Consider the following 72,089-nt stretch of genomic DNA (forward strand, 5'->3'; position numbering starts at 1 on the left):
TCATGGATACCTAAAAATCTATTTCTTTGATTCCAAAGTCAAACACCATTGTCATGACGCATAAATACTGTTTGCTCAAAGTATACCTAAATCCACCGATATGAGGTAGTGGATATAACAATCTGCTAATGCTAACATGAGGTGGTTATTAAACAATTGCCAAACTTGAGTTCTCTGGTATCGAGTTATCAAACAATCTCAGAATTTTAAAACTAATAATTTATCAACAAGAAGGAAAATGGAATGTTTCCATAATTCTGATAGATTGGCTTTGGTGAAGAGTGTTGACAGAAATACCATCCCAGAAATTCTAAATTGGAGTCTTTGCTCCTAAATTTGTTTAAATAAAAATGAACACTAATGTAGCCAGTGTGAAGGAGTTTACCAATGAACAAATCAAAACCAATAAAATTTGAATCCATAAGTAAACTGGTATTTGTTTTTCTTTTGCATCAAATCCATGGAGTACTTACAATCATATAATATTGTTTCTTTTTTAATTTTAAACAGTTACTAGTGGAGAAATTTTTAAATACTACCAAGGAGATATTGCCATGGCCATTGATGGGGTAGCCGATCAAACCTCTATGAGAGACTAAACATATTACATTTACATTAAAAGTATGTATAAACTAAGATCATTGGCCAAAGAATTCATATATGCGACCAGCCTACTTGAGCTTCCATACATAAGAATCATTTTGTCAGCTTGGTTTTACTTATTGTAGTATATCAAGTCACCATTACAGCCTCCAAGAGAATCATGCACATGTTGCCAAATGCAGGCCGAGAATAGTAGCAAACTATCAGGTTAAAAAGGTTTTATTAACTTTTCAAAGATAATAATAAAATAGAAAGGGTGAACCAATGGATCAATGACTTATAGGCTGTAATATGAGAACGAATTCCTTAAAATAATCACTGCAACTCTATCTTGCTTGCTCCTCTCATAAGTGGCCATGAATACAAGTTTCTAAATTCTTAAATCAAGAAATCAAATCTTGTATTACAAATAAACCATCCTTTCTCAAGGTCTATACAATCATTTTCTCCTCCGAAATTTAAGTGGGATGTTGCCAGCAACTTGGGATCAGTGATGGGTAAGAAAACTTATGCCACCAACAGAATAACTGTCAGTGTACTGTTCACCCATTTTCCATCTAGAGTCATGTGGACCACTATGTCGCAAAATGCAGCAATTTGTAGAGATCCCGCCAAATACTTGTTGCCTGGAATCAAGAGGGATCTAAAGCAAACGATGGCATATAGTCCCGAAAATTATCTGAATACATTTTTTAAATTACATCACAACAAAAGAATTACTTACTATACATTAGATTTTTATCAAATGGATGCTTGCCACCAATCCACAGGTAACAAAATCCCCTTCCTTGATTCCTTCATCAATAATTTGATAACCAGTCAAGGTTGACAAACACAAACTTACTTCAGCCTCTCAGACTACACGTGTTGATAAACCTCTGACGGGTAAAGATGAAGAAATTTTTGCAATCCAGTTTCCTATTGTAAGAGGTTCGAAATATCATCCACTGGAGCAATTTATCTCTGCCCTCGAGCATTGACAAATCTAAGCCACAATTGAAACTTGTTCTGGTAGAACTTGCTTTCAGTATCAGCTCTGGTTACAGACATAAGCAATAAAGTCAAAAACAATATCATCTGAGCCACGCGTATTAAAAACGGGAAAAGAAAAGTCTATATGTTCAACTCACTTAAGTAGAAACAGATGTAACATCATTTTTCACACCGTTTGCAGTTAATAACTGCTCTTCCTGGACTTGATCCTGATTTTGAGCATTAGATGGAGTACAATTTTGCTCAACCCTTTGTTCACTTGCACTCATTTCAAACCCCATAGGAGACATAGTTACCTGTTGAGGACTTAGTAAGCTAGTAAGTCCATGTTGCTTTAGATACATATCAAGAGGTAAACTAGCATCTTGAAGAAGCCTCATCATGCTCACACGACCAACTGCTCGTGAGGGGTCCTCATCACGTGCTGGATGACTATTTAAATCAATCTGACCTTTACCTAATGTACTATTTTCTATGTTTATTCTAGGCCCTTTTTCATAACCTGGTAAATTTGCTTCTGAGGATGATTTCACCTCATCTCCAGCAAAGTTATTGACCCTTGTCAACCCTTCCCTGAATGCTAATGTTGATTGCTCTAGTCTTGAAAAATTTTCAGGAAGTGAGCACATATCAGATTGCCAATTAGATCCACTGTTGACCTCTCCTTCTTCCTTTGTCCATGTACGCTTTTTCTTTGCATTTTCTGCTTCTCTCTCTGACTGGCGCTTCTTTCTACGCATCATAAGTGTCTTGAATCTACGCTTGACTGTCATACAGACATTGCAGGTACAAGTTGGCTTATGTTTAGGCCCCTTTCCACTAGGAGGTTGAATACAAACAATACATGTACACCCTGGCCTATGTCTAGGGTGTTTTGTAGTTGCGGCAGCTAAGGGAGGTACAGCCGCAGTTGCACCTTCTCCCAGAGCTGCTACATTAGCTAGTGTATCCAATCCTGATGAAACCTCTGTGATCTTCTGTCCCTCAGGAGGTTCCACTTTTCTCGATTCTGCATCATAATTAAATAATTCTCAATAACGCCAAAATGATCAGAGTCTAGATCAAGTGCAAGTTACAAATTTTATTTTGATTAATTTATCCTATTAGTAATTACATTGATTTACAAAAAAACATTCTGCATGTATACCTACAAAGACTTACCCTCAAACTGATTTCACATTCAACATCATAGTCAATGCAAGTAACAAAGTCAAAAAATTGTACATTTTAGTGAAACAAACCTGTCGTCAACTGAAGAAGATTTCCAAGTTCTTCTGAGGTCATTTCCTGAGGTGTTGAACAAAAAGACCTACAACCAGAGTAGCAAAACCAGATAAATGAGTTAATCATTACTGAGAAGCTTAAACCTTTTATGAACTTAAAGTAACTTTCAGCTATGCTACAACACTGAAGTTTCTCATCTTCGGGAAGTAAGTCAAAAGAAACACACAAAAAGAAATCCTACTCAGCTACCGTCCTTTTTTTGGGGCATAGGTTCAAGTCAAGATAAAGAATGAGTTTCTTCTGGAAACACATTTTTATATTTCCTTCATTGGAGATTTAAGATTTAGATGAAATTAAACAGTAATACAAACTGGCTGTATACCATTTTCATTGTTTCCTCTTTTATGTAGCCAATCTGTTCACTTACAACAGACAGAGCAACAGAAGGGTCATTCTTTTCTGAAACAAATGGAAAACCAAATGCCAAACACATTGAAACTATCATATCTCAAAGATACACCATCAGTCCTGGCTCAGATGAATTTTAACTTTTAAGCTGTTTTGGATGTATATTTCAAATAATTTTTCCTAAAAGTCAAAATACAGACCAGAAGGAAAGCAAAATAAAGCCGATACCTCCAAAAATTTCAAATAGGATGAGCTCGATTAACAAATCATAAGGGCTTTTATAATGGAGACCCATGTTCAAATCCCCAAGTGACATGTTACATGCTTAAAAATGTACAAATGTTAAAAGTTGAAATGGGTAAACTACCACATCCAATTCTGAGTGTCAAGTACCCAAACAGAAAAGGCCATGTGCAAGGCCTGGATGAATTGGACAGAAGATATACCCCAGTAATGGCATCTAAACCAAAGGTCACTCTGCAAGAGGATATCAAACCTATCATAAGAAAAAAAAAAACTGATATCAAACCTATTAAATAACCTAACCACCATCTTTTGCTTACTAAGCCCATTTTTTGCTGATACTTGCCAATCCAGATGCTTCCATAAACAGTTATAGACTTTTAACTCTGATTCAATTCAAGAGCTCAAACAGAAGCTTTGACAGGATGTTTTTACCATTTGGCAGGTTCTCAAGAATAATGCTCAGTTCCCTCCTATTATTTATCATAAATGATAATAACTTTGGCTTGAATAACCTTCCTGCAAAATCAAGCATTATCCATGTTTCTGTCTTTAGTTTACTATGGTTTGAAGCATAGATGGACTACTCGGCGAGTAGTCAAAGACAAAAACTCACGAGTTTTTCGGCCTGGCAAGTAAACTTGCCATTTACTCGCCTAGTTTTTGCCAAACACTCGCAGAGTTTTTTAGCGAAATTTTGGCAAAACTTGGCAAGTCTGTGCCAAAAACTCACCTGCACAGAACTAAAAGGCAGTAGCATCAAAAAGTCCTCATAATTTCATTTTTTGGGTTCTATTTTGCTGCTCAAGAGCAAAAACACCCTCCCAAGTCTCTCCAACATAATTTGCATCATTTTTAGTGGATTTGGAGCGGATTTGAAGTGGATTTCAAAGCAAAATCAGATTCTCAAGTAGGTTTTCTGATTTTTTTTCTAAGTTTTTTTTAAAACATTTTTTTTCGTTGCATCTAGGTTAATAAAAAATCAATAATGACCTTTCCTAAGTAGTCTAAATTGATTTAGAGTCCAATGAACAAGATTTAACACCATTTTTTTACAATTTACACTAATTTTTCAAGAATCTCTACTTTTCCAAAAAAATTCAAACCCTAACACTTTTTTTTTCAGCTTTCAATGATGTTAAAATTATTTAAACTAATTTCGTTTGATTGCTAAATTTTTTTATTAAAATATTAACTTTGTGTTTTCACTTTGTATGTGTAGGTTAACCATTAATTTATAATGGCAAATAGAAAAGGTTCTACAATTGGTTCAGCTTCAGGGTCTGCCCTGTCTGTAGATGCATGCCCATCTAGATATGTAGGCATTCGTCCAAAAGGTGCTAGAGACAAGGCTTGGAAGTATGCCTTTGAAGGACCGGAACCTAGGTCGGTAATATGCATTAAATGTGAAAAACTATTTCATAGAGGCATAAACCGCCTCAAATACCACCTTGGAAGCATCAATTAGCATGATGCAAGGGGATGTATGGGGGCCACAGAGGAAATAAAAAGAGAAATGAATGCCATACTTGCAACTAGGGAAGAAAAAAAGTTGCAAAGGGAGAGGGCAAAACTAGCCATGAGAGCATCCATAGCTGAATCCGAAGGTGCTTCATTCAACCTTAAAGAAGCAGCACTTCAAGGCATAGTGAACTCTCTTCGTGGTCCATGTATCCGCAAATCCAGCACCACCTCGGCCACAACTTCAGCTACTTCTAGTAGAACACCCACTACATCACCATCAGTGCTACAGCAGTCTATAGGTGATTATTTTGTGCCTAAGAACACAACTGGAGCACAATCATCATTCAAGACAATTTGGTAGAATAGGGAGATGCATGAGCAAACAGACATTGCATGTGTCAATTTTTTGTACTTCAACAACATCCCATTCAATGTGGCAAAGAATCCTTATTGGCTTAATTTGGTTACCGCATTGACAGTTTCGGGAAAAAAATACAAGGCCCCTTCTTGCAAGGACATGGGTAGGAGGCTAGTAACTCAGTCCACTTGTTTTAATTTTTAAAATGTTTTTCTTGTTTTTATCAAAATTGTGTACTAGACTTAATTTCACTTGGTACTTGTAAGTTGCTCACAAATGCAATTGATAGGGCAAGACAAGTGGTGGAAGACCAAAGAAAAGAATGGAAAAAATATGGCTGCACTATTCTTTTTGATGGGTGGACAGATGGCAAAAACTGCACCATCATTAATTTTTTAGTTGCTTGCAAGAATAACGTGGTGTTCTTGAAATTGGTAGATACTTCCAACAAAGTGAAAAATGTTTAAACTTTGGCTAACGTTGGAGCAAATTGTTGTGGAAGTGGGAGTTGAAAATGTGGTGCAAATAATAACCGATAATGCAGTAGCATATGTGGCAACAGGTAGAATCCTTCAAGAGAGACACCCCACTCCTTTTTGGACATCTTGTGCAACACATGTCCTTGACCTTCTTTTGGAGGACATAGGAAAACTTGATTGCGTGACACCAGTTGTAGAAGATGCAAGGAGGATAACAAAATACATCTATAATCACCCTTGGATTCTTCACTTGATGAGAGAACACACCCAAGGGAAAGAGTTGGTAAGAGCAAGTGTCACAAGGTTTGCAATGATTTTCTTAACATTGCAAAGCATTCTTGATGCATTGACGGCTTTGAAACAAATGTTTGTGAGTCAAACATGGCTAGACTCACCTTATACAAAGAAGCCTGAAGGAGAAGCTATTGCATGCATAGTCTTCGACAACCTATTTGCACAAAGAATTGCAGAGATTGTGAAAGTAACTTCAAATCTGGAATATTTAATTATTTATAATTCAAGTCTCTCATTATTAATTTGTAACTTTAATTATTAATCCTTATGTATTTTGTACTTTTCAATTGTAGGTGTTGGAGCCCTTTGGTAGAGTTCTTTGCATGGTAGACGGAGATCAAACCCCAATGGATTATGTTTATGAGGCCGTAAATAGGGCCAAGGAGTCTATCAAAAATTACTACAAGGGGGATTGACTCAAATTTGATCCCATCTGAGAAATTATTGATAGGAAATAGAACAATCAGCTCCACCAACCCATTCATGCAGTAGGATAGTTCCTCAACCTTCATTTTAAGTTCGAGGATTCTTAATCAAATCCCAATGGAGAGGTCATGTAGGGCCTCACTACATGCATTTAGAGGATGATACCTGAGGTGGAGATGAGAGACCTCATTGTGGCTGAATTCCAAAATTACAAGGAAGCAAGCGGTAAGCTATTCTCTTCAGAGCTGGCCAAGAGAGGAAGAACCACTTAAACCCCAGGTATAATATTTGGAGTCTTTCAGATGTATCTTACAAGCTACAAATTTCAAACTTACAACTATTAATAATTTGATAAAATATGTTTTCACTTTGCTTTCTAACTCTTAAATTTTTTATTTGCAAATGCATGGTGGCGAAGTTGGGGCAAAAATACCCCAAAATCTCAAAAAATTTGCCCTTAGAATCTTATGTCAGCCTTGTAGTTCATCCAATTGTGAGGACAATTGGAGCTTGTTCGAGGCCATCCACACGAAGAAGAAGAGCAAGTTAGCTCAAAAACGCCTCAATGACCTTGTCTTTGTGCAATATAATCTTCAATTGCACACAAGGAAGGTAGAGGAAACACCAACTGGTCCAATTGATTTAGATAGTATAGATCCTTACAGTGATTGGAAATTGCAGGAGCAACCTCCATTGTTTACTGAGGATGATATCTATGATTTGGAGAGGCAGGCTATGGAGGAGGGGGGTGGATTTGGATTCACACTGGATGACATTGAGTAAGATGAGGATGATGAGTCATTGTCAGTGTCAAGAGCAGCTAGAGGCAGAGGCAGAGCTACAACTAGGATGGAGGTCGAGCCATAGCCAGTTGTGTCGAGCGAGGAGGCACATCCACAGCAGACTCCTAGGACTAGACTCTCTAGTTCTACCTCTCCCCTAGTTTTTACTAGAGCTGGGAAGAGGAAGATGTAATTGTATTGACTTATTTACTTTTAGTTTTACAAAAACTATATACTATTTTGCTTCCACCCATCAACATTCCTCATGAGGATGCGATTTTGTACCCAATTTGCATTTAAATCAATTAAATATATCTAGACTCAGCTTTTCTCTTTAGTGTACTCATTTATTGACTCATTGGATGCATCTCCTCATTGAATTTTGCAAAAAAAATGCATTTCTAATCAAATTTTAAGCAATTTTTTAAGTTCCCAAGTTTTTACCAGAGTTTTCACAGAATTTATTTTTCTGGCCTTGGCGAGTTTTTGGTTTTGGCAAGTAGTTCAACTATGGTTTGAATTTTTTAACTTTGCAACCTTGCATATGATAAGTTTCGTAATTTCCGGCCATCTAGCATTGTCTGGATTCAAAATGACAGAACTCCAACCATACATGCTAAAAATGTGAATAACTACTTTTTTTAAATTGCCCTCTATCACATTTTGTTTATGGATTTAGAAGGATTAATTGACATCGGCAATTTGATATCATTTACGGTTTGTGGGATTATTCGCAGACATGATTATTCTCCACAATCCATATGAATTATTTTGTGGTTTCTATTTGTAAAACAGCTGTCCATGTATATCCAGAATGACACAATTGTGACAACGCATGCAAAACCTGTAATTGACTATTTCCTCAAGTATCTTGATCTTTTTATGTTTAAGGTTTGAAAAGACTTGCATAATTATTTACTCTTATAAACATAATTTCTTTATTTTGCTGATATTCATATAGAAAAAGAAAAAATGGTAGAGCCTGAATTTCATTAGCAATAACAAATTCCAATATTTGACACTTCTCTTCACTCCATAAAAAATTGAAATGACATGGAAAGCAGCAGACTTCACCTCTTAGGATCCCATGTATTATCAGCACAGGTCCACCTTGGAGGCAAAAAGGCATCCACAGGCAATCTACGCCAACTAGAACACTCATCACACTGAGCCCACTGGTCCTTTTCTCTGGTAGATGAAATAAGTTATAACCTTAGATCAGTGGAAGACACAAGTCTGATTGCACACCAACAATGGAATTCACTAGTCATTACATTCTCTTGTGTGTTCTAAACGGAGCTCATATATTTATTAAAGAACTAGACTACAAAAGTAAAAGGAACTGCCTTTCATCAATTCTTTTGTTTCAATAAATTAAAGTATAAATTATTAAGCAGAATAAGGTTCATGTCCATAAGGAATTTATCCCAATTCATCATAGTTTCATTTAAAACAGCAAGCCAAAGACTAGAAAGTCTTCATACACAGAAGACTACTAGTACTACTATCATTTTTCTTACAATGTGAATAAAACAAGGACAACTAATCATGCATTGAAGTAATTATAGGTATCAATACTATCGCTACTACTCTTTGAAGCCCTGCTCTATGTTTTTGATCATATAGTGCTCTTGGATGAACTGAGAGCAGGTGTAGAACTGAATGCCAGTTTCTTCCTGCCAGAAACGGTTGCCGGTTAGCATTTAAATTGTCGCCAACAACAGACCTGTGAAATTACCAAATCCAATGTGTATTCTTGCGACGGTCAGTTAGGTGGTAATTACTGTTCAGGATTTGAGTGGTAGACAGGGCTGCTCCTCATTTCAATTGATGTCTGCAACTCTGCATGCATGGATGGTTTTACATTTATTATTTTGGCATCCGAAGGCAAGTTCCTGTACCTGGAAACTAGGATCAGTTGCAATTGCACATGCTCAGAGCTAGAATTTAGCCCCCTTGAATATGATGTTTCTGACAATGTCAATTTGGTGTTTCTGTTGTTGCTCCAGCAGGGCCACTGTCGATGGGCTCCAACATGGTATGGTAAATTGTGCAGTCTCATAATATTCAATATAGGAAGTTAACGCTGCTATCAGTAGATTGAAAGGTGATATTTGTTGCAAGATCCTCCATGGCAAGCCCAGAAGTTTGCTCCAAACAGTTGGATGAGATGCTTTGGGATCCACATAGGTGAACTTCCAGCATAGGAGCTAATAGTCTGAGCGTCTAGCAGATGGAGAAAGCCTCACATGCTAAAGTTTCTGTACCAAATTGTGAAAGCATCAAGCAACTAGCTAGATGGATGTTGGAGAGCTGATGATGTCTTGTTGGAATATGGTAGAGAAGAACTGCGAATGAAAGCTATTTGGTGGTTAATATTTTGCCATCAACGACTCAATCATGAAAAGGCCTTTACAATTGGCCAAGATTTTGATGGCCAGAAGTTTCCCCTTTTTATTTGGTGTGCTACGGTCCAGATCTCCTCCCTTGTGAGAGATTTTATATTGAGCGTGCTGTCTTCCTCCTGTCAGAGGTAGGATTCCAAATGTGCTGCATCTCAATGTTCTGGTCAATATGTGTCTGTTTTAAGCTCATTGATGAGCTTGTCCAGTTGCCAGGATTTATCAGTGATGATATATAGAAATACTTTTACTTGTAATTGGTAATTAAATGACTTCCCAACTAGTTCTTTGCCAAATTTCCAGCTAAGAAAAGCTTCTCCTAGTAGAGATAAACATCTAAGAAGAGATAATATAAATGGAATTCAGATACCGTTTTTTTTGTCTCAAAACAAAAATGTAGAGTGTATAATCTAAAGGAATATCAAATCCAAAAGAATCTGAATTTTGAAGTAGATTTGCAGATTTGAAGATACACAAAGTCTACAAAAGTATTACAATCTGAATGTTATTATTCAAGTTCTTCACACTCTGTGTTTAGCAGCAAACTCCAGTGGCTTGTTAATATATTTTCAGAACAACAATGACAAATATAAGAGCATACCACTGTCACCGATTTCAGATCTGCAAGATTAGATGTTAAAATTTTAAGACACTTTAAGGCTACAAAGATGTTACAATCTGAATGTTATTATTCTTCAGAAATGCTGTTCTGTTTCACACACCACGAACAGTAATAGTCTGCAAATAAGTTTTTATAATCTGAATACTGTCAGCAATCTTTCGATGAACTGTTCATAACACCTTAAAAAGAACTCATTAGAAGAGATATACCATAGTTTTCTTGATTCTGAACTTGTTCTTGATAAAATAGACTAAATCACAGATTGTATGATTTGTTTAATTTGTCATAACAAAATTCATACTTACAGCACTGTAGCATATTGTTGATGTGTTTTTTATGCACATGCGAACACAGAATAAAATACCAAGGTATCGTATCCTCCCTTGAACAAAGGGAGGATACGATATCTTCAATTTGTCTTCAACGGGTTCAATTCACCTCCTTTCTTGCCATCAAACTTAAAACTTGCTTGATCTTTGCCTAAGACATGCCTTATGAAGAATTTCGCTCTGGTCCCTGGGAGAGGGACGGGAGCTACAATGGATTTCGCCCTAGTCCTTGACTGAGGGACAGGAGCGATTTTTGCAATTTGGTCCACTTTCTTCGTGTTTGTGCCTTCAAATTATATTCAATTGATAAAATGCATCTCCTTTGATCTCTTCAAATCGTCAAGTTGTTAAAATCCTGCAAGGACAAAGCAATATTTGATTTTGAGCTCCGGTCCTTCACTGAGGGACAGGAGCGATTTTGCTTCCTGAGGCATTTCTGTGTTCGTGAAATTCTTCAATTTATATTCAACGGAAAGATCACGCCTTTCTTTACCATTTCCATTCGAAAAATCATCTTGATCCTGCAGAGATAGTAAGATTTTTGAAAACGAGCTCCGGTCCTTCACTGAGGGACAAGAGCGATTTTGCTCCTACAGGCCAAAATATCATGATTTCACAAGTTTAATCACTTCACAAGGAAAAAACAAATCATTCCCCATGCCCAGGATCAAATATCAAAAAACTCAAAATTTAGGTCAAAATTACTCAATTGAATAAAATCACATTTTCATCATCAACACTTAGACAAATTAAGACTCGGTACTCAAAATTCCAATTGAAAATAGACCACTCTGGCGAATTCATTTCATTCAAAATTGCATCCTACAAAAGGAAGCTTAAAAAGCTCTCAAGACTGACTGGACTCTGGCCTGAAAAGACAGTAATGGAAACCCTAAGGCTTGACCCTAAATCCAGACAACTGACGAACTACCAAAACCCTAAAAAGCAAAGCGAAAGGCGAGCAAAAACGAGCAAAAAGAGGGGGTCCCCATTTCAAATGGGGCGATGTGTGAAATGGTCACAACATCTGGCGACACCACTGAGAAATGTTGAAAAACATTTGGGAATCAATCTTTCTAGAAGAAAACTCAGAAAACCTCCCTCAACAAAACCAGGAGTTAAGAAACACTTACAAGAAGAGACCATCATATTGAGACAGAGTATCAAGTCCACAGTTACCCATGTGTGTGCAAGTGCGTTAATTCCCCTCAACAAGACAATCATGATCTTCAGGTTCCCCTGTGATAAGCTATGTAGTTTGTCTAGACCCCAAAAGCATCCTGGATAGAGCCTCGCTGCCAGCCAGACGTCCATAGTCCCGACGAGGTTATCGCCGCAAGCTCACGAACATTGCTCCATTGCTAGCCAGGCGTCTATAGCCCCGATGGAGTTATTCGTAAATTCCCTTTAGCCATTTTAATATTTCCTTTTAGCTCATCTTCTTTCTTTTTTCTCTTTTCATTTTTTTTTTTTTTTTTTTTTTCATCTTTTCTCTTTGATACTGCCTTTTAGTTCCGTCAATTCTTTGGCTCGTGAGTAGTAAAACTCACTAGGGTTTGAGGATTGCGGTGGCGCTGAAGTCAGACTTTGGATTTTTCACTGATCACAGCTTCGCCTGGAAACCATAATGACTCGGAGATTATAAGTATGTAAAAATATAATAACTGGAGGACAAAAATACGTGAGTTCAATAAGCTAATCTACTTCAATGCAAATACGTCCTAACTCAAAGCTTTATTAAAAGAAACTCCCTTTGCAATTCCAAAAGACCTCATGATTTTCCAAATGCAACCAACAACCTAGCAGGAAGTCAAAGCGTTACATAACAAAATCACCCAATATCAAATGGATACCCCTCAGGACAAAACAACTAACCTAAAACAAAACACCTAAACTAAGAAAACGAAAACAAAACAAAAGGCAAACCAAAGCGAAACGAAAAACAAACAAACGGAAAACAACGAAAGCAAACTAAACTAACTATGTACAAGGGAAGGCCTTGGGCATCTTAGGACTGGAAATAATGTTTGAGATACCTCCCATTGACAGGCAACAGGATGTCTTCTCCAGTTAAAGTTCGCAACCTAAATGCGTTTTCTCCCAATATCTCTGAAATTTGATAAGGGCCTTTCCAAAGCTTATCAAACTTATCATGTTCTCCTCTTTTCTCATGTGCCTTGTCCCAGTACAGGACAAGATCTGAAATTCTGAATGCCTTGACTCTAGCTTGTCGATCAAACCATCTTTTCACCACTCCTTGGTGTTTTGCAAAATTCTCCAATGCTTGATCTCTCTTTTCTTCCAAATTCATCAACTGCGTCAGTCGGGCTTGTACTGCATCAGTGTCTTCCATGTACTCCTAAATAAATCTCAAAATCGGGATCCTGAGTTGCATGGGGAAGATTGGGTCTTGGCCATAAACCAGAAAATAAGGTGAAATGCCTAATGCGTTCTTGGTTCTGATTCTGTCTGCCCATAAGGCGAATCTTAACTGGGTGTGCCATTCTCTTGGACTTCTCTCTAGCAATTTCTTGATAACGCTGAGTAAATTCTTGTCGGTAGACTCAGCTAACCCATTACCCTGAGGATAATAATTTGATGAGAACTTAAGGGTTATTCCATATTCAAAAGCCCAATTCGAGAATCTCAATGATGTGAATGCCGATCCATTGTCGCAAACCAACGCGTAAGGACATCCAAACCTTGTGATTATGTTTTCTTCCAAAAATTTGATTACGACTTCAGTAGTGCAAACTTTAAGTGCTTGTGCTTCCGACCATCTGGTACAATAATCTGTAGCTATAATGATGTACTTGTGTTGTGCTGAGGATGCGGGGTTGATAACACCAATAAAATCCATTCCCCATTTAGCAAATGGTCTGGCCTCAATCACTGGATTCAGTGGCATGGCAGGATTCCTTTCTCTAAAAGCTGCGACTTGACATGTGTGGCAAGTCCTGATGTGATTAAACGTATCTTTGAAAAGTGTAGGCCAGTAATATCCTGCTCTTAGGATCTGGTGAGCTGTAGCAAGGTTGGCTCCATGTCCGGTTCCAAACTTGGAATGGAAATGTTTGATTATCTGTTTTGCTTCATCTTTGCCAACACACCTCAGGTATACTCCTTCATGATTTCTGCGATATAAAACAGATCCTTGAAGCATGTAGTGTTGACACTTCATTCTTAATGCTCTCTTCTGTGTGGGTGTCATGCGAGCAGGACATCTGTGATTAAGCAAGTATGTCACAATATCTTTGTACCATTCATCATGTGTGACGTCCTCTAATTCATAAACTTGCTGGACTAATCCTGGTCCGTCAACTGCCAATGTCTGCGCCAAAGCTTGTCCTCGAACAAGTTTCATGGGCTGGATTTCAATATCAAATTCTTGGATAATGGCGACCCACTTACCTCTTCTTTCTCCTAATTCATTTTGCATGAGAAGAGTCTTGACTGCTGCATCAAGCACTATTGCATAAATCTTGGCTCTCAGGAGGTAATGTCTGAATTTCTTAATGGCTTTTACTAGGGCGTATGCTTGTTTTTCAATGTTAGGATATCTGAGTTCTGCATCTTTCAGTGGGGTGCTCATGAATGCAATCGGATTCTCGTCCCTTTCTTCACTTCTCTGGGTCAGAATAGCGGCACAAGTGTAGTCAGAAGCGAAGGAATATAAATAAAAGGGTTTGAGGTAATCTGGACTGATCAATACTGGTGCTTCTGTGATGGCGGTCTTTATTTCCTCAAACGCCCTTTTGGCTTGTGGAGTCCATTCAATCTTTGCATCCTTCTTTAACATTTCATTCAAAGGTCTGACAATCTCGGCAAATCCGGTAATGAACTTTCGGACAAAGTTGATCTTGCCGAAAAATGATTTGAGTTCCTTCTTGCTAGCTGGCAAATTGATAGTGAATATGGCTTTCACTCTTTCAGGATCAATGGAGATTCCTCTTTCTGAAATGACATGTCCTAAAAGTTTTCCTTCCGTTACTCCAAATATGCATTTCTTCGGATTGAGAGAAACACCATATCTTCTGCACCTTTGGAAGACTCTTCTTAAATCGTCCACATGATCTTCTCTTTGCCTGGAAAAAACTGTGATATCATCCATATATATAATAATGCATTTTCCAATTAAGTCCCTGAAAGCGATATCCATAGCTCTCTGGAATGTGGCCCCGGCATTTATAAGTCCAAAAGGCATTCTCTTGTATGCAAATGTTCCCCATTTGGTGGTGAAAGCGGTCTTTAGTCGATCTTCAGGTTCGACTAGAACTTGATTGTATCCTGAATATCCATCTAGAAAGGACATCATCTGCGATCCATTGACAATCTGCAACACTTCATCTAGTGATGGTAGCGGATAATTATCTTTCTCTGATGCTCGGTTGAGATTTCTGAAATCAACACACAATCTGATCTCTCCATTTTTCTTTCTGACAGGTACCAGGTTGGCGACCCACGTCGAGTGTCTTACTGGGAAGATGATCTTGGCTGAGAGCAGCTTCTTCACTTCTTGATATATCAGGGGTTCCAATAAAGGATTAACCGGCCTTTGTCTCTGCCTGAATGGCTTGCTTCCTAGCTTCAACGGGATTGTGTGGGTGATAATTGCAGTGTCGTAGGTTTTGAGATCTTCATAACTCCATGCAATGACATCTGGGAAGTCTCTCATGTTTTTCAGGATTCCATCTCTTTCAGTCGCTGTGCAGGACTTTCCAATGAATACATTTTTAGCTTGTATATCATTACCTAGATTGATTGTGTCACACATGTTTCCTTCCATGCTGTGGTTCTTCTTTTCTTTCAATTTGTCAGGATCGAAAATTCTCTCCAATTCTACCATTCCTCTTGGAATAGTGTTTGTCTTTAAATTCAGGACACCTTCGGCATCAAATTCGGCTTCTCCCACTTCTTCTTCATCAATGATCTGGGTTAGGAAGACATCTATGTTGGTTAAGAAATCCAGGATGTGCTTGTCGTCCTCGAAAACTTGAAAATTGGTGATGTTATCCGGGACCGAAGGGACTGATGTTAACTCAACTGTGAATTTCTTCAATCCTTCCATTGCTAATGGTATCAAAGAACTAGCAGCCTGTGCAAGCGAATTGGCCACTTGATTCTGATGTCTATAAATCGAATTGATATTGAAAGCTTCAAAACTCTCAATGAGATCCCAGACTCGATTTCTGTATCTGGTCAATCTTTTGTCATGGCACACATACTGCTTTCTGATCTGCCTTATAGCTATCTCTGAGTCTCCATATACTTGTAGTATTTTCGCCCTTTTTTTGATGGCTAATAATAGTCCATGAATCAAGGATTCATATTCAGCTACGTTGTTGGTGCAAGGGAACTGCAATCTGTGAGCGGCAAGGTAGGTTTCTCCTGTTGGACTAATTAATTCGTAACCAGCTCCAGATCCTTGTTTAGATTTAGATCCGTCGAACCTTAATGTCCATATTGCATCTTCTTGGTTCTCTATCTCTGGACTTTCCTGACTTTCAGATGATGTATCGGATAAGACTTCATCTTCCATAGAACTCTCGGTCTCTGAATCTTGAATTTCTTCCACAATTAGTGCTTGCGAGGCTCTTTTGTATACTTGTTCTAATGCAGTCTGGCATAAAGCACAAGATAGTTCCGAGTGGATGGCATTGTGAATTCTACACCAATTTGGAAGAAGCAAATCTCGGATGGACGTTAAGTTGCCAAGTTGCACACTTTGCTATATGTTTCTATGTACGAACCTCCTGAAATTTTCAAACATTCCTTCATCTTCTTGGTCGGATCCTTGATCACTTTCAATGACCATCTCTGTCGATTCTATCACTTCTTGCTAGCTATCTTCATCTTCTACGTTTTGTATCATCAAGACTTCTTCCACCTTAGGCTTGTATGTCCCTAGGTCGGATTCTAAAAACAGGACTTCATTGTCTTCTCCATATTCAGTTATCATCAATCTCAACCTTGGAGTGCTATCGACCTTGATTTGATTCGAGACTCCTCTCCATGGTAACCACATGTGTGCGAAATCAGTTGATACATACCCATTCAATTTTCGTGACCAATCTCGACTTAGGAGCATCCCATATGAATCTAGAATATCCACCACTAAAATATCAATGAAATTTTGGACTCTCGAGTCTGCGGCCAATTGCATATGAATGTTGTTTAACTCGCCCATGACTGGAACTTCTGTCTTGTCCAACTGAGTGACCTTTCTCTTGGTAGGAGCGGGAGTTATACCTAGTCTTTGACAAACGGCCAGGGGCATCACGTTACTGGAAGCTCCTGAATCATAAAGGCAATTGTGTAGTAATTTTCCAAATATTCTAACTAATAGCAGGAACGGTGCCGGTCCATCTTTTCCTTGAGAAGGGGCTGAAGAATCCCTATTGTGTTCTTGATGTTTCACTTGATTGACTTTTGGATAATCATCCTTTGCTAGACTCTCCTCTTTTGAGTGATCAGCTTTGTTTGTGGATTTTCCTTTCTTGACCACATCTTTCTTAATTGCAACTTCCTTTTCTGGAAGAGTCTGGCTAGTGGCGAGGCTTTCTTTGACGATAGGCTGAGTTTTCTTAGTCTCGCCCCTTTTGAGTAATACTTTTCCTTCCAACATGTCTTCCTTTTTGGCTGGGAAGGTTATGGTCTGGACCATGCATTCATTTTGTTCAGATTGTCCTTGGTCATTGGCTTCCTCTTGGGTCATGTTGATAGTGGCTTGAACATTTGACCTAGCTGTACTAGACTCACTTAGGCTATTGATCACTGCCTCTTTGATTTCTGACACTTTGAGCAACTCGTAGAGTGGTAGGCTCACTTTGACTTTCTTAAGTTCATCCAACACCAACGCGGCCAATCTTTTCATTTCATTGCCCATGGGGGGTGCAATATTCCTCTGTCTGTATTCTTGTGTGTTCTGCGGGTACTCCGGATTATTGCTAGCTTGAGGATCCGGTGGAGTAGAGAAATTATTCGGGGGGATCGATGTAGTTAGGGGTTCTTGATTTCTTTGATTTCTGTGATAAACTCTTTGGTTCACACCTCCCGAAGACTGGTGAAATACTTCTTTTATTCCTTCAACTAGGACACTGTTGTTCAATGGTGGAAAATAATATTCTGAATCTTCAATGGGTCCATTTGCAGATGCAGGTGGGAATTGGGATCCTGGTGGTACCATTGGTCCATTTGCAGATTCTGGTGGAAATCTCCCATTTTGTGTTTGACTAATTTCTTCTTGTGAATACTTGCAGGTTTCAACAATCATGGCTTGACCGTACTGCGTGGTTGGGACCATTTCGTATCCTGTCGTGGGCGGATTTTCAGGTGGATCAGTGCTGCGCATCTCTTGTTGGAAAATATCGGCCGCGATCTTGAATTCAGGACACTGCAGCTCAGAATGTTGATTCGTATTGTGGAGTCTGCACCAACTGGACAAGGCTGCTTCTGCTAAAAACACTTTACTTGTAGAAGGATTTTCTTGATTCTGCGAATTTGGAGGATTATCTAGAGGCGTCACCACATTTCCATTGTTGGGAGCCGTATTCCATTGTCTCCTGAAGCCTTGGTTGTTATTTCCTTGATAGTTATTTCTGAACCCTTGATTGTTGTTTCCTTGGAAATTTTGGTTGTTTGTATGTTGACCATGGTTGATCCTTTGCATGCTTTGGAGCTGATTATTCTGGTTCCTCAGGTGGGTCACCTCGGTTGATAGTTTCTTGACTTGTTCAATCAACTCTTTCATTTCGTCCTTTTCTTCTTGTGTCCTTGACAAACTTGTAGCATTTTGCAGGTACACAGGTTGTGCGGGTGGAGCTTGAGAAATTGGAGCTCCAGGGTGAAGGACCAACTGATTTGCCGGCTGTACGCTCGGATATGTTGCTTGCGGAATTGGATTCATGACTGGAGTTTGGTTGGCCAATGCCGTACCAACTGCCTGCATCTGGTTTGGTGCTGCGACAGGTCCCATGTGTAGTAGTGGCCCAGTGATATTCTGTCCCATGTGCTTACTAACTTCAATAGCCTTTGTGTACGCTGCATTTAGATCATTCGGGGTTGGATGCGTCCTTACAAACATAGCTGTGAGATGATCTAAAGCTCCATAGTAAATTTCTCTTGGATCTGCAATGAGATAAGGAGGACGTAGCATTGTGTATGCGCGGTGAAACCTGTTGTTGAAAGAAGTGATGGGTTCATGTTCTCTCCTTCGGACCTCAACAAATTGTCCATACAACTCAGCTGGTGTAGTTGGGATACCAAATTTGGCAATGAATGCATCTTTCATCGCGTCCCAAGTCCTGATGGACCCTGTAGGCAAGTGAATAAACCAAAAGTATGCCTCTTCTCCCAATGAGTAGGGAAAAAGCCTGCATGCCACATCTCCATATTCAATTTGTCTGTTACGAAGATCTTCGAACATCTTGATATGATGATCTTCGAAGATCTTCGAACATCTTGATATGATCTTCTGCTGTGCGATGGAAATCACTGACATTAAACTTGGAACAAAAATGCTCTGGATTCTTCGGCATATCATGATAAACTGCAAATTCCAATGGTGATGGATTGTTGACTAGCCAAGTTGCTCCATTAAGTATATGAGGAGGAGGAGGAGGAGGCAGAGCACGTTGAGCCATCGTACTCTTTGAAGCTTGAGAGTTTGAAACTGAACTTGATGAACTAGCTTGGCCTTTTGTTTGAGAAATTGCTTGGATACTGGATTGGATTGCTGCTTGTACTTGTTCTTGAAGAACTTGTGATGACTCAAGAGATTCTTCCAATCTTAGTTCGAATTCTTTGGGAGTGTCCTCTCTTTTGACTCGCTTCGCTTTTGAAGTAAACTGAAGTTCGCCTAGATTCTTGATGCCTGGTGTCGACCTCAATAACCTTTGATGTTTCTCGGGCGAGAAAGAACCAATGCGATCCAACGTGAAGTCTTGCGAAGATTTATTGTGGATTCCTTTGATTGCGAAGTTCTCTAGCTACGACCCTTTGATGTTCTTCGGCTATATCTTCCTCTTTCTCCAAAATGATTCTGACTCTGTTATACTCAACTTGACTTCTCCTTGCGTTCCACGCTACTTGATTCAACCCTGAAATGATATCTTCTTGAGTGTTGCCTATCTACAAATTCGGTTGTACTACTTGATTCAATCCTTCATGTGGCAACACCATCGTACTTCATGATCATGTTTGCAATGTATTTCTCTTCAAAATCTGAGCTTTCGGAAATTCGGAGACCGCCCTCCTTCTAGCGCCAATTCTGTTGACATATTTTGTACACCATCATACACAGAATAAAATACCTAAAGGCATCTTATCCTCTCTTGAATAAAGTCTCTAACTGCTGAAGATTCGCATGAAGGATCAGTTAGGATGACTCCAATGTTCTGGTTAGTAGGGTCTCTACGTGTGGATAAGCTCCAGCGGTATGATGTGATTTGCTGTGTCCTCAAGGGGCCTTACACTCCGATAGTCTTACTATAACTAAAGAAGGTTTCAAAAAATAACAAAAGGATAGGGTTTGCAAGAGGTCTAATCTAGTCTAACCCTAAGAATGACTTCATGTGGACAAGACTTGGCAAGATTCTACCAACTTCAATTTCGCCATAAAATAACAACTTAATTGAAATTGATGCGATCTTCTAAGGTAACAAATGATTTTCAACACATCAAAGATCAAAGACACTACCACGAAAGTACATATCCAAGATACAATAATGATTGAAGGTTAAGTGATTCAAATATCTCCAGTCGACCACGCAAGGCGTTCCTACAATCAGCAAGAAGCTAGTGGTTTGGATTACGAATCCTACCAAAGATCAAGTCTCACACTATGTCCTTCAAATTAACACACTACTTTGATTGAGCATGATTCAAGTAAATTGAACAACCATGAAGATAACCAAGAAAGTTGCAACAAAACACCATAACTTCAATATTTCATTGATTTCAAAGTCATCATATACAACAATTGTTTGAATTCCTTTCCTCAAACTCAATCTTGCTACAAAAGTAAAATTGCTTCTAAACTCTCTAATACATCAAACTTTTTTCTCTAATCTCTTAACTATCTCTATTTTTCTATATATCAAATGAAATGAAAATGAGGGTATAAATAGCATCCTCAATTACAATGAATGGTCCAGATTGAAAGCAGATCAACGGTCAAGATCATGACACCTAAACCCTAATTAGGGTTTGTTACAAAGCTCCCCTTTTGTTGCACAACATTAAATGCATAGCCAATTATAAATTTGGCACGAAAATCTAGGAGACATAGACCAATGACAATTAAGGTGCCATGTCATTTATAACAACCTCTCATCTAGAATCTTATTCCCTTTCCAATGCTCCTTTTTAGCATATGCAATGAATCTTGATACGATTCCCTCGATCTCAGCAATTGGAATCTCGGGAAGATTCTTCATTCTTTCTTCCAAGTGGATGACCTGATCAAATGCATCTAGAAGAGCTGCGTCCCATGTAAGTTCAAGTTCTTTAGTCTTTTCAATCAGGAGCATGGTAGCAAACATCTGGTCCTGTTGCTCATCTGTGATATTGACGTCCTTGCAAAAGATGATCTTGATCCTATCCTCCAATTCTTGCAAATCCACATCTGTCTCAACTTCGATCCTCCTGCCAAGAATGGTACGTAGTACCTCAAATACTCTGTCCTGGATCGGGTTGATCACCTCCTCAACATGACTGCACCTAGTACTGATGTCCTCAAGGAGAACTTCCTTCATCTGGAGTAAGGTTGACCATTGAAGTAAACTGTGAGGTCCTCCATCCATAATCTTTTCCTGCGCTAAGACCTTCCTCGATGTTTGTCTAATTACTTTCAAGACAGGAATGATAACATCCTTGGTATGAGCAAAAGCGGCTACCGTTATCATCAAATTGTGGATGATCTCAAGAACCTGAATAGCCCTATGAATAGTCTTCATCATCCTTGTTGCAAATTCTACGGCAACTGTATGAGATTTATCCATCCAAGTACTCATACGCTGGACCATACTCCTGAATCTCTCTGCTTCACCAATTGATTGAAGGGGAAGTGCCTGTATAGGTGATCTTGCTGGATCCTGACGTCCTAAAGGCTGATTGAGATGGCTGAAATATGTTCTCCATGCACCGACCTCCCTCTCAAGCTTTCTACTCTTCTCCATTTCTTCTCTAAGCTTGTCCTTCAATGCCTCAAAAGAATCGGTGGCATCATCTAGAGTCTGCTCGGCTGTGGATGGACCTAGCTCAAATGTCTCTACATCATATTCCTCTGCTAAGATCTCACCTTCATACTTGTCTACTGCCGGTGTAGCTATCTGTAATTTTCTAGATCCAGTCTCGTCTCTAATCATCTTGGACATCTTGGTAGCCTTTCTCTTCTCTGTCACTTCCTGGGAATGTCCAACAAGGCTCTCTAAATCAATCACATTGTCCTCGTCCTCTATCACGATCACCTTCGTTAATCTTTCCTTCAACCAATCTGGGATGGCTGATCTTGTCTCTCTAACCTGTATCTCCTTATGCAATATTTCTTCTTCTCTGTGAGGAGATGTTACTTCGTCATTATTCTTGTCTTCATGTAATTCATAATCTTGGAGAGATCCACTTGGTGACCCTTGAGGTACCTGTCCTTCTTCCTGCCTATCGTTCTGTACCATCGACTCCATGGATTCTTCCACTTGAAGTGTTCTCTTCTCTGGTCTAGAAGATGTACCGGATGAACGATCTCGGCTGGCCTCTTGTTTCTTCTTGGAAGATTCTCTCTTTCCAGGTCTCTCTTTCCTCTTCGAGCCTCTTGGATGGAGATCGCCTTCACTTGCACTTCGAAGGTTGCCTTCATTTGCATTTCTGGGATTAGGATTACCTTCGCTTACACTAGCTCCACCTTCGGCTGGCCTCTCTTCCAAAGTGAAAGTCATAGCTATGCCTTGCTCTCTCAACTTCTGATGCTGCACATCAACCCATCTGCGAGTACAAGACAAGACTGGAGCCATCAAAGCATCTAGATCCACGACCTCGGGCTCATTCCAATCTAACCTTACTGATTTGCTTTCTCGATCATAGGATGACTGGAGATGCCTGCCACTGTCCTGTGCTTGGTCGGCCACTCTGTAAATCTTGCATTTCCTGATGAAATCCAAAGGCAATCTAGAATGCATCTTTCTTTTCACTTCAAGATCGTCTAAGAGATTCATCATAAAATCTTCTATCTGAAACTCATGCTTAAACTTTCTACCGACTGTCTCCTCTATATATCCATGTGGATCAAAGCTTTCCCTCAAAGCAAAGAATGAAAAAGAATACAAAGCTAACTCCTTCTCTGCGTCATCCATGGCTAAAGCATTAGGACATACCTCAACTGAATTGCCCAATATGATAGGTACCGGAACTCCATTTCCATGTCTGTGTCTGAATGCCTTCGCATAAGCTGCCAACTGTCTTGTTACCTCAAGTAACACAAATCTGTCTGTCGGATATCTTGGCAACATGTATGGAGGTGAAGGACATCCATGAACTCTGATATAAGTAAACTTTGGAAATTGGATAAACCAAGCACCGTACCTCTTTACTAGTTCCTGTGCATCCTGAGATAATCTGTTGTGAATCCCACCTTGCAACGTCCTTGTGATGTTCATCGTGAAGGTATCATTAACTAACTTGTAGTTGCTTCCTGGCGGATGATGCAGGTGGACATAGGAATCACAAACTCTGACCTCACCGGGTCCTCTTCCAATCACTCCTCTGTGAGGTAGTCCTGCGTACTCGAAGCTCCTGATCAAGGCATAGATGACGTATGAACTCATGTGGAAGGACTTGGTAGCTTTGAGTCTCCTCAACTGTACGTCCAAGCAGTGGCTAATCATTCTAGCCCAATGAATTGTTCCTTTACCCTGAACTATCACCTGAATGAAGTAGAACATCCACTTTTCAAAGTAAAAAGCCTGAGGGGCTCCTGTGACTCGGTTGAGCATTGTAATCAAATCTCTGTACTCTTCCTGGAAATCAATCCTGTGTGGTGTGTTCGGTACCTTACTCAGGCGAGGACGACTCTTGAGTAACCAGTTCTTGTTAATGATGCTTAGGCAAGCATCTGGATCATCTTCATACATTGACCTGGCTCCTTCTATGCTCTTGTAGACCATATCTCTGTGCTCTGGAAGATGGAAAGCCTCACTTATAGCCTCCTCTGAAAGATACGCCAAAGTGTTTCCTTCCTTGGACACGATCGTTCTGGATTGAGGATCATAATGACGAGCACACTCGATCATCAACTCACGACACTGTACTGCTGGAGGGAAGCCGGCCGCCTTAATGATGCCACTTTCAATTATCCTCCAGGCGACAGGTGATGGCTTGCCAATGTAAGGGACATCTCGAAACTTCTTCGTGCTGAAGTTGCCCAAGTTAGTATCTCCAATGTTGCTCCACTTCGACACGATCTTGGTCTCCACTTCTTCGGTCTTCTGATCTTCTTTCATGAGAGCTGGACGACTGGTGGATGCTCCCGCCTTCGGGGTCGCCATACCTACATAACATTTCATAATGAGAAACTAGATTTTGCAATGAATAACATAGATTAGAGAATATTTTAGGAAACCTCATGATAAGTCTTAGAGTTATCATTTCCTAAAAAACGATTGAGCTAGTGGAATTCAAAAATTTCAAAATTCAAAATTTAAGCTATGACGATCAACAATTCAAAATTAAAATGATAAAACCAAATCGCCATACCTCACTAGAGAGCTAACTCTAGAATGCAAAAAGAATAAAATCGCCTAGGCAAAATTGATATTAGATGGCCTCAACGTGATTCTCTCTTCAAGTTAGCAACTTCGCCACCTTTTGGGATGTCTTTGACGTCCTTGGCAAGCTCGCTCAAATGGAAACTTCAAATTCGCACCCCCTTTGTTTTCCTCAAATCGCATATGAAATGATAAAATAATAATGTGAAAATGAAATCTTTCACCTCCCTTTTATAAGCGCTCACCTCTCACAATTACCTTAGGCCGACTTGATAAAAATGAGGTAATTAAAACAATTTTTAAATAAATAATAAAGGCCGACCTTTCAATCCAAGCGCTCCATTTGATTTTTAATTAATTAATAATTAAAAATTAAATGCCTTTGTTTTTTTTTAATTTAACAAATTCGATTTTTACAAGGCAATAATTAATTAATGATCAAGCGCAAATTTTAAATGCTTTCAATTAAATATCGATTTTCCTAGCATTTAAATAAATTCAAAACTGTGTTTGAGCGCCAAAATTTGAAGATGAAAAATACAAACCTCATCGCCCTGGTCCCTGAATGAGGGACAGGAGCGAAATCTCAATTTAGCCTGGATTCTTGCACTTTTGACGTTCAACATCTCTACCTTTACGTTGAAATTGGCATTTTTGTAAGGGATTTCGAACTTGAGTGACTTGACCTTGCAAATGAGTGCCTCTTGAGGTGATATCGCCCTGGTCCCTTGGAGAGGGACAGGAGCGAACTTGTATTTATTCCTTGGTCTTTGCCTTCTAAGTTGCCAATTTGTATCGCAAGGCAAGTAACAACTTTATTCTTTCATTCCACGCATAGTTTACTTGTCTTCTACAAGGCGTATTTGATTTTTTGGAAGATTATCGCCCTGGTCCCTTGGTGAGGGACAGGAGCGATCCTTGTGTCTTGGCTCAAATTTGCTAACTTCTAATCTTTGCTTCTTGTTCATCGCCTTCCAAATGGCGTCCTTGATCTTGCCTATCCTTGCCTTGTCTTGATTTTGAAGGAAAATGAATGATCCTATGCAAATCGTCCTGGTCCCTGGCTGAGGGACAGGAGCGATATTATCTCCTTAGCTCAATTGATGGTTTTTTGTCGTTCGAAACCTTTGCATATCATCTTGTTAAGACGCCTTAGACCTTGTGCGACCTCGCAAAACCTTGACTTGGCATGAATTTTACATGAATTGGCAAATATGGTGGATATCGCTCTGGTCCCTGCCTGAGGGACAGGAGCGAACTTCAATGTTTTGAGCTTATGCTTGCTTTCATCAACTTGCTATTACTTTCATTGTGTAAAATGAAGTCCTTTGGTCCTTCTCGGCCACTTGATACGCGATCAACTTTCAAAATCTAGGCCCTCATGAAAATTTCGCTCTGGTCCCTGCCTGAGGGACAGGAGCGAACTAGGGTATTTAGTGCAAAATCTTCATCATACTAACTTGCAATTATCTTCGAAGTGCAAAACAATATCCTTTACTTTCTTTCAAACATTCAAAATGTGAATAGCAACCCAAATTTAACCTCATTTGAACACTTTCGCTCTGGCCCCTGCCTGAGGGACAGGAGCGAACTGGGTGTCTTGGTGTAATTCCTTCAACATTGGCGACCTTGGATACTTTGTTCTTCATCGAGACGCTTTAAAACGTCCTCACCACCTTGTACTTCGTCTTGGAGTGTCTTGAACTTGGAGGAAAGGCAAAATAATCATAATTTCGCCCTGGTCCCTGACTGAGGGACAGGAGCGATCTTGCTCTTGTAGGCTTCATCTCACTTTGCTAACTTCAAAAATTATCTTCAATGGTCTTGTTATGCTCCGTTTCATTCATCCATGCCTTGGAATTTTCTCTTACTTGGCAAGAAATTTGTCTAAGGTAAAAATCGCTCTGGTCCCTCACTGAGGGACAGGAGCGAACTTAGGCATTTGGGTCCCTTGTAGATGTTTGGTAATCTTCAATTTGTCTTCAACGGGTTCAATTCACCTCCTTTCTTGCCATCAAACTTAAAACTTGCTTGATCTTTGCCTAAGACATGCCTTATGAAGAATTTCGCTCTGGTCCCTGGGAGAGGGACGGGAGCTACAATGGATTTCGCCCTGGTCCCTGACTGAGGGACAGGAGCGATTTTTGCAATTTGGTCCACTTTCTTCGTGTTTGTGCCTTCAAATTATATTCAATTGATAAAATGCATCTCCTTTGATCTCTTCAAATCGTCAAGTTGTTAAAATCCTGCAAGGACAAAGCAATATTTGATTTTGAGCTCTGGTCCTTCACTGAGGGACAGGAGCGATTTTGCTTCCTGAGGCATCTCTGTGTTCGTCAAATTCTTCAATTTATATTCAACGGAAAGATCACGCCTTTCTTTACCATTTCCATTCGAAAAATCATCTTGATCCTGCAGAGATAGTAAGATTTTTGAGAACGAGCTCCGGTCCTTCACTGAGGGACAGGAGCAATTTTGCTCCTACAGGCCAAAATATCATGATTTCACAAGTTTAATCACTTCACAAGGAAAAAACAAATCATTCCCCATGCCCAGGATCAAATATCAAAAAACTCAAAATTTAGGTCAAAATTACTCAATTAAATAAAATCACATTTTCATCATCAACACTTAGACAAATTAAGACTCGGCACTCAAAATTCCAATTGACAATAGACCACTCTGGCGAATTCATTTCATTCAAAATTCCATCCTACGAAAGGAAGCTTAAAAAGCTCTCAAGACTGACTGGACTCTGGCCTGAAAAGACAGTAATGGAAACCCTAAGGCTTGACCCTAAATCCAGACAACTGACGAACTACCAAAACCCTAAAAAGCAAAGCGAAAGGCGAGCAAAAACGAGCAAAAAGAGGGGGTCCCCATTTCAAATGGGGCGATGTGTGAAATGGTCACAACAATATGGAAATCTGAAATTTTAAATATATTCATGAATTATATTATATTTATATAAAATTGTAACATAGTAAACATCCATCATAGCAACGTAATAACATTTATAAATCATAATCTAGATTCTAAAGCTAAAATCATTGAATCAATCTGGAGTCTGGATTAAAATGCTCATTGATGCAAGTAAATGCTGTTTGGGCCTGAGCAATAAACTTCACTTGTCTGGCTCGGTGGGAAAAAATGACTGCTGCAGCTGCTTCCGTCAAAGTTCGATATGAAATATATCGGCTTCATTTTGTTTTTTATTGCTTGGGACTTCATTTTATTTTTTAATTTTATCGCTTGGCTTCACTATATCAAATATGATATGGTATCATATGAATATGAATATCGCTGCATTAAAAATTTCAATATTAAAAAAAATATCCCTGTTTTGATTATCACTGCATTTCAATATTTCAAATATCGCTGTTTTAATATAATTATATAAAAGATAGATTTTATTAAAAAAATTGTTTTTAATGCCTCCTGCCGCTGGAAACAGCCGTCCGTCCCCGAGACAGTTGGGGGACGGCTTGGCCATCCTCAGCCGTCTAGGGGACAGTCAACGGTCTCCGACCACATCGTTGACCGTTTCCAAGTTTCTGAGACAGTTTCTGAAAATTTTTCTCAATCAGGGACGGCTTGGAAACGTTTCCAGCCATCCCCCCATCCCCGAAACCATTTCCATTTCCGAAACATGTGCCTTTAGGGTGGAAACGCGTTTCCGGGTAACACTGGTGAACAGATTATAAAAGAAGAGAGTTGACTGAGTTTACAAGGTAAAAGAAATTTCCACAAAATAATCGGTATGCAGACCATATTTATACAAGCCTTCATGGCCATAGCATATGGAAAGTTCCAATCAAAGACATAAAGACATATTCCTGACGTATAGGTTGTTGCCTGTTAATAGAAATTGACTTTCAGGCCTAAGCAGATCAAAAGAATAGTTTAAATGAGAAGACTTCGTTCCAAAAAAAAAAGCACGATATCTATAATTTACATTTATAGAAACTAAACATTGCAGGTCGTATGGAATAAAGGGAAGAGGCTGAAACAATTATATGAATGGACTTCATTAAACAGACTAATTTGCATTTAGTTATCACTTTGTCATTAGATCAAGGTGCAAAAGCAGTAATAGAAAACTAAGGATTACCATATCAGAAGCTTAGACAATTTCTACTTCACCAACTTGCACAATGATTTAATTATTTCACAAAAAGTGAAAAGAAAACCCCATGAAGAAATAAATTTAACATTTTATCTTGATGTGAAGCATATTATTGGTGACCACATTTCAGATAATTCAGAAAAATCTAATGCTGAAATATATCTGATTTGATTAGGAATACCAAAAACTGAAAATTGAAGGGATGGCTTACCCAGATTGGTTAGTAGTGAAAATAGTCTTTTTTCCAAATACTGGGGGCTCCTGCACAAATTGAAACAACCCTTTCAAAACTCATCTCAAAGAAAAATATCTTCATATCATCAAAAGGAACACTCTTTTATCTCTGCATTTAGGCCGTAGGATCATCAATTAAGTGCAACATCTGGATATGTAGCTAGTTCAAGCTAGATATATAAGGCACTACCCCTATTAACCTTCATGTTACGAAGATTCCATGTTTTAGGAATGTTGAGATATAGAGACTATTCAGAGAAAATTAAAAAAAGCCATTGTTATTTGTAGTCTATAAATCCTACTTTTTTAAGGGTAAAAAGGGCATGCTAAAGCGAGACCATAATAATGATCCTGCAGAATGGATTGACAGAAAGCATGAAAATTGATGTTATTCAGAAAAATTACTTCAACACATACAATTGTCATGCCAAGACTATCTTAAAGTGGATGAAAAAGCATATTTTTCTCCCATAGTTCTAATAGAAGAGATTAAAACCATGCATCATTAATGGAACCATACCTCATATTCTTCAAACTCGTGGCCTTCAATCATCACAACACTACGTACAGCACTTGGAGGAGGACAGAGCAAGTCTTGAGCTTCTTCCCATGTTAGCTTCAACTCTAATGAATCTTCATTATCTATTCGTAAGCGTTTACTTTTTGAACCAAGGGTATAGCTTTTCCTTTTGTCTGGTAATAACAAAGATTGAAAATTTGGGTTTTCTTTTGGCTTTTGCTCTCTATTAATTTTATATGAACTAAATCCTGCATCGGGGACATTGAACTGGCCTGCAAAAGCATTCATATTTGCTTCTGCGTCTCCCTTTATGGATTGTAGGGGAAACCCTGAAAAGTTTTCGAGGGCAGATACATTTTCAATGCTTCCATTGGTTAGTCCTCCACTAGGTGAGGTCCCATTGCCAGTTGTCGATGGTTGAGCTTCCTGAAAAAAAGCATAAAATTGCAAAATAATGAATATGATAAATCAATATCATAATATTTTCATGTGATATCCCAAACCAGACACCAACCATATTTCAATCAATGTTGTGACTCAATATTCTTTTTGATAGAGTAGCTATCACCTAGCCTATTTCAGACAAGGCAGAATAAGCCCTTTCTCATGTGTTACAGAATTCACTTAACATATTTAACACCAAATAGTGGATACTACTTGAATAGGTTGCAAAGCACCATGTAAATTAAAAGGCCTGACATAATCTCTTCAGTAAATTAAAGATTTGGCACATCTCACTGCAAGAGATTATTGTGCGTAGATATTAACAATGTTCTATCCAAGAATCGTCTATCAGCATAATTAGTTTATAAAGGTAAACCTGGGGAGATGCTGAATTTGATGCCTTTCTGAAGCCCATTACAAGCTTTCCTTCAGGATCAATCCGGCTGAATGTCACTGGATATCAATTATAAACATGATATTTAGAATCCCAATAAGCATGTAAAATTTACAATACATGTCAGACTAGCCTAAGAACCCTGAAATCCTCAATAGTCTTTTGCAACCTTAGGTATAGAGAAAAAAAAACTAATAAAATCACTTTGCAGAAGATAGAGAAAGGACTGCAACATCATGCTAAAAAATTACAAATTGATTTAACTGGAAATCAGAATGGACATAAACTTTTAGGAAGCTCCGTGCCCCTTACAATTTACTTTAGGTAGCCCCGTTAATGTACCTCCAACTATTCCAATGTTAATTGTAAGGGCCATGAATACGTCAATAAGATTGGTGTAGAAAACGACCTGCCTTTGTAGAAGAGGTAGGGAAAGGATTGTAATATCATGCTTAAAATTGACCTAACTAGAAAGCAGAATGGGAAGAAACTTCAAGGATGCTCCATCCCTTTTACATTTAACTTCAGGTGGTCCAATTAATGTACCTCCAACTGTCCCTGATGTTGACTGTGAGGCCCAAGATTGCGTTAATCAGGTTGGTCCAGAGAAGGGTAAAGAGGCTGCCAGAGTGTTGGATTGGGCAAGAAACTACTTTTCTGATGCAGTGACCTTTACTTATGTTGATACACAAGTGGTGTTGCATGTGTTGGCTCGAAGGAAAGATCCAATTGATTGCAGTGATAAAGGATTTAATAAGCTAATTGTAGTGATGAAAGAGTAAAATAAGCTAATTGTAGTGATAAAAGAGTAAAATAAGCTAATTGTAGAAATAAAAGAGTAAAATAAGCTAATTGCAGCAATTATGTTCCCGTGATTGATTCAGTATTTTCACCTGACTCCCCTTTGATACATTTTGGTCTTATGGCTCATTCCAGTGTTACTGTGATTGTCACTGTTATCCCTTCTTCACCTTTGCCCAAGAAGAAGACTTTTGATGACAAGGATCTGGATCCTGTATCTTAGCCTTTAGGTTATACTTTTCTCAGTTTTGTTGAATAGATAGTGATGAAAGAGCAGTTATGACTGCTGGCTAGAACAATGTTGAGATTGAGACCTTTTTCAACATTTTGGATCACTCTCCGTGCTCCATAATCAGAATGAAGCAGAAAATCATTGTTAACTGCTGGCTAGAACAATGTTGAGATTGAGACCTTTTTCAACATTTTGGATCACTCTCCGTGCTCCATAATCAGAATGAAGAAGAAAACCATCAAACAATGATGGATGACAAAGTGTGATCCAAAACATTGATGCAAAAATATTTACACAATTGAATCCAAAAGCACTATATCAATCAACATTTTACTTCTTGGATATCATATTTTGTAATTTAGTTATTTTATGATGTAAGTGCAACCTTGGGGTGTATACCGTATACTGATATTTGTTAAATATTCATGTTATTATTTATAAGGAAAAAAAGGCTTCTAGGCATCATAGAGAACTCTCTAGACATCCATAATGATTTCAATTATTTAATTATAAAAGAGGCCCTAATGGTAAGAATGTTATTCTATGTACCTTACCAAGATCAGCACTAATAAAGTATGTATTGACCGCCATGTTAAGATTAGAATTGATCTATTCATAAAAACAATAAATCTCCTAAAGAATGTATAAGTAACAAAATAAAGGAGGATGAAAAAAACAAAAAATAAACATATACAGGTAATTTTTTTTTTTTAAAGTTCTTACACCTATCAGCATATATACAATGTTTTATCAGAAAATAGTCTACTCCAACAACAGGGTGCCTTTCAGATTGAAAACAAACTTATATGGGAAAAATAATACTTTGAAAGTGTCATTTGCCGTGGAAAAACAATTTGCACTAGTTTAGGATTTGAGTCAAGGAAATGTAAGATACCTGTGTCACCAGCTTGCAATTGCATCGACTGAATACAAGGTGTTACCCCTTCCAAAACATACATCCTGCTATTATTATTAGGCCAAAACCGAAACTGGAAGACCCAATCTTTGCCTTTGGCATCCTGAATTCTTATAGGTAACCCTTCTGGCTGTGATATTGGAGGAAAATATGCCTGCCCATGAATATTGTAGTCAAAAAAATGAAATCCCCTCATTGACATAAAATTAAGGATCTATTTCAGAAAATCCTCAAAAACAAGCAATTTAGAGTTTGAATAGAAAAAACAGAAACACAAAAATGTTACTAAGTCCATTGTATACAAAAAATTTGTAATTTCGATTCAAGATATATAACATTGAAAATTAATTTCATTTAGTGTTTTGTATTACAACTTGCATCCCAGTTTTCCATCAACGAGAAGATATTCAACGCAGAATAATGCTCAAGAGCCTTTAAGAGTGATAAAAATTGTATGTGGAATAACAAATAACAGCACATAGAATGACTGAGAAAGTTTGTTAATTTATCGGATGTTTTCTTTTATGATGGAATGATTTCTGCAAGGTATTTCAATCTTCCTGGTCTCAATTTTCACTAAACCATGGTAAACATCAATTCCAAGTATGCATCACTTGAACAAAATTGCTAAACTGTGGCAAATGCTGGAAAGCATGCTAACTCTGAGGCAAATACCAAGTAGGGGAATATTACTAAATTGTTGTGAGCATCCAAGCATATGATGCTGAAAGCATAGTGGAATACTTGAGAGTCTGAGACACAACAATGTTAATTGCTAAACTGTGGCAAATGCTAGAAAGCATGCAAAACTCAGGCAAATACCAAGTTGGGCAAATAACAGCACATAGAATGACTGAGAAAGTTTGTTAATTTATCGGATGTTTTCTTTTATGATGGAATGATTTCTGCAAGGTATTTCAATCTTCCTGGTCTCAATTTTCACTAAACCATGGTAAACATCAATTCCAAGTATGCATCACTTGAACAAAATTGCTAAACTGTGGCAAATGCTGGAAAGCATGCTAACTCAGAGGCAAATACCAAGTAGAGGAATATTACTAAATTGTTGTGAGCATCCGAGCATATGATGCTGAAAGCATAGTGGAATACTTGAGAGTCTGAGACACAACAATGTTAATTACTAAACTGTGGCAAATGCTAGAAAGCATGCAAAACTCAGGCAAATACCAAGTTGGGGAATATTACTGCCTTGTGCTGAGCATCAGAGCATATGATGCTGGAAAAGCATAGTGAGATACTAGAGACACAACAATGTTTTAAAACATAAGTCATCTTGGAGAAATCACCTTGAAAACCAGCGGATAAAGTCCTCAAAAACATCTCATCACACGGAAATTGTAAAAAAAACTAAGTTGCCGATTTAGGTACAGGTATAGATACGGATATGGACTCGGGTATGCGGGTATGGCAAAAAAAAAAATTGTGTATGTGTGTGTATATGTATGTATATATTGTATATGTAGATATATGTATATATAAGTGATACATTTAAAATTTGTATATGAGTAATAAAATAACATTAATATACTAAAATAATAAAATAAATATATAATAATACATAAAAAATGCACTTATTAATAATAATAAAATATACCTATATAAATAATAAAATACATATATAAATAATAAAATATGTTTAAAAATTTAATTTAAAATATTATTAATATATAATAAGATAAAGAATAGATATATTATAATATAAGTTTAAACTTTAATAACTTAAATTTAAATATTTTAAAATATTACATTTCAACATATAGCTTATAAACTGAAATTATAAGTGATAAACCGCAATTATAAATAGATATGTCGAAAGTAAAAGTGATAAACCACAATTAACATATAGTTTATCTATAATATGTCTAAAAATTAGTGATAAACCACAACTATAAATATCTATAATTTAACATATATGTCCATAAATTATATTGGAAAGCCAAAGCTTTCCCTTCCATCGCAGGCGGAGGCAAGACACAAAGGCACTAACGGAGGCAAGAAAGACATGAATTTCAAACTTGAAATATAGAACGTAGTTTTTTTACGAATCTTCCAAATCCAGTTCGGACCCAGAGCCAAACCTGGACTAGACCTGGACCAGCACTTGGGCTTCAGGAGCCAAATCCAGTATCAAAGCAAAAAAAAGCCTCACAAATAATTGAAAAGGCCTTAAAATATGCTACCTTTGGAATATAAGAACATCTTTGGAGGTTGCTTTGTCCAAAACAATCATCTAGAAACTAGTGGATATGTTTAAAATGACTAGATGCATCAGTACTAGTAGAGATGAGGACATGATTCAAGAGGAGAAAGGATTTTGGGTGCGGGGATTGGACCTAGCAATGTGAAAGAGTGATTTCTGAATTCACAAAAGTGTGATAAAGAAAGGATTTTCTAGCAGAGAGATTAAGCTTGGTATTGACAAAAAATGATACATATCTTGGATGAGAATAAGTCATTCGTTTTATAGGTCTTTTTCTCTTGTATCTTGTTGTCATCCTTCATAACTAAAAAAAAAATTATGCAAGTGTCACATAACTTTTAAGTGCCACCAATAATAAGCAATTAAAATTTTCTAAGCCATGATTTGTTGATATAATGTCAAGTATAGAACATGTATTCCAACACGTGATAAGTGTTGGGACCTCCAAAATTTGGCTAAATTTTGAGGGCCCATGTAAAATTTTGCTTGTGGCATTGAATGGCACCCCTACAGAATCAGTCCAAGTAGCTCACTTTGAAGATCAATATTTTGGCACCCCTTGAATTTCATGTAAAACAACTTTGGAATCTTGTTGAGCACCTATCAGAGATGGCATATATCAGTTTGCAGACTCCCATGATCAGTTTTGATGATGTTGTTTTGACGCCCTAAGGTAGGTTTGCTAATTGCAACTGTTACACTTTTTTGAGTAAGCCATCTTTGAGGGCTTGCATTTTACCACCAGCTGAGCATCATGCCAATCCAATAATTTTCTATGATTCTGTAAATTTTAACGAAGCCCCGTGTCAATTAGCATAGCCCCATGAATCTGTTTGATGAGTTTTCCAACTTGAATCCGTTTGCAATTTATTCAGATTTGCAGGCTGACAATGTCAAATCTCCAAAAGTAGCCCAACATTTGAATTTTTATTCCACAACCTATTGACCTGCGTGCATATATGAAAGTTTCCAGTGATTGTCTATATGTTTATCTACAACTTTGCCAGTTTGGCCCCCTAGCTCCTCATTTGATATTTTTTCAAGGCCAATTCAAACAAACTTTTTCAGGGTTTGAATAACAGCAATTCCAGAATTTTTAGGGAAGGCAAGTTTGGGTGCTAATATTTTGCACATGTGATAGAATTGAGCTAAACCCCTTTGCACACATTCTCATGGTATCTAGGTGTATCAGTTTGCCAAGTGGCGGCCCCTGAAACTGAGATTTGATATTTTTCCAATTCAGTGATTGAATGGGTTTCAGGATGGTTTGAAAAGCGCATTTTCAGAAAAAGTCTGAGTAGGCAACTTCAAGCATTAAAATCTTTTGCCTCGGGTATTGTCATGAGCTATGGTTTGGCATTTTGGATTCTTCATATGACATTTTACAAATGTGCCAGCTTCCAAGGCTTAAGGAGGTGATTTGGTCAGTTTTGAAGGAAGTTCCGGAAGCTACTCAAGTTGTTTTGGTTAGAGTTCAGAATTGTTGAGCGTCAAGGTAAATCCTCATCCGATCAAACTTTTGAGCCTAGAATGCATCCAGTTGATGTTTAAGATCATCTTCACAAGTCACATGTGCAGAAATGAAAAAAAATTTAGCTGGACCCACCGGGGGCCCGACTAATCATAAAGATCAGCGAGACTATTCGGAGCACATTAAAGGGATATATCTTTTTTAAATAATTTTAATTTAGAAGGATATTATAGTTAAATTGATTTGGACAATGAAGGGGCTAGCCAAATAATGCAAATCATCTATTCTAAATTCCCAGCAATATAAAAAGGGGACTCAACTTACCAAATTATTTTAAATAATTTGATGGAGAAAGGAGGCATAAATATTAGATCATTTTACCATAATTCAATGGTAAAACTGATGCATATGTATTTAGATCTTCCTGGGCCCGCAAGGTAAAATGTAGGGAAAGAATAAAAAATCCTTGTAATGTCCCGTGAATGGGATTGAAAATTTTCTAGCAAAGCCCACAAAGGCAAGTAGAGAAACAAAATAAAAGTGAAGGGGGAGATTTTCAAAAGAGGCCACGCAATTCTTACCCCGCAAGGCATTTGGAGCAGCCAAAGAAGGCTCGCGGGATAGCAGGGGAAGATGAAAGCCTTCCCTGCCACCCTGCAGTAAAGATTAAAATGCTGGAGGAAGCGTGCAGGCCAGCGGGGGGGAGAAGACTCGCTCTCCCCACCACCCCGCATGCTCTTCGAGGCGCACAAGAAAAGAGCCGCGGGGCAAAAAGATGAGCACAGAGCAAAAGGTAAAGTGAACGCAAAAGAATAGATTAGGGCGCAGAACGGGCAGTGTTTTTAGGCTTTTGGAAATCAATAATCGTATTCAATGACAGAGAATGACAAGTTTGGTTTATAGAGAGGAAATTATTTTGGTTTTGTTATCTTTTGTAGCCTCTATTAGAAGCCTAAATGCATAGTGTGTGGAGCGCAGTAGGAACACGTTTACTTGATGCTTGTGCATCATGAACAGGGTCATTTGACCCAATACCTGAAAATGGAGCTTTTATCATGTGATTCAAATTTGTGGTTGTGGGTATGTTTTCTTGGATTTGTCCAATGATTCAAGGAGTTTCAATTGGACCAGGGTAAAATGCTTGTTTGCAGAATTGCATTCCCAGAATGAACACATTTTAACAAGTTAGATGGGTGAAATCTTCATAGGCGGGTAAGTTAGCGCCTCCATCATGGATGAATGTGTCTACTTTTGACTGTGTAGATTTGGCTCTTATGCTGTGGTCCATTCACTTTCTTCCCAATGTACAAAGCAATGAGCAATGAAACCTCCTGTAGCTACGAAGGCATGCTCCCTCAAGTCCGAATTGTGCTCTGTGGTGCGTAAAGTAAGAATGGGCTCAAAACTGATAACGCTATTAAAGACTTAGCGTTGGGACAAAATAAAACGTAGAGTACGTGTGATACTCATTATTGTAAAAGGTTGAAGTGTTGGAAGGACCAGTGACCAAGGTTTTGGGGCTACGCATCACATGGAGGGAGTGCGATGAAGCCATGAAGAAGAGTATGAGACACAGAAGAGATCTATGGCTTCAATAGTTTACAAAAGGCATCACTCTGTTTCAAGTATATGTGCAACGGGCTTACACGAAACACATTGATCATTCAGTGAATGTTTCGACTTATGCTAATAAAGCATTTATCTAACTTGTATGGCTGCATAGGCGCGTTCTTTGATACCTGGAAACCACGTAAGAGATTACAGATAGGTTTTTAAGGAACGACACCATGGAAGGTTGCTATGTATATGGAGAGAAATATGTTGCATCTCACAATTGAAAAGTGTGGGAGATAAGGGAGATAGCTTCTTTTCATTTCAAGAAGTAAAGAATTATTAATGCCATTGGAATTGAATAGAGATTGCATGTTGTTGCAAGGATAAAGAAAAACATGGAAAGACACAAATGGAGTATGTACGACAATGCTTTCTTGGTACCCAAGAAAATAAGTTTTGCAAATTGAGACAAATATATTTGCAGCTAGAGTAAAGTGCAGTTGCAGGATATTTCTTTTTCACCTGAGAGAATCTGTATTTACCTGTATAATGATACAAATAAATGTTTTTCATGAAATGGAAAAGATTTGTTCTCATGTGCTAAAGGTAAAATCGAGGAGAGGATATTTAGTTACAAGGTAAAGTGGTGCAATAGGCATTGAAAATAAAGAGTGCAAACTAGAGAGGAGGCTGAAAGTGTGTAGTAAAAGGGACAAAGTGATGGCAACTATAGAAAGGAAATACTTTGTAAGCAAAAGAACAAACTTGAGGCGGTATATCTCCCATCAAGATGGCCACGTGAAATATGAAATGGAAATGCTTGGGTTTCCAGTAAAGAAGGGTAAAAGATAATTTGGGGGAATCTTTTTATTTTGTCAAAGGATGTTATACAGTAGAACGTATGTCTTCACATCAAAGGAATTTTATATGGAAAATATACAGAAAATGACAGCCACTACATGAGGGGAAATTGCTATTTTTAGTCAGAGATGAATTGTGGGCTGCAGTCAAAGCCAAAAGAAGAAATTTCAGACAAGGCATGGGAGAAGAAGTGTGTGAATGCAGGGGCTTTTTCCAGATTTTCTAGGTGTCACAAGCAGATTCAAAGATGCAGATCAAAGGCAAATTGGAGAAGAGAAAGTGCAGATTTTGAAATTTTGAAATTCAACAAAGAGGAAGACAAATGTCAGTTATTGGTTTCCTTTAGGGTTTCTTTAGGGTTTTCCTCTTTGTCTATTTAGTTTTCTCTTCTCCTTATTTTGAGGGATTCTGATGTAATTTTGAAAAATATTCTAGAAGCAAAGCTTCCATGTACAGTCCATAGTTAGAGTATGTAGAATGATGCTTTTAGATTGTAGTTGTTTTGTTGTTTCAAATAGTTTACGACTAGAAAGCAAGAAAGTTTTAATGTTTTCTTGTAGTTGCCTTCAACATGTAAGAGCATTGTTTTATGAAATGAATGATCAAGGACCATCTATTTTGTCCTAGCAAGTTCTGGTGTTTATCTTATTTCCTGCTTCTCTTCAAAGAAGAGATCAAACTGCTTTTAATAGGATAAAAAATAGTGCCATGTGCATGTAGGATATTAAAAAATGGCTGCAATGAAACTATAATGGAGGGTGTTAATGTAACACATTGATCTTGAGAACTCACTGGTTATATTTTAATCTATTTGGGTTTAACGTCTACATGTTGTAGGTCGACTCTGCTGCCCTAAGAAAGGCACTGATCATGGGGCTTGCACCCAATTTTCAGAATCATGAACAATCTAAAATATCATTTCATTTCCATTATAGGAGTAGGTTTAGTGTAGAAAAGTCACTCCCAATGGCTGAGTGAATGTTGATAAGCCAGGATTGTAGCCAAATCTGAAGTTTATACACTTTCCTTGGTATTTTTTCATTGAGATATCCCCGTACCAAGGACGTTTCGGGGACTTGGGGACGGCCAGGTATGTCCCCCCACTATCCCCAAAATTGCAAAATCTGTGGGAAACATCTCGGAAACTTGAGGATTGCAGTGATTCTCAAAGGGGACATCCCCCCATCCCTTGGCCAATTCAGGACGCCTGTGACATCCCATCCCCTTCCCCCTTTTCCTAGCACATTTTTTTATTTCTTTTTGTGGTCCCAACACCTCAACAATAGTACATTTTAGAGATGGGGGATTAGCTGTATTTTGATAGTGAAATATTGATGGTTGCCATTTTTGTTTGGTTTGTTTCAGTAAATAGGTTATTACATATTTGAATCTATTGGTTGCCCACATTTTGCATGTTGCATTATATTTACAAATCAGACATTTAATAGATTTTTGGGAGGTAATTTTGCTATATTGCTTCTTCAGCAATAAATATTGTTGATACAAGAAATTCTTACAGTCAAAGGTGTTTACTCAAATTTAAAGTTGAAGTACTGCAACCTATAATCTTTGCGAATACTAATATTTTGTACTCCTTTACAACCCTTACTTCCTAAATGTTAAAGTGGAAACTTTATGGCAGCCTTGCAAGGGCATGATGTTGGAGACTGATTTTGCTAGAATCCTTGCATTTGCCATGATTTCAAAATCTTATGTCTTTACTTTGTTTTTTGGTATTTTGAAAATGAAACTATATGGCAGTAATGTAGCCTTTGGGCATTTTGTATGTTAGTTTTTTAATATCACATGCATATTGACAATGAATTCTAATTTCTGAATAATGAATGTATATTGTATTATTGAGTATTGACAAAGAACTTAAGGTTCTCTAATATTTCATATGCATGCTATATCCATGTTTTCATATCAACATTTAAAATTTCCCCATATATTTTAAATTTCTCCTCTAATTTATATAGCCGTCCCCTTTGCCATTCCCAAAATTGGCCCAAAAAAATGTCGTCCCGGAACCCCGTTCCCCTTGTCCCTTCCGTCCCCGTCCCGGAAACTTGGGGTAACATAGGACATTACACAAAATTGGGTGGCAAAAACTACAAATTGAATCGGATTCAAACGTAATTGTCAGCTTTTAAACTGATCCTAAAGGATTCCATTGTGAAAATTGTCAAATAGCAAGAGAGTTGAGGAAGATTCAAAGCTTGCAGGACAAGTTCTAGGAGGTTCAATGTAGCCTGGTTCCTACAAAACACAATAAAGTAGTGGATGTGCTAGCCAATTGGGCTCTTGAAAACTACAACCTTATTTCTTATGGTTTGCCCCCTCAATGATGGTTGGCCGAGCTTCAAGAGGCTATGAGAAAGATTCTGGATTTTGATTTGTCCCAATGATTTCTATTATGTATCCTTTTGTCTATATTGCCCACACTTGGACTCAGCTTTCAAGCCTAGCATAGCTATGTACACTTTGATTTCTATCTAATATGATGATGCTCTTTTTAAAATAAATAAATAAACAATATATATTTAACAGCTATTTTATATAGCAATAAATTAAGTTTACTGTTTAAAAAACAATAAATTTCATTAAAAATAATTATAAGATTAATAATTATTAGAAAACATTGCTAAAATTAATAAAATTCTAATAACTATTCAGCAACCTAAGTAGTTATGTAAAATACACCTTTAAAGACAAAAATAAATATAGAATCGTCTAAAGGTTTATACGTTTAAAAGAAAAAGTATGAAAAATCTTATAATGTCAATAGGCATCCCCATTCTCCCTAGTAATCTTATTAAATATTTAACATGAACAGTAGTGCCCCTGCCTTGTGATGCACATTACATCATGGAAACCCCTCCCACCAAGCCTTCTCGCTTTCAAAATGTTCTCACTGTAGCATCATAAATTGTACACCCTTAATTGGGTGGTACAATTTCACACTTAGGTTAGCACCCGCTTTAGTGGGTTGCATTTTGCATTTTAAATAATACCCTTAAGCATTTAATTATTAATTTAATTAAATCTAAAGTCCTCTCTTATCATTCCACACATTATAAAATTGGGCCCTTAACCCTAACCCTAAGCGTGCCCCTTTTTATTTTTATCTTCTTCTATCAATTAATTAATTAAGTCCTAATTAGGTCTTATTTTGACCTTCAAGGCCCGATTTCGCATATCTAAACACCTTGAATTGTCGCACCGAGTTGGGATTTACTTTGTAATCACGATACCTTGCATCCCTAAAAAATTGGAAAAAAGTTGGCTGGACCATGGTGATTCACCATGGTCTCGACTTTTCTCCCCAAATTTCAAGATCATGTTTTGGCGGTATTTTAATGTTTAAATCCGACTTTGTGCAAAATTATATCAATTCTAGGTTGGCCTGTGATCACATTTAGTAACCACAGTAACCAGCTTTTTGAAACTTGGGAAATAAAATCCAATTGTTACAAGTATGTGACTCATATGCTATCTAGAAAATTCCAATTACAAAACATTGCATTAAATTTGATTTTATACAGGAAGACAAATATAAGATTCAATTATTAAAAGTATATAGCTCATATTCTATCTAACAAACTTCAACTACAGAACATGATAAATTAAATTAACTTTACTAAAGAATGACTTTAGGGTCATCCTCCTTCCTAGTATTGGTGACTCACCTCAGCACACGCTTTTGGGAGCACTAAACGTCCTATGCGACCTGCATCACTTGCACTCAGCATCTTCTCAAATAAAGGGGTGATAACAGAATTTGAGCTGACAAAAGTCAAGAATACAAACAAATTGGTAGAAACTCAAAAGAAAAATGTTTCTAACTAGGAGAAAAGTTCAGGTATATAGAAACACAATTAACTTGTAAAAGTCTGATGAAGGATACTCTCCAGATATCTGTTGTAGTTCTTGATCAGTGCTTCGTGGCCAATATCGAGGCAGTAACTGATTTCTACCCCTTCCCTCTACTGGTGGTCGTGCAACACGTATTTGAGGATGCATATCTTTTGATGAATCCGAACCAGTACTAGGGCTTGCATGAAGTGGTTTGGGCAAGATCTGACGTCGCTGGCGCTGCGGATGCGCAGCAGAAACTTTACTCAATTCTTTCACTTCATCTGGAGACCCAGAAGAGATTGCCAACCCCAAGAATGCAGTTGATGGATCATCCTTTGAAAGTAGAGATCCTAATGATATATTCAAGCGAGAACTTGCTGGTTCTTCCAAATTATTATCAACTTCTAAAATCCTGCCTATATTGGACACAGAATTTAGTCCAACTTTTATATTTTCAACGGACCTAGCTGCTCCAGTCAAAATGTCTGACTCTAGCTTGCTTTCCACAATCCCTTCTTGTTTGGCATGGTTTCCTCGAAGCAATTCCATCCCATTATAACCAGAGACATTAACATCTTTTACTGCCTCAAGACCACTCTGACAAGAACTTTTGAAAATACCTAGCTTTAAGTCCTTATTCTTGATTCTCTCAGACAGGTCAACATCCATCGTGTTCAAAACACCAACTGGGGATTGTTCACCCATATTGTTTACCAGTGATTGACTAATTTCATTTGATCTGTCCACTTCTGCCATTCGCTGCAAGGATGATAAATCTGACTGACCATTTGTAGACTGCCACAGATTAGGAACTTGTAACCACTGTCTAGTATCAGGGTGTTGAGAAATCCTGCTTCCAAAAGCCTCGTTCCAACTATTTACAGCTACATCTTGGGGTTGCTTACATGGAAACAAAAATGGATGCTGGGTGCTGTTTGATGCCTAAAAGTAACATAAAAGATGGGTCAATTCTGTATAGATGTAAATCAGGACATCTATGTCACAAAAAGAATACTAAACGTTGTAATTGAGAAGTAATATAAAAACAGAAGAGGAGCACAATGGGAGTCCACAGCTATTCAAGTATATGTCAATGATTAAGTCCAGAAAATAAGTTTCAAATCTAGAAACAATAAACAAATAAAGAAGAAAATATAGGGAATTTGTTCATATTGAATAATCACTATTGGCTCTTAAATATTTCATCAAAAGCACAATGGTACAATCTCACTCACTGACACAATATAGTAAGTCTCAGTTGTCAAGAAACAATCATACAGTAGAATGCAGATTCTGATATGATCATGTTATAACTTGAATAGTCTATATCGGAATGCTTTACAGGAACTAGAAAAACATGAATGAAATTAATGCAAATCCAGTTTTGGCTCTTAAAAATTTCATCAAAAGCACAATAGTACAACCTCACTCACTGACACGATATAGTAAGTCTCAGTTGTCAAGAAACAATCATAAAGTAGAATACAGATTCTGATATGATCAGTTATGTCTTGAATAGTCTATACCGGAATGCTTTACAGTAACTAGAAAAACATAAATGAAATTAATGCAAATCCAGTTGCTACGAGCCATATTCTCTACAGGCAAAACAATATACTTTAATTATGTCAGCAGAGATCAATAGATTCAATACACATATCCAGAATATTTCCGTGGACTCTTTTGGAACAAATTAGTAAGCCCAGAGCAATATTAAAGTATCATATTTTTCATGAAAAAAATCCAGACATTAAAAGAGATTTGTCTTCCCTACTGTCCACATCCTACTTATAGAATCCACCACACAAGTACAAACTAGAAATTTTTTTAAACCAGCACGCAGATATGTTTGGCTTAAAAATATAAAGAGCCTTTAATGAAGGGCACTATGTACAGAGCTCAGTAAACTCCATATAACAACAAAAACATTGTCATTCTTACATCCCTCTTTCTCTGTTGTACTTTTATATACACATCTAAGTATTATTGTTACTTAAACAACTTGAAGAGCATAGATGAAAAAAACAATTTATATGGGAGTTGGAATAAGCAAGACTATAGTCTATATATGAACACAAATTCATTTTGAAATTAAAATCAAAACAAGCACACGAAACACATCAGCAAAAGTCATAAAACTTAAAAGTTGCTTTATGAGATGCAAATCAAAGAAAACAACTTATATCATAAACTGTACCTATTACTACTCTATGCATTAACACAGTGATTACATAAGCTGAAATGCTGCTGCCATTCAAATCAAGAAGATTTCAGATGCTAAATTGAGGAAATGCTGACATCCTGCATCAAATAAGCACTAAAGCTTGGTAATCAGCATGAAAGCTGAATTGAATAAAATGTAAGAGAATGAGGTTGTTTCTTTACAGATAGTGGTTAAACTGTGCTAACATACTTTTTCATATTGTCACTAGCACAAACAAGGAGAACAAGGAAAACAGAATAGCTTGGTAATCAGCATGAAAAGTGGATTGACTAAAATATTAGAGAAAAGGATGTTTCTTTAGACATACTGATTGAAATGAGAAAACCTGTTTTTATATAGGGTTGGTTATTAGCACAGACAAAAAGGATTAACTTGCACAGAAGAGAAGGAAAAACAGTAGGTATGCTAAAACATAGTCTGAGTGCAAATTCGTGGTATGCTAAAAAATAGTCTGAGTAAGTGCAAAATGGTGGTATCTACTTAAACAGTGTATCAGAAAGAATGCATGTCACATTAACTACTGAGCAGCATAGCAAGAAGTGAATGATAGATACAATAAAGAAATGAGAATTCTATATACAACAAGAGTCTCTTTTGCTAATTGCTAATGGCTAAATATGTCAATAGTATTTATGCTGTATTTCTATCTCCATGGGAATCAACCTTTATATCCAAAAATTGCTCAAAAAGTTTATCAGTAGCGCATTTTTGTAATGATACTATAAGTTATAAACCAAGCCTATCTATGCTACAAAATGTAGGATGCATGAAATGGACACTCTAGCAGGTAATTGGTCATTATTCTAAATGTTTGAAGATGACTCCAAAAGATGCAGAAGTACAAAACACTAACATATTCATTTTCCCTAGTCTACAGCATCTTCATTACAATCTGGTACATAACAAACAGGAAGTTTTGTTTGTTGCCTATAATTCTCCACTGAAATAGTACATTAATTTCCATGCCAAGAAAATAAAATTCCATATCAATGATAAGAGATTTCCATAATCCATAGTATAGATACAAAGCTGCTTCTAGATTCAATTATGTTCAAGATTTTTGTGTCAAAATCCTTGAACACAATTGAATCCAGAAACAGCTTTCTACCTAAAATTCTATATCCTAAACAAAATTATAATTATCAAAGCAAATAGAGAATCAATTCCCCAAGAGAAAATTCAGATAAAGGAATGTGAGCTTACTGAATTAGCATTGTTCTTACTGGCACAGTTGACGCACTCAATTCCTCCAGTATCAACAAGTGAAAATGAATAAGCAGAGGCAATACATCCACAATGGATACGCTGCAAAAGAAACTCTTCATTATATCTATCCTATTTTAAAGGGCAGGGAGGAAGCATTACTAAAAAGAAAAGTACTTTTCATATGAAAACTGGTGATTTTGGATCCTATAAATTCAGATATGTCACATTAGTAATGAAACTGCTATTGTTGGGGTGATAAACAAACACCTGAAGAATAATTATTCTTCACACCAGTCTGCAACTGAAAATTTATTGTCCTATCATGCAAATTTTATGATGACCATAAAGTACAAACTTGTGGCTTCTCACCTTATTACACACATTACAAGTCCTCCAACCTTCATCTTCTAAGTGAAATGTATCGCAGAATCTCTTTTGATCATATATGGAACTGAACTCAACATGAAAAAAAATTAGCTTGAAAACATATCAAGTCATTTAACTATAAACATTCATGTTATCAGTTGAAGATGAAGATAGATATTTATAACAAGAACCATACAAACTATCTTTTCCTTGATTACCATCAACCTGTACGAAAATAAGAATAGGAATATTATTGATATGCCACAATCATTCGGTCCTTATTTATGATTCTTTGAATCTTTGACCATCTCCTAAAACCACAGAGAACAATTGATGATGACATTACTTTTTCACCTCTGAAATGATTAAAATGCACAAGTGTTATAAATGGCATATGAAAGTTCAAGAAGATAAATTCGAAAGTGTTACAGGAAAAGAAAATGACAGTTAATTACCCTCTCCAACACAATAAAGTCGCAGGAAACCAATGCAGAAGCCTAGATAATCGGTTGTAATTGCGCTTGCTCAGAATCTTACTACAGCAGCTTAATAAGCCCTAAAGTGTGACTAAAGAATGCACTAAATGTAATTGCAATGGAGTCACAAGATTTATTCTTGTGCACTTGTACCACAAGCTATCTGCTTCCAAAGCATTGATTTAAAATGCCTTTGCAAATTAATGGCAGAACAATTGATATGGTAATAGGCTATAGCTATATAGCTATAAAAACAGTTATAAACAGTGACCAAAAAGAAACATCTTTACGCTATGCATCAGTTACCAATTTCTTATACTATGAGACTTCACCCACTAACTCAAGCTATAATTTGACCTTCCACATTCACAAAGCCACCCCTAAGCTGAAGGTTTGACATGAATGGCAGACCAAGTAACCACTTCATACCATATATAGCATGAAATAATCTAAGGTAAGGGGATTTCTCCCAGATCTATAACAGTGCTTTATTTAGATCTGGAATCAATTCATGCAAGAACACACCTTGCATCATGCCAATGTTGAAAAACCTTCTACTTTATGCTGTAACCAAATTATAGCTCATGGGCACCATCCTTATGAAGTCTCACCCAGACTGGATTTTCTCCAACTTCTCTAATACAAACTATTATTAGCATAGATAGCCAAATCATACAAATCTGGTAAAAATCACTCCTGAATCATTGATAATGGAAAAGAGGAAAATTAAACATTAGACAAAGTTACAAAGAATCATCTTCCATTTGAACTGCACTAATAGCAAATATTTAAGTGTCACTTGTGATATTGAGGGAAGGGCCCAGAAAGCAAACTTAAAAGAGGAAACCCCCCTATCTCTCATATATGATATATAAATAGATTCCAGTTAAGAATTGATTTAATTTTTTCAAGATCCCATTGCACTAGAGGGGTCCACTGGGGACAATTCTTGTTTATTTGACCATGACTGTTGATTTGAAGTTGGCAAAAACGTTGGCTAAGAAAAAAGGTATCCCTTGGAGAGGTTTACTCCTCTTCTACCTTATAGGACTGAATTTATTATAGTCCTTATTTGTTGTGTTTCCTCTTAAATGTAAGTTGAAGATGGGATTTGGCCCTAGAGGCAAAGGTTAAGTATGTAACTTGGAGATAAGCAATCGCCACAACTGACAAGCTCTACTACTTACGATTTCTTATATCAGATTATTCACCAGTTACTGAGATCTCTTCTTGATTGTCTCATGTTCTCAAATTCTCAATGATTTGTGCCTATAATTTTAATATTTGTTTTGGCCACCACTATGCCACACTAACTGGTTGGAAAGGGTGCCTATCAGGCAAAATGTCTAGGGTTCAAAACCCACCAGACGATAGGAAAAAAAATTGGTTGTTATGTCTACATGCTAGATGGTTCTCATTTGCAATCACAACTGCACTAGGCCCCAAAGCATTCTTTTACCCTTTTATCATTAATCAGTGCAGTGTTCACAAGATGAGTCTATTTCAAAATCTTATTCCTTAAGCATTAACTGGCACAAAGCTCTCCATGTGCTATATAGCTAAAGCAATCTTTCTTAACTTCATGACAGTTGTGAAGTAGCCAAGCTCTCTTCAAACAATTAATGTCTAGATTAGGATTCAATCCCTTCATGGATCCCACATCTATGTTTCCAAACACTCTGCAGAAGAAGGCTTATGCTTTCATCACGAATAACTCTTAGAATTATAAACCAATATTAATTTCACTGTTTTAGTGTGTTGTGATTTTAAAATTAAACATTGTATGTTGGTGGGCCCTTTACCCCAATGAAACTTGATTATGAAAATTGAATTTGTAAACCCACTTTTAAACCCCATAAAGCAATAACTTGGCAACCTTATCATAGATCACAAAGACAAAAAGGCAATTGAATGAAACTAGTGTAAGCTTGTAGTGGCCTTCTATCTATCTTCCAGTTTATCTTGTTGTCTATTTAATAAGTTAAATTGTCGAGTATCAAATATAGAAAAACACGGTATAATAAATTAGTCCATTACAACTTACAGATTATAGCATATCTCATGTCTATTGAGATAGTATATTTTGATCCCTTTGACTGAAATAAACCATTTCATATAAAATCTTGTCATTTTTAAAACAGAAAGAACACCTTCTGGATATAATACCAAGGCATTTCACACATGCTCATTTTATCAGTGACATGGGCATTACAGTCATACTAGACATGCTGGAACATGTACACTTATGACTGCATGATGTGAGAAGTCAATTTATGGCAACAGGGAGAGTCCACCCTAATGATTTTAACACCGTGTCCCAACAGTATTTTTATTTAGTGTGATGACCAATCATCAAGTTCAATGCCCAAACAGATTTGAGCTGAAGTGTTTCCCATGGTCATGTACTGATGTGATGCCTGTTGTTAGAAACTATGGGCAGATTAAAACAGCTGAACATGCTGGTGGTCTCTGTTTCTGATAATCTATATTCCACGGTCCACAATGCACATATTTAGCAATCTTTACTTCTTGTTTTACATTAAAAGGATTAGAATGCTCCACATTTTAGAAGAATATGCTTCATGTCATCTGCACTCCTTACCTCGCATATTTAACATACCTTAACTTCTTAACATGCATGGTACATCTCTCCATATTGATCTATAAAAACATGGAAGATGTCAGCCAACTAGTAAATTCCAATTATCATTCTTTGCTTCATTTCCTTGACATTGCAAATCTAATTAGATTAATTGGCTCTTTGTTCGTTATCCAGGAAGATCTTTTATTTAAATGCAAAATTTTAGTGGACCTTATCTTGATCTAGACATTAGACTGCTTTAATTTCAAATTAATGTTGACCAAAACAAGCCACTTTGTCTGAAATATTTGCAGAACTACATCAAGTGCTTGTAAAGCAGAAAGTTCTCCCTCAATGGTTGTTTTGGAAGGCTATTGAAGATTTTAAGAACACTTTGTGTAAGAAGTTATCAACTGTAAACTGAAGAAAACTTTAGAGGATTTTTGGACCTTTAGCTTACCCTCTATCACAACACTAGTTTCGGTAGCACACAAGGCTATTAACTAATGACTTCTCGGAGACTATAAATACTCTTTGATTGATTCAAGTTTTGCTTGCGTACAGCTGATTTCCATCAAGATTTCTTTTCGTCTGCTGATACTTGAACAGTATATATTTGTCATAAGATTTTGTATAACTAGTAACTGGAGGACAACATATCGTCCAAGAGCTGGTTTATGTTTCAACCACTTGCAGACTGTAAAAATGTTCATTCATGGCCACACATCTCTGAACAAATGATTGTTAGAAAGAGTTTAATTTAAATTTCTGAGGATCAATCGGCAGATCTTCATTTTCAAAACATGTGTCTGCATACAACTGTTTTCAATCTACTTACTTTACCAACTTTTTGGTTACAAACTTTAGACCGCTCTTCAGAGACAAAAATTTAAAGTTTAATGCAATTTAATTTTAACTTGAATATTACCATCCACAAGTGGCCAAGAAGGACCAATGGCACTGAAGAGAAGTAGATGCATTCCAGCAAGTTCAAAAGTGAAGCAAGCACTCTTTTTGGAAATTTAAACTAATTTGCCTTTCACTTTCTCCTGACCAGTACAGAAAGTTAACCACACCTTTAAGAACAATTTTTTCATACTGCAGAATTTTCCTCTCATGAGTAAAGTGACAAATCTTTGCATGGCTTGGAAAATTGCGTAGATTTTTTTTCCCTTTCATTCCTTGCATCTAATATGTTATTTCCACAATCAAAACCAGAAAACTCACATAGAACTATGAACACTTAATTTTACGTTACGTAAGGTAAACTCTCAGGGTACTTTGTTTGCTTATGATTTTTGGTAGGCCTTCAAAATGCTTTCCTAAGTAAATGGTATTACTCTTAAAATACTTCCTACGGTTGAAAGGCATTGTTTCATCTATTCTTAACATGCACCTGGTTCAATGGTCAAACACGATAAATAAATAAATAATTGTTTCTAAAACAGGAGGGTTATTTACCATTTTCGCACGTGGATGAGGCAAGAGAAGGATTAGCAGAGCTTTCTTCTTGAGAGCAGGTGGCTCCAGGTTCAAGGCTCATTTTGCCACTTTCCAAAATGGCCATTGGCCATTGACCATTGAACAGGGTGCATTCAAAATAAGGAATTTGACAACATGAAGATAGATTTTGAACAGCATGAAGGTAATCTCATTTCAGTAATAGCATACATAAACAACCCAGTCCGATTGCGTGGCAAGGTATCCAAAGAATCCAGGGCAAAAATATCTAATATGTGTCTGATAGATGTAAATTACCTTCATTTCAATGACAGCATACATAACAGCCCTGTCCAATTGGTTGACAGGGTTTCCAAAGAATCTGGGGCAAAAATATCTAATATGTATTGCATACACAAATTACTCTCATTTCAGGAATACAACAACCCTATCTGATTTGGGTGGCAGGGTTTCCCAAATCAACAAGATAAATATATCAAAAAATGCGTATGTATGAAAAAAATTAAATTGCAAAATAAAAATCACAGAAGCAAAAAATTAAAAACCATTTAAGCAGCAGTTTCCAGGAACTTTTACCAATCATGCAACACTGCCAGAACAACCTCAAAACTGGAAAACCAAAGCTACTCTGTCCCCAGTTAGCTAAAGTTGCCATCTTGGTTTGCAAATAACTTGCTATTACAAGTTCTCCTTCTAAGATTTACCAAGCCCAAGTTCTTTAATTTAATAAAAAAATTTAAAAAGTAACAAAAAAAAAAAATCATTTCACGTCAGGTGGACAAGGTCACAGGTTCGATACCCGCAATCGTCACAGAGCTCTGCAATCTTCCCTGAGCGAAGCGGCCATCCGCTCTTACATCTCGCCGACAGAGAGGCACCGCATTTCTCATTGAAGCATACTTTCGATCCCTCCCCCATTACAGATCCCCCAAATAAAAATTCCCACAGACAATAACACCACCCACACCAAAATTTTCATCAAAATTCCATCCTCTCCCACACCCAAACTCTGATAAAACAAAAAAAAACGAAGACGTGGGTTTTAATTTGTGAATTGCATGGCCGCGCACGTCATGCAGGCACGTAACTAATTTATCCTCCTCTATCTTAAACTCCCATCTATACTTTCTGTCAAACCCATCAATTCTTTTACTACAATCCTTAAAAAAAAAAACCTAATGTTGGGTAATTAAATCATTAAAGGAGGTTGGGAGTGGTAGGCAAGCCCTTGTCCTGATCCCAAATACCAACTATACATTTTCTTAAAATCTTAATCTTTGGTTAACGTATTGCAGTATTATGGGATTTCTCCCACCTTTCCAACGCGTGCATGCATTGCATTTGGATATGGATTGCTTTCTCCTTACAATTATTATTGTGGGACGCATGTGGAGGCGCATCCCATCGTCACCACTACATCATGGCAAACTACATGTATATGATTTCATGAATCCCATAACACGCTTATGTGAACGTCTCTTCACGTGGTTTTTCTTTTTAACAGTAAGGCATATTGATTACGAGGAGACAACGTTAAATTTAGCAATTTCCTCACTTTTAGGTTGCTAGGGCACCACATGAGTTGAGGGCACGTTAAATTTATCAAAAGTTTTCCCAACGTTAGGTTTTTCACTTTAGGAAGCGACATATGCCCCGCCCTTTCGGTCAATAGCAGGCTGAGAACAAAACCAACGTGAGATGTTTTACATTTGGGTATAGTCATGACGTGAGAGCTCTGAACTTTGAGTTTTTTAATTAGCAACTGAATTATAACTGGTAATATAGATTTATTTGGGATAGGTTGTATCTATTAATAGATCTATTTTTAATAAATTATATAAGAAACATTGATAATCATTTAGTGTGAGGGTTAATTTAGTTAATTTGCAGTAATTGTTGTTGCAGTCATCAAGATTCATATTCTTGTTGGGTTGTTGTGACATAAGCATTATGTCTATGTCGATTCATTATAATCATAGGCATTATGCTCTTTTTGATCTATTGTGCTCGAAAGTTTGAATCTTCATATTGAAGTTGTTGGTGTGATATTTAATTTGTAGTAATTGTTGTTGTAGCCACCAAGAATCATATTCTTGTTGGGTTGTTGTGATTCAAGCATTATGTCTCTATTGATCCATTGTAATCATGCACGTTATGCCCTTGTTGGTCCATTGTGCTCGTAAGTTTGAACCTTCGCATTGAAGTTGTTGGTGTTTGTACTAGTGACTTCTGTATGCAGGAAAAGCGGGTCGATAGAACTCAATATGTGAAAAACGGAGCTCTATGGAGCCTTGCTCACACACTCACAGGACTTCTTGGTGCAAGCTATGGAGTAATGAAGTATCACTCAGCTTCCCAAGGTTGGTCCCATGGTTCTCTATCTTAGAAATGAACATAAAATATTCATTTAGGAATATGGTCATTTTTATACGTCTACAACTTCATATTCCAAACTCTTGTTGTGCTAGTTTATTCATAAGTTTTGTGCCTTGTTGGGCTACTTGGCTTACGGGTTTGAACTACTCACATTAATTCAATGTGTTCATGTCAAGGATGCGGTCCCCTATTTGTGGCCTCACCTCGCTTAAACTGTGCTGAAAAAATTCCCATGTTACCAAAACTAAATAAATTATATAACAAATAACAAATAATTTAATGATGTTGATATTGGCATAGTGTGATGGGTAAGTTGTGGTGTTTTGGATCTTACCACCAAGGTTCAAACCACTTTGGGGTGTTATTGCTAAAGTGTTTATATCAAGGATGAGGTACCATATTGTGACCTCCCTGGTTCAAAACTTTGAGTTAAAAAGTTAAAAGCATAACTCGAAGGCACCATATTTGTGACCTCACTGGTTCATAAACTTTGAGTTAAAAGCAATTATCCCTTTAAAAAACAAATATTGTAATGATTTATTGGTGTTTCAAAAATATGTGTTTAATGTTAACTATTTTTTTATGCACTTTATGATATCCTAGCAAAATCATGTGGATGCACAACATCATGTTTAATGAAGTGGACCCCAAACTTCAAGTTTGAGTGGATACTTGCAAGTATATTTTGAGCGGTGTTTTCAAAAATATATGTTTTAGTGATTAATTATTTTCTCTAAATTTTATGATATCCCAACAAAATTATGTTGATTTGGTACATCATCTTTGATGAGGTGGACCCCAAACCTTAAGGTTAAGCAATTGTTTGCCAAATACATTGGACTTAAAATTTCAAAGGGGTTTCAATTGTGACATAAGAACTTAAGAGCTGCACAATAAGCCCTGACAATTATTGATGATTTCCCCTTTCATTAAACATCTTGTTTTTTATAAGCTAGCAAGTAGGGGCTAAATTTGATGGTTGTATGACTGTTAATGCATTTTTATTGTAAAATGTAATCAATATTTTTTAAACAACATATCTCATAATGATCAAATTCCTAAGTGGATTAGAGGACAAATCTACAAAATAGCTTGTGATATGCATGATTTGTAAGATATGTAAATAGAATCATAGGTTAGAATGCAATTGTTCTTTTGATAAGAGAATAAGACTTTGTAATGTGAATGCACTGTATCAGAAATATATGTACAATTTCTAATGGTGTGTATATAGAAAAATTGAGTGATTCTTATTTTCGTATACCTTATACAATACAATTACTCATATAATGGATCATCAACGAGGCCTTCAATAATATATTGCCAAGTGTCATTTGTGTATGGTGTCATTTAAATGTGGATATGATAGCACCAAGTGTTGAAATTATTTGATGCTCATTGTGTTCCAATTAGACTACAAGAACATGGTATGTAAAGGCTATCGCACATTAGATGCTCATGGTGTCAAACTAGTTGATAATTGAGTGAAAATATGCACCCATGTGCAAGGATGCATTATGAAAGAGAGTAGTGTTGTGTAAAGGTACACAATAATTATTCATAGAAACATATTATATGGAGTCTACATGAGATTTAAGTGTAGAATGGTGATATATGGAGTTGTGCTAATATAGTGTGGTGCACAATGAGTATGAACAAGTATGTATATGGCATTATTGAATAGAAAAAAGCCTATATAAGTGTGTGAAAGCAAGATTGTACAAAATATTATGCTTTTATAATTCATTCCTTCTTAAAATGCAAAGGTCTCCATTGTTTATATTTAAGGTCAAAGAAACTATGCTTATGTAGGATCAAAAATTGCATACTCTTGTAGTTTCACCTATATTTTGCGTTTGCGTTAGTGTCCATTCCCTTAATGTTTGTATAGGCTCATTTTAGCCCTTGTATTAGCCTTTTCCCCCTTGAGGTGCACAAAATTCCTTTTCATCAACTACATTTTCATATCACTTTTGCATTACTCCTATAGTTTTCTCACCTTCCATCATTTTTTAGTGTAATTTATTTGGATAGTAGCATGTAAGACTAGTATCTTATGATACAATATCAAATTCCAAGGTCATTTGAGAGTGTTTTTTTCATTTGTCACCTTTTCAAGACAGTGAAACGAATCGTAATGGCTTGCTAGACCCTTTCTTTCCCTTATCTTCTCCTCTTAAAATCTATCTTTCAATCTCCCTTGAAGCTCTCTTGGTTCACTTGGCTCTCACAACTCTCTCAAGCTCATGCACAACTATTTACAACTTGATAAATTACTTTTACAACAATCTCATATAGTGTTCTTACTCTCTTGGCTTTATCAAGCCTATCTCATAATATCATTCCTTATATCATGTACCTCGAAGAATCTTGGGGATTCATAACATCCCTTATCAAGTCAATTTATATTTATATTGTATACAATAATGTGCTAGTTTGAATCTCAAAAAAGAGATTTTATGTAAGGCTAGCATTGGTACTAAGCAAAGGAATTATTTGAGCTCATCAAAGATATATTGTTGTGGAGGATTCCATTGGAATGTTGATTTAGCATGCATAATCTCATTAAGTGGCCAAGTAACATGTGAGAACCCAAAAATGAACCTTTAGTAGAAAAAATAACAAGTTTTAAGAAGCTACACAATTATGTGAGATTGCATAAAATTGACTAGTTTCAAATTGAACCTAAGTTATCATTTTTGGGTCAACATGGATTTTAGATAGATCAATTATGTAGTGAAGGTATGGGATTTGCATGGTTCCAAATTGCACTTATCAAAGTTCGCAAGTGCCAATTTCATTGGTGCATAATTTTCAACACTTGTGAAATATGTTGAATGTGATTCTTCTAAGTCATGTTGAAGATAAGTGTTTCATCCAAGTACACAATGGTGGATTTAGTGAATGTGTGCAAGATATTTTTCATCAAGTACATAGATATTTAGAAGTATTGGTCAAGACAAAATCCATAACAATCCACTCATAGAGTCCCTTGCATTATAAATGTAGTCTTCCAAATGTCTTTGACCTACTGTGGGACTTGATGGTATCTTGCAGATTAGGATTTATTTTGGTAGATTAATACATGCTACAAAATTTGGTCTAAGAGGTCATCAATTCATGATAGGGGATACCTATTTTTCACCTAGATCTTGGACTAAGCATGTGATAGTTATTTTTCACACCCAAGAAGATACCATAGTGGAATTCTTGCTCCAACTTTCCTATAATTTGATACCTTTGGATAATAGAGTTGTATCATTTTTTGTAGGTAACAAAGTACTATCAGATTGAAGATATGAGAGTGATGGAAGCAAATATTTTATAATCTCATACATTTAATGATAATGCATAATTGGCCTCTCTTCTCATTGGAGTTTTTTCTTGCTAGGGTTTATCAATGTAAATCATGTGTTGTGAGATGATCTTTTCATATTGCTATTTTTTGTAACATTCTTGTTGTTTCTATCTTATGGTGAAATAATCTTCATTTCTTTTATGTTTTATGTCCATCTAAGTTAGTTTTATGATGCATGTAAAGTGGTTGATTTAAGAATGACAAAGAAGATGAATAATTATCTCTGTGGCTTTTCAAGATTAAGGCAACTTAATTTCAATTTGCATACAATGACAATTTTCTATATTGTAATGGTCTAACCTTTGTATCTCAAACAATCTAATATTGGGTTCGATTTTGTTATATTGTTCCAACACTATTCCCCTTTGTTGTCAACAACAATTTTACATAATTGTGATTTTCAGTCTTGGAGATGGATAATTTTTTTATTTTGGCCCCCTTGTTTATCTTGATGCTAGTATTTTGACTTGCAAAGTTTCATACACCATGCACATATTTTTACTTTTTTATTCAAAGTGCACTTTGATTTCCCCCCAATTCTAATTTTTAGGTCTCCTCTATCTTATGTGGGATCTTAGAAAGTATAAGTACTTTGGCACCTCTTGCAAACATGCTTCCCAACCATGTATCCCAATATGTCCTTATTTTCATTTTCCTCTTTCATTGCAAAGATTTACACTCTACAAGCAAGTTGGTACTCGTTATGTACTTGCTTCCTTCCCTACTCTTTGACATCCCTAGTTTCCCACAGTTTTCCTTCTTTTGTTCCTACAAAAATGGGATCCCCACTTGCATATTTATACCATGCTCTTTTATTTTTCCAGCTTCTTCCTTCCCTCATTTCTCGTAGACCTTTAGACATTTTCAGCACATCTACATATGTGCATCCATGTTGTCTAGCTCCAATGTTTTACATTTGCACCCCCTATTCCCTTTGTTCCTTGCAGAATTTCCTTCCTTATGTGAACTTTTTGTCATCTATGCATGCTTCAATTTCTTGCATCTCTACATTCTACCATATAGTCTCCTACACATTTTTGTCTTATCACCATAGCTTGTGATGTGATTTTTGAATCTCAATCCCCACCTACATCCCTTTTGTGATCTTCTTAAGATTACATGCACATGTGATTTAAACATTAGTTACAATTTTATCCTAGGAGTTTGGTGCTTTGAAAAGTGGGCTTCAACTATTCCCCTACACGTGTAGGCACACATTAATGACATGAATTGAATGAGATCAAGTTTTACAACCATTGATCTTGGTAATTTGTTATTAAATTCCCTAGATGCACAACCACATGTGTAAATCCATGTGAAGATGATAAAACAAGTATGAACAACTTGAAATCCATAAATGAAAATCCTTCTTATAGGCCTACAAATAGGTACATGACTATTTCTTCGAGGATGGGAAGAATTTTTTAGCTATTCCAAAATGCCCAACAATAGATGAAAGGAGTATTTTTGTGTAGATTGTTATACGTACATATGTCATTTTGAATTGAATGTGACACCTAAAACTCTAGTACCCATAAATCAAAATGCAAGGCAAATAAAATGTTATATATACTTATTGTAATATGTTTCAAGGATTGGTCCTTAAACCAATATCTTGGCTATAATGTCTCAAATGTTTTAGGGAATAAAGCAACATTACCTACCTATGTAAGCATAAAATGTGTCTTGTAAATTAAGGGAAGAATAGAACTTATTGGGTTTTCTCTACAAATGTGTCTCCATAGCAAATTATAACATCTCAAGGAAATATATAAAAGTAGTTTTTGGTTTTAACTTTCCACACTTATTGGCATGATTGTAAAAAGATTGAATTAATAGATGATATGCATCCTAAAGAATTGTGAATTTCCTTATAATGGTTTTCTTTTCTTACATGTGGGATGTTATGGTCTTGATATGGATAATTAAGTATGGTGAATTGTAGATGCCCCTAATATTTTGGTTTATATGTATACGCAAGCCTGTTTTTATCAGTGATTTGTAGGAGTTTTCTCTTCTTCCTTCTTAAATGTTATTGAATTGTCCAATGGAGTGGAACAGACCTAGTTGGTTAGATTTCAAACATGTTTCATTTCACTCATCTTTGTTGTTAGTTGTAGGAATGGTTGTTAGGTTCCACCATGCTTGTACAATCTATTGATGCAATTATGGTATATTTTATATTTTCATGAAATTTATAAACCTTTTTTGGATTATATGGTTCATTTCTCCTCTAACATGCATGCATGAAAAGTTAAATGGATTCATTCATAGGATTATAATATTGCATTTATCTTTTGATGCTTGGTAAGATTGAGTTATTATATATTCATCGGAGGTCATGTAATTCTACTTGTAGATAGTAGTGACATGAGTTAATGAGATTCTTAGGAATTCATAACACTATGGATATGATTTTTAGGTCCCCTTAAGTCTATTTTTTTAATTTCTCCTTAGTTTTCCCTTTTTAGAGGCCTTATGGAACACCTCCATTGGCATTGTTGAGCCAAAATATGAAGGTGATTTTACCCACTCATAATCCATCCATGCCACTTTCTAATCATAATTTGAACCCTTTACCACTTGTTGGCATTCACTAGCCTTGGGTTTTGGTGTTAGTCTTTAGGATTTGTGGAGATATATGTTTGATAGCCAATACATGGTCCACCATAATGAAAGTGGTCAAGACTGCACAAAATTCAAACCTAAGCAAAATGTATCAATATAATAAAACCACTATTCGAGAGAACTATCAATGTGTTTCTTCCTCTAAAAAGCACTATAGGTTAGCCAATCAAAATGAGTTCTTATTTGGCTAGTTTGATAATTTTCTTTAGCATTATACATTATTAAAAGAAGGTAAATAGAAGAAAGGATTGCTAACAACATGATTGAAAAGTATGTTGAACAACATTTTCCCAATTTGAATGTATTTAATAACTTACAATTGTCAAGAGTTCCAATTAATAGTGAGATACAATTTGAGAGAAGATTTAAAATTTTAATTCAATGCCTATATTTAACTTACTTGGATCTATGTTACTAGAAGCATAACAATTCAACTTTATTTTGTGTTTTATCAATCCACATTGAATTACCATTCTTACAAATTATGTATGTTTGATTTTTCAAATATATATTTACTAATAATGTGATTTTATTTATTTTTATGAATTATAAATCTAATTAATATAAATAGTTATATATAATTATGATACATTTAAAATCAAATAACATATACATTTTTATTATTCACAATATTTTAATATTATATTATATTATCAAGTTATAATCACGTTTATAATAACATAAACTCACGTATATAATTAAAACCACAAGGAGAGGTAGGGAAAAAGGATTTAGTTAAAAACTAATTGTTATTTATTAAGTTAAGCGGGAAACGAGGGTCTTGACCTTATAAAAAAGTAGTCAAAACGCTGAATGAAACATGCCCAAACAAGCCATAAGATGTGAAGAAGCAACATAAACAAGAGAAAGAGGAATAGTTGTAGCCAAGCTACCGAAAAAGACAACTACTCACATAGACAATCCCTAATCAAGAAGGAGTCGATTTATCATTTGTAACACAAATATGATAATGCGAAGAGGAAGAAGAAAACTAATTGTTAAAACTGACATAAAGAACTTCTTTCCAACAAATAGTAATAAAGATGACTAGACTAAAGATTAAACTCTTCATGAAATCCTTTCTCAACTGGTTTATAATCTCTTTAATAATTCTTCACAAAATCATATAGATCGCTTCTTTCATAATTTCCTAATTATTCCTAATATTATATTGATGTTTATCTCCCCCTCTCTCAATTTTCTATGTGCTTTCACACTCTTTGTTTTCATGCCCATAAAATCCAATTAACTAGTTTTACAAAGGGTTATTAAATAATAGAGTATTCGTAACCAAAAAAACTACTTTACTTTATGATGGATAGTTAGGTAGCAAGTTTGACATGTTACTTTCCATGTCTTTGGCATGATAACAGTTTACATCACCTTGATTTTATAAAGGCTAAATGGACCTCTTAGTACTGAGAACTACAATCAATGGTTAAATGAATATGTCAATGCATTTGTCATGAGTACACCAACCCAATACTTTATGTTACTGAAAAACATTTTCTAACGAATAAATTATTCTTACATTTAGTTATTATGTTGAGATGCAGCTGGCTAAGTATGGTGGAATATATTTATGTATTGCATGGTGTAGGTTCTGTTTTATTTTATTTGATCCCATGCAGCCTTTTTCATCGTTGGACTGAGCTGGGCTTAAATTCTATCACAATGGAATAACATAATTACAAAACAGCAGGGCAGTCAGTCAGTCTTGCACGAAAATGGAGATCTGTCATACTACTTGGACATATTTCGAGAATCTACCATCGTGCATTATGCCCAACCTCGTATTCCACACTGCACATTTATTTATTCCTTATCTTTTTCCTTACATCATCATTATGTTCTCTCATGCTTCATTCTCTTTTTCCTCTTTTATAATGTCTTCAACAGATTGTAAAGCATTCTCTGTGATGTGTTTTCAAAAGATGTAACTCTATGAGATTATATTGTTTTTTAATGATTGGAATTTATAAAATAAATGTTAATATTATAATGTCTTTTTGGGTTGGAAGAAAGGTATTGGGTGCATAATTCAGTACAATTGGATGTATATTCGAAGTATTGATTTTTTTTGTTTAATGATAAAGATTGAGGAGTATTGATTCTATCATTTTTTCAAAAGATTGTAACTCTCTGAGTTCATATGCTTTCTATGATTGAAATATACAAAATGAATGTTAATATTATAACGTCTTTTTTGGTTGGAGGAAAAACCTCTCAATATTTTATCAGGATATAAGTACTGGATATACAATTTAGTGCAGTTGGGTGTATGAATTATTGATTTTTTTGTTTAGTGATAAAGATTGAGAAGTATTGATTCCGTCGCTTTTTCAAAAGACTGTAACTCTTGAGTTCATATGCTTTCTATGATTGAAATTTACAAAAATAAATGTTAATATTGTAACGTCTTTTTTGGTTGGAGGAAAAATCTCTCAATATTTTTTCAGGTTATAGGTATGGGTATACTATTTAGTGTCAGTTGGGTTTATGAAAATTACTGTTTTTTTTGTTTAGTAATAAAGATTGAGGAGTATTGATTCTGTCATTTTTTCAAAAGACTGTAACTCTCTAAATTCATATGTTTTCTATGATTGGAATTTACAAAATGAATGTTAATATTGTAACGTCTTTTTGGTTGGAGGAAAAAAATTTCAATATTTTTTTAGGTTATAGGTAATTGGGTGTTGAGTTTAAAGAGCAGATTAAACAATAATAAACAGCAAAACTAAAATAGAGACAATCAGAAAGGAACACATAACATGGTGAATTACGTATTTCATCGTAAAGACTACATCTACGAAAGCAGGGCAATATCTTTATTCACTGTTACACTGCGTATGTAGTTTGCACTCATTAATTTGTACAAATGTTTAGCTCTTCAAATATGAAGAGGTGGCAAAGAAATGAAGAGGCGAGGAGGAGAGGAAAGAATAGACAACCATTGGACTTCATATTCAACATTGGGTGAATAATTTAATTTCAGTTGAATCTATGAAATACTGATTTTTTGTTTAATGATAAAGATTAAGAATATCGATCCTCATGTTTTTTAATCTTTATTTTCAACCATAATTGATATTAATAAATTCTTTATGAATCAAATATTTTCAATAATAAACTATCAACCACTTCACATAAAAGCATACAACAGTTTCTTTTATTATTTTATAGCTATTGTTTTGTCAAACTTATTGTTTTCTTACAGCAATGCTGATACATGATACTTCTAATGCTTATAGTATTCACTTTGATTCTGATTGTTTCCTTATGGGACCGGCTCAATGTGGGTAGCACTGCTGTTAGGCTTCTGTCATTATTTTCTCTTTCTTTCCACTTTTTTGAACTTAAAAACAAAAACCATCAGAGACCCATAGAGTTAAATATAAGAACATTAGGAGCATGAAAATAAATTAAATACAAGGCACTTATAAAAGGCCTGATAGAGAAGATTCTTATATGTTGAAGAATCAAGGAAGCACTTCCTGTACTATAAATGAAATCAACAAAGATATCTGAAGAAGCTTTTGGTGCAGTTCCTTGCACAGGTATTTGTTGATTGTCAACTGGGCATTTTCATGTTTTAGAGATTTATTGGTAAGAAAATGATTAGTAACCAGATTCTCCATGTGGTAAGAAGTTCATGAAAGCCAATTTTGGCTGTGGACACAAGATTAGTCAAGAAGTTGGGAGGTTTTGAGTAGTGTCAATTTTTTTATTTTGGTTTTTCATAGGATTGTTTTGTAATAATTCAGTGAAGAAAAATAATGGAGATCGATAAATAGATTAACAATTTAATCAAAGATAAAAGATGTTTTTGATTAAAAAAGAAGGGGTTTCGAAAGGGTCATGACCCTTGTACAATAGAATAGATCAAAAGGATAGATCAGATAGCACTACAAAACAACAAGAGACAACCAAAACGAACAACAAACGAACAACAAAAGACATCAAAACTTACAAACACCCAACCCCAAGTTAAGGTGGTTTAAAGCCAAATTGTTCCAAAGAGTTTTGTTTCATGAAGCAAGAGTTAACAAGCTCTAAGCTTTTTCTCTTCACCCAAGGAGGAGAACAGGCATTTAAACTTGAAACCAAAGAAAAGGTGATCACTTCTCACCGTAAATAGGGGCTTTCCCTCTATTTTCAGCCCTTTGAGCAGCCTTGTCATAGCCACCAACAAGCTGCCATTTCTCATTCTTGGGGAACTGGCACTAGAGTGACCCAGTTTACAACAGCAATGGCAAGAAATAGAAGAGTCTTCAAAAACAACGGGCTGCACCCACACTCCAAACTTGGAGCGAAGAGAAACCTGAGAAGGGAGTTCCTTGTTTTTCTCCATAAGCACAAAAAAACGAGCACAGATCAAATGCTTCTTAAATTTGTGACGGAATCAACATTAAGATACTGTCCAAAAGTGTTTGCAATGAGTCGAAAAACTTCCTCATCCCAGAATTCCAAAGGAAGCTCTGGCAACTGGACCCACACAAGGAACTTACTAGTATCTTCCTTCAAAGGATTAAATCCAAGGGCCCAATGATTAAGGACAAGTCCATTGTGCCCCGTAAACCAAGGACCAACTAAAAGGGTCCTGGAGCAATCATCCGGATTTGAAAAGGAGAATAAGAAGAAATTGTTAAGCATAGCAGCAACCTGAACCTTACCTCCTAGGTTCCACCTCTGACCCATCCATCTTCTCACGGCATCTATGTTGGGATGATTTCCATAGAATTACCCAACAAGAGAGTTATTGAATGAAGCCTCCGTCCTGCAATCAAGCAAGTATGGGATATCGATTTCCATCCCATCCTCCACAGTCTATGTAGGAACAAAAGACTCAGGGGAAGTAAACATCTCTTCAACCTCAACATCCACACCCTGCTGAGGGGTAACAAGATCAAATCCTTCAACTATATCATGTGTAGGAGCAACAGTCTCCAAGCACATCACAACAGGGGCAACAGACACACCACCAACACCAGGAGAGGAAACGTTACGGGAATCCATCACTCCAATATTAAAAGAAGGCACAATGTCGAAGGAGGCTTCAGGCAAGCTAAGATGACTCACACCCAACAAAACATTATCATTATGCAAGGAAGGAACACAAATCCCAGAAGCATTGGGAGTCTTTCCAAGGGCAAGAGGGGAGACCTTGACACCCACCACCACAGGGTCTTTGGTTTCTGGAAGAAGAAAGCCCCTCTGAAGGATAAGCCCAAGGCCACCCCCATCAAAACAAGTTGTAATAGGTTTAGAACCCGAAACAGAACGATTCAGCTAGACCCTCTGTTTTGCCTCTTGCCAAAGAGAAAAGAAGGAAACGTCTTCATCATCCTCAATGTCTTCCAGCAAAATATCAAGGAGGAGCTCCTCCTCCACACCCTCAACGGGATCACTAAACCCACAAGCCCCAACAACCACGCCATCATCTGAGCAACCACTGATAGTGTAGATAAAATATGTTAAGTTCGTATACGCAGGGGAGTTTATCAAGTTATCTATGAGTCAAATATGAATTAAAATTTATAAATGAATAATTCATTTATATTTTTTCAATAATATTTTTATTCTATATTTTTTTTTCTTATTAAAAATTTATTTAAACTTGGAGTGTTAAAACCATTTGATCTCATCAAATTGTTATTAAATTCCCTAGATGCATAGACCCAAGTGTAAAGCTATGTGTAGAAGATGAAAACAAGTATGGACTTGACTTGAAATCCATAAATGAAAATCCTTATTATAAACCTACACTAAAAATATCTATCTAATTATTGATCTATATGCGAGGGTATCGCAGTTTACCAGACACAATTTCAGTTACATGATATTAGTTTTTAGCTATTCAATAAAAATAGGTTTAAAAATCAAACTAAATTTTATAATTTTTGGTATGATAATTACTTTCAATACTACCAATAAGTACTAGAAAGACCTTCATTATGTCTTTGATAGGTGGCTCCTACTATGGATCTTACTATATCTAATTTTGAAACATATTATAGCTACATTGAAGTCTTCTAATCCTTTGACATATATATTTGATTAAATTTCAAAATATTCATGTAGAATTTTTCTAGACTTTTCCTTTTTAATGTAAACTCAAGCATGATTAGATAGATACCAAACTTTAAATTTAAAGCTTATCTAAAATTATACAAATTTATATTGTGACAGTGTTTGAGTATTATGGATAAGTGAGGTAAGTGACTTACATATTATTAGCACGACTTTCTCCTTCTCTCTCTCTCACTCACACACACATATATGAGTGGGTATGTACATATACACACGCACATATGTAAATATACACACAATATATGTGTATGAGAGAGTGAAATGTAATTGAAACTATTGTATATTAATTTTTTTAAGTCATGTGGTTTAACAAATGACAAAAATGTAGTTTAAATTGTTTAAATTTAAATTTAAGTATCATTAGAGATAAACATCAAAATTCTTATTTATAAAATTGAAATTGTGAAATGGCTTTAATAATGAAAACATGTATATTCAATGATAAAAAATAAATACAATCATATCAAAATTTGCAACATTTAATTAATCATGTAATTTTTTTAATATAATATTAAAAAATATTGTAATATATAATTTAATATTTTTAAAGAGTATAAGATATTCTATTTAGAAGACAACTTTCTAAATGCTAATAATATATGTACATTTTAGATACTCTGTATGTATATGTATATGTACATCTACATACATGTACATATACACTTACTTTTTTATGATATGAATCCGTGAATATGGAATGTGTAATCATATTTTTTTACACCACATTTAAAGGGGAAGAAAAAATGTAGTGCACTTTGAAGTAAATAAAGTTTGCATTGGTTAAATTATTTTAAAGAAAGGTAATTTAGACAATAAAATTTAATAATATTTAAAAGTTAAAATATTTTTGTTATTGAGGGGAAATAATTTAATTGTGGAATAGGGATAAAAGTGGTATGTGACTTTTTTAATATTAAGTTGATTAAGATTATAATAATTAAAAAAATAAAAAAGAAATTAAGAATTCATAAATAAAATATATATTTCATCATGATACAATCGAATCAAATTTTAAAGTAAATAATAATTATTAAGTGGTTTTATAGATATCTATTTTTTCTTAGGCTATCACTTCTATTTGTAAAGCTTTTGATTTTTCTTGATTGTGACATACTTTGTAGAGTTAGCTATTGTACTTTGAAAAGATTGTCATTATTTTATGACACTTCTCTAGTGTTTTTTACTTATATGAGCATGTGGAAGGATGAGCTTATGATTATGGAGGTGGCATTCAATGAGTTTTGTGTTTTTCTTATAGGTGGATGGTGTGGTGGGTTTTGGTAGTAAGTTTTTTGTGTTTTGTAATGTATTTTGGCTTGAGGTGCTTTTGTTTCCTTTCATGTGAATTTTTATGGCATATAAATATCATTCTAGTAAGGTTTCAGACACCTTTCTATCAAACCATAGGTTGCATTCTCTTTTTAGATGTGCATGCATATTTGATTCTTTAAATTTGATTTAAGAATAAATTATTGACCTAAACAATATCGGGGACATTGGGATGTTGCACTCTAATGCTTCGATTGTGCCCAACTTTCTCTCCAAAATGAAATAAATGATGTCATCCATATATTTAATGAAGTGGGTTCTCCACTTCTTGCTCCATTTTTTGCTTAAGGATGTTAAGGTCAACTCAAAGGAAATGCACAATGGGAAATTTATTGAGGTTCCTACAAGTCTAATTGTACTTTCATTAGTGATCTTATAAAAAAGGAACTACTTTCAATCAATAGTGATGTCCAAGGCCTGACGACTTTCTATTTAAACTTACATATATATGTTGTATTTAAGCATCTCTTAGTATTGCATACTAAAAAAACTTTGAAAGACCAATACTTTTACTCTTTCACATATAGTAGAGGGTGTTTTGGAGCATTTAGTCAAACATGAGGCGATAATCCATGGTATAGAAATTTTGAAGCTTTATAAAATTGTGGTGATTCTAAAGTTGTAGAGTTAGTTTTATTGTGGTGACAACTAAAGTGTGGGTGACAACTTCTGTTGTGGATGGTGGTTTTGCCAGTATGACTTATTGCATGTGAAAGAGTAGTGTTTCACAAGCTTCCTATCCCTACTTTTATTTAGTTTCCACATTTTGTATTGTTATGGTTTGATCTTTTGTCATGCATTGACATGTATTCTTCTCTAGTTTTCACCCTTAACTTTAAGTGTGTTTTCTATGAAATTATAGTTATCTTGATCATTATGATCATTTTGATATTGTTTACTTACTTTTATTAAAAGTATAAGAGATATAATAAAACCCTCTCTAATAATATAAAAGAAATAATCATAAAAAATTACAAACTAATTTTAATTATAATTTTTAAATAATATTAAAATTTTAATAAATAAATAATAAATATCATATTTAGAAAAAAAAAACAATTAAATAAAGATATTTAAAATAAATATATACATATAAACTATCCATAAATTGCATCTCCTTATATGTCATTAAAAACTATATAAAATATAATATGTTACTAACAATGATCTTAATTGATTTAATTGTAATTTTCTATTAAAAAAATGTTAGATTCCCTAAACCTTATTACCAATTTAAGCATTGATATTTATTTCAGAGGTCTTCAAACCAAGCCAAATAAAATAATAATAATAAAAATAAAAATGGCTTAATTCAAGGTTGGCAAATAACTTTACTTAGTAGATGGAGAAACTTATGCAACAAATCAGCAAGTGGCTTTACTTTGTGGGGACATTTAAAATGATGTATAGTTAGCCAATAATTTTGGCATATGACACTTTGTACTAAGTTGACAATATTTTGCATCAGATGCCCATGCATTTGTCATAAACACATCACTATTTTTATGAAAAATTATATAGCAATCAATAAAAGATTCCATAATTATTAATTTAATAGTAATATCTAAAAGGCAACTATATAGTGGAGTTAAATTATATTTATCCATTTCTTCACGCCTAGGCATGCTTTTTTTTTTAATATAATTCTTTAGGCATGCTTCCTATATGTTGGATTGAGCTGGCCTTGGCATGCTTACTTTAAGGCTTATATATTACTTACTTTAGATTATTATAATGTTCCATCTATGTAAGTTTGATAGCCTTTATGGTTAATTACTATTTTTAAAGAAATATCTTTAAAATATAGTTAGGTGGTTTTTTATTGGTTTTTATTAAATTATTTGATGTCTTATCAAGATATAATTGCATAGTTTATAAGTCATTTTTTATTGATTCTTAAAAAATAGTTTAAAAATTATATCATTGAATCTTAAAAAATATTGTTTAGTGTTTTATAAAAATAAAAAATAATCATTAGTTTTCATATATTTTTATATATAAGTTATGAAATTAGAAAATTTGATCATTATATTTTAAATTTATAAGTTAAAGTAGTTTAAATAAATAAATATTTAATTTTTATCAATTAAATTTTGAAAAATGTGTAAATTAACATCTATTTTAAACTTTTTTTTTAATTATTGTTATGGCTTTTCTTAATTTATTTTGAATGTGACATGACCTTTATATGACTTTTATTAAGGTGGTTTAAATTTTCAAACATGTAAGATGTAGATTCATTCTTAAGTTGTGTATGTATTCCATGGAACTTGGAGTACATGTACACCTAATACGTGATACTTTCGGGCAAAATTTTTGAATTATTTTAGACAAAAATTTCTACATAAACTAAGGATTTCAATAGCTTGCCTACTAAAACAAAAGGATTATTCAATTGATAGAATTTAAGTGGCATGAGGCTGGTATGTCCCCTAATTATGCCATCCACCAAGATTCAAATCTTTTTAAAATAGGATTAGACTAATTCAACTCGTGAATGACTTCAATGTGAGAGAACATGACTCTTATTAAAGTGGTTTAAATTTCCAAACACGTAAGTTGTAGATTCATTCCAAACTAAGGAATGCATTCCATGGAATTTGGAGTACATGTACACTTAGTACAATAAGTTCAGTAGAAAATTAGAATCATTTTAGACAAATTTTTTTACATAAGCTACGAATTTCAATAACTTTACTATCAAACAAAAAAACTATAATTCAATTGGTAGAATTTAATTGACGATAAGATTGCAATACATATTTATATAACCCAATTATTTTCATTAAAATATAATGATTACCTAACTTATGTATTATCTCATTGGATGCCAAATTCTAGTTAAATATGTGAGGCTATTAAAAGAATGAGTGCAATGGAAGCCTTACACTCAAAGGAAAAGGAAAGATTCGTATGTACCAAGTGAAAAGGAAGGCCAAGCCCCACAAGCTAAGTTTTCTTTGCTTGCAAATCAATTAAAAACTTCTCTTTTTCACCTTTGTAGATACTCAATAGTCAACGAATATATTTTAAAGGTCCTTTGTTTGTTTTTTTATGGAACAAAGCCAAAAAAAACTCTTAAAAGGCCCTTTTAGTTGGGTGTATATTATGGTGATGGGGAATTTTTGTTACTGTTCACCCCTTGTTTTCCATGTGTTTGAAATAAATTAATAGAACATCATTGGTCTCCACACTTGTCAATGGGATAAGCCTTTGACGGTTTATTTAATTTTATTAAAAGTCCCCAAAGATGACTTTAGTCTTCTCCACTTACCAAAAAAATCCAAAGCCGAGATCTTTACATAATGAGATTGAGAAAGAAAGCTATGATTAAAAAAGCTATATTTTTTAATTAATGTTTTGGATTGCATTTTACAATTAAATAATGTAAGATTCTAAAATTAGTCTTATGTTTGTTGAGATAATGTGAATGGAGAAATATGAAATATGATCAAATATATATTATAGAAAGAGAAATATAGATTATATATATATATATATATAAAATATTTAAAAATTAAAATATAAAAATACGAAATATAAATAAAGTTATAAATAAAAATATATACACATTTAATTTTTATCACTTATTAACATGATAATATATAATCTTAATATCATGTTGACATCTCTCTGATAAATTTTCTTTTCATTTATTACTATTAAGTAATTAAATAATTCACACTATTTAGTTTTTGATATTAGTAAGTAGCAAAACAAGGGTGTTGGCCCTTACACAAACAATCCATAGGCAACATTAGCAGTAATAACACATTAGCACAAAACTAGCAGTAGCTAAAGTACTAAGAGTATAAAGTCTTAACGACATATATAAAAACCAAAGTAAAACATCGAACTAGAGTCATAGCACTAGAAAGAGACCACAAAAAGTCCAACAAAAAAAAAGCCTAAAGCCTAATTAGCCTGCTTGACCACATTGCTCCAGTCTCCACAAAGAAAATTAAACAGTTCCTTATAGTTCCCTTCAGTGTTAGCATCCTTGCCCAACACCTTCTTTTGCATCAGGCACATAGAGGTGGTCGAACTATGCATCACCTGTAGATTGAACCTCGAGATGCTCACCATTTTCTATTCTAGCTCTATCACCTTCTTCTTTAAAGCATCCAACTCTGTCACTATAGACTTGCACAATGCGCAATCTTTCTCATTCACCCCTTTAATCTCCTTCTCCTTCGACATCATTTCATGTGTAAGGTCCACGAGTACAGTCCTTTGGCTTTGGTCCAAATCCTCATTAGTCGATCTAGTTGAACTGCTAGCTTTCCAAGTACCATCCTCAGTCTCCTTAATTTTGTCTACATCCTCATTCTCAGCAGAGTCCTCATCAGAGTCATCCTCATACTCTACTAGATTCTGCTTCACAACACCTCCCATTGGGTAGTCGACCAGTCTATTGGAATTCTTATGGCCAGCACTAACACTCCTACTGACATCCTCCCCAACCTCCAAATCACCCTCACTATCCACCTCAATTGTCTATTTTTTGTCAGGGGATGAAGAACCTTGGGTCTTCCTTTTCTTCTCAGCCTCAGAAAAGGTGGCTTGCTATGGAACAACTATGGGGTCAAGATTAGGGGTCATCGGAGAGCCAAGGTGAGAGGGATTTTTGATAGAAAGAGGCAATTTTAAATATTTCTTTCTACCACCACCCGGGGAGTCAAGGATAGTAGCCATGAGGAGGGGGGGGGACAGAGCAAGGGGCTTCATTCTTAAGAATTAACAGTTTCCTAGGAGGGCTAAATGCAAGGTAAAAGTGGTACAAATGAAAGATCAATCCTTGACGGAGTGGAATAGGTTTCCAACCATGGGATTTGGCCACCTCTAGGGCTTCAAGCACGTAACTCTCAAGTGAAGTAAGCAAGAAAAATAGAAGCGAGAAGAAATCATGATTGTGAAAATGGTATAACAAAGGGAAATGGTAGAAGTAATAAACCTTAAACCTACCCTCTAAAGTAAACAAACTTCATAATGATGAGACTGTAGCGTCGTAAATTGTACGCACTTGCTAGGGTGGTACAATTTCACACCTAGTTTAGCACCCGCCTTGGCGCATTTTGCATTTTGCATTGCATTTCCCCTTAGCGCTTAATTAATTAGATTAAATAGGTCTAAGGTCCTATTTCATCATCTCCCACATCATAAAGTTGGGCCCTTTCATTTTAAAGTGTGCCCCTTTCATTTTATTCTTCCAATACATCATTTAATCAAAAACCCTAATTAGGTCCTATTTTGAACTTGGGGGCTTGATTTCGGGGGTCAAAACATCTCGAAATCACCTGTAACTTCGGGATTCTCTCTAAAATCATCATATCCGACAGTCCTGAAAATTTGGTGAAAAGTTGTCGGGACCATGGCGCCCGGAGTGCAACATGGTCCCGGACATTTTTCCCGAAATTTTAGGAGCGCGATCCAATCATAAAATAAAGCTTAACCCCAAGAAATTGGTGGGAGATTCAATCTCTAGGTCGGCCAAAAGTTGAAATTAAGACCTAGGGTTTCATATATAAGAGCTCTCTTTCTTCATTTGAAGGCATCCAATTTTCGTTTTCAGGACCTTCTATGCAGCGAAAGAGCAGATCTTTGAAGACTTCAATAACATTCAACATCCATCCATCAAGCATTCATCAATTTCATTCATTTAGGGCTTGGGAGACATTGAAGAACAATAGGAGATTACCGACTGAAGATTGGCTTGTACTCCTCCCTTGAGGGTTGGGTATGATTTCATGTTGTTTTCATGTCTTTGCATAAGCTTCAACATATCCTTTATTCATGCTTTAGATCACTTTTGCATCTTGATTTAGAGCATTTACATTATCATTTATAAGCAATTAGGGTTTACTTTCTAGGTTGCTCTAGTTTGCTTACTTGCATCTTAGGACCTTGCACACACACTAGGTCTACACACACAATATATTTTACAATACAACTTGGCTATTCGTGGAGGTGGAAATCAC

At 35.8% G+C, this 72,089-nt stretch overlaps 1 protein-coding gene across 3 annotated transcripts; it reads right to left on the minus strand.

Annotated features, from left to right (window-relative positions):
• Positions 1-793: 793 nt before the first annotated feature.
• On the minus strand, positions 794-51,781 carry LOC131039817 (B3 domain-containing transcription repressor VAL2). Of its 3 annotated transcripts, none has more exons than XM_057972666.2 (13): positions 51,130-51,776; positions 45,816-45,897; positions 45,444-45,545; positions 42,042-42,958; positions 41,848-41,944; positions 32,031-32,205; positions 30,085-30,161; positions 29,265-29,690; positions 28,722-28,771; positions 8,349-8,462; positions 2,838-2,905; positions 1,734-2,605; positions 794-1,639 (listed from the first exon to the last, which is right to left on the minus strand). In XM_057972666.2, the coding sequence occupies exons 1-12, from the start codon at positions 51,246-51,248 to the stop codon at positions 1,734-1,736; spliced, it is 3,099 nt and encodes a 1,032-aa protein (XP_057828649.2). In that variant the 5' UTR covers positions 51,249-51,776; the 3' UTR covers positions 794-1,639. The 3 variants fall into 3 exon arrangements, with proteins under 3 accessions (XP_057828649.2, XP_057828650.2, XP_057828652.2); XM_057972667.2 differs by having other exon boundaries at positions 42,066-42,958; positions 51,130-51,769; XM_057972669.2 differs by lacking the exon at positions 8,349-8,462 and having other exon boundaries at positions 51,130-51,781.
• Positions 51,782-72,089: the final 20,308 nt, after the last annotated feature.

This window comes from Cryptomeria japonica, chromosome 7, assembly GCF_030272615.1.
Source record: "Cryptomeria japonica chromosome 7, Sugi_1.0, whole genome shotgun sequence".
In the NCBI taxonomy this organism is placed as follows: Eukaryota; Viridiplantae; Streptophyta; class Pinopsida; order Cupressales; family Cupressaceae; genus Cryptomeria; species Cryptomeria japonica.

Bases quoted from the DNA above. Each gene is read 5' to 3' on its own strand.
- LOC131039817 (XM_057972666.2), bottom strand. From the start codon at position 51,248: ATGGGGGAGGGATCGAAAGTATGCTTCAATGAGAAATGCGGTGCCTCT. The intron at 45,898-51,129 runs GTATCGAACCTG...TGTTGAGTTCAG, and splicing joins GAGCTCTGTGACGATTGCGG to TTCCATATATGATCAAAAGA. The intron at 2,606-2,837 runs GTTTGTTTCACT...ATTATGATGCAG, and splicing joins TCTTCTTCAGTTGACGACAG to AATCGAGAAAAGTGGAACCT.